We start from the raw sequence: 72,089 nt of genomic DNA, 5'->3' as shown, positions 1-72,089 counted from the left end.
ATTTGCTTAATAAAAAGGAAAGTGCTTGAATTGTTAAACTAGGGGCTTTATTTTCCCCTGGTTTAAATAATGTGTTTTAATTGGTCTTGATTTATTGCAGGTGTGTCTGAATATGTCTTTATATCGACAGGGATTATGTGTGTTTGTATTATTTATCAGCACTGAAGAAGATTTCTGCCAAAACTGGTATGCTGGTTCACTTAATTATTGTAATATTTTAATAAATTTTAATAAATGTTTGATTCACTGTTTTTTGTGCTGACCATTTTTTGTTTTTGACTTTGAATTTTTTGGCCATGCACTCTTGCCGTACTTGCATACTGATGTGTCAACATCACCAGCAGACTCAGCATGGAGCTCCGGTCTACAGGCCTCAGTCTGTCCACCATCTGATGTCCCCTCATTGTTAGAATGGCTGGACAGGTTTCCTCCACATCTGAGGCTACAGCCTAATCTACATGACTGTCGCAATCTGAGCTAGACTGTATCATCAAATCTATGTCTTGCATGCCGGGGACATAATACCATACTGAGACACATCAGATCTCGCATTGGGATCAGTGGATGATCTAATGGTGTGTAAAGTTAGTGGACATGCTAACAGAAGAGACAGATGACACAGGTCAGAACACATGCTTATATCACATGATGGATATCAGTAATGATATATGTCACATATATCTCACAACAACATTACAGATAATAATGACATATCAGGAGATCTTATACATGTATGGCCCAAAGATCCTATATACAAGGGAGATAACAATTATATTACATATGCAATATACATGACATATGTGAGGAATACAAGCATAACACACACCAGACATGTCCACGTGGGAAGCCGTTACCAGAGGCAAGGGATAAAATGTAACTGTATAAACACAGCATTCTTAATCACAAACTTGCCCGCATGTACTATTCCAACAAGGATAAAACATACAGTATGTAATACATACACACACTAGCCATTTGTGGCTAAGATGCTGATGGTGACTGTCTTATGAGGGGTAGAATGACACAGTATTAATGTAGGGCAACAACAGGTGTAACAGTAGTGACATGCATGAATGAGAGGTAATAGCATACAGTTGCACTTTCCTGATGGGATGAGTTTGTCTGTCATAATGTGGATCCTGCAGTGGAAAGTACAGACAAAGCAAACACAGTCATGTATGTGGCACCGGCATAGTCTAATGATATATACAACACACTAATAGGATATGGTGATACGCACATGATGCATGGAGTACCTGTTGGCCAGATGTACCTGGGTAGAAAAACAACAACATTCATTTTATACAATGCAGGTCTGATACACATTGCAGCAGCCTATGAATATGTTGGGGACCATACCTGATCTGTCTGTCTGTAGGTGCACCTGCATGGCTTTTGCTCCCAGAAAATGTACCTATATTTTACAATGTGAGAGAAATATCACTATGACACTATACGGCACTGGCATGGCAGGAGGCTGAGGCAATAACAGGTAATGGTCACAGTAACAGTATATGGAGACACTCACCTATGTTGTCCTGCTGTTGTGTAGAAGTAAATGGACCTGTGAAAATGAATGTAGATAACATTACACATGATGGTTACACTATTATATATGTACTGAAATTGGATGTCTACATGTCAGTACAAATACGTTAGTTGTCATCACCCTGTGTGAACCTATGTGCACAATGTAATTCTGCTGCTGCAACACAAAGATGACAATATGTGAATCATACCTTTCAACCTGGAAACATCAAAATCTGGACAAGGCCCATGAAAAATAGGTACAAATCTGTATGATGATTAACATCTAATTTGCATACATAATTACGTAACCCCACCCACTCCGATGGAATTGTGGGATACCAACTTTCAAACGCAAGCTGAAGAACAGACAACCAAAATATGGCACCACACCAGAGTCCACTGCAGCCATTCCAATGCCCCATTGCCTGGCCATTTCTCCCCATTTACCATAAACACTAATGTGTGCATACTGCTTTACTTCTACAATGATTATTTGGATTTTATTTTTACATTTTGCAGCACAACAATGCACAAAACACTAATAGACATCTGCTAAACAAAGCAATACTGTCTCACAATGAAAATAGACTTGGCATTAAAATTTCTCTGCCCTTGAAACTCACATTCACTGAAATAGCATTGAAACCCACACACCACATCCAAAGAAAATGTATCTGGCCAGTGGTGGATAAAGATTACCTTGGGCTGTTTTCAAATCATTGGCCCCTTGCACAAAACAAAAAACATACATGTGTTCTTTTCTTTGATACACTCTCCTGACTTTATTAAGTTATATTCCTTGTGTAATACAGCACACTTGTTAGAGTGCATTTTAAATTTATTGTTTGAACGTTTTTCAGTAGGCTGTACTGTAGGCAATGAAACAAAATGCATGAACCAATAATGACAAAACTGCCCAATTCAGAACATTTCCATCATAAAAGTCTACTTCCTCACCCACACTATAAATAGAATGACAGTAGTGTAAGCCATAGGCATCTTGCACGGCTTCTCACACTTATTTTCAACTTCAGTTTTTTGTTTTTTTTGGGGGGGGTGAAAAAGGTCAAAAACCAGGGACACATTTTAAACATTGCTTGTATAATTTTGGAAAGTTGCTAGAATAAAATGTGTTACCACCATGCATGTCACTGGCAAGTCTTGAACCCAGGAACCTATGCACTACAGTCAGAGCAACATACCACTATGCCAAATCAGTAGTTTCCAGAAAAAAAGGAAGACTGAAACTTAATGGCTATCATTTAGTGAATTCAGTTCTCACTTCTCGTCATAGGTCTCAACCTCTTAGCACAAAATACCTGGACAAACAATGCCTATAATGGGGGAATACAAATTCAGTTCTTACTTCTCACCATAGCTCTCAACTCTTAGAACAAAAAACCTGGACAAAGCTCACAAGTGGTGGTGGCTAGGAACTTACCAGGGACACATTTTAAACATTGCTTGTATAATTTTAGAAAGTTGCTAGAATGAAATGTTGTGTTCCCACCATGCATTTCACTGGCAAGTCTTAAACCCAGGACCCTATGCACTACAGTCAGAGCAACATACCACTATGCCAAATCAGCAGTCCCCAAAAAAATAGGAAGACTGAAACTTAATGGCTATCATGTAGTGAATTCAGTTCTCACTTCTCACCATAGCTCTTAACCTCTTAGCACAAAAATCCTGGACAAAGTCAATAATGGGGAATGCAAATTCAGTTCTCACTTCTCACTCACCATAGTGCTCAACTCTTAGCACAAAAAACCTGGACAAACAACAAAGCCAATAATGGAGGAATACAAATTCTGTTCACTTCTCACCATAGGCTTAGCTCTCAACTCTTAGCACAAAAAATCTAGACAAAGCTCATAAACTGTGGTGGCTAGGGACTTTAGGCTCTTTTTACCCTGTACCAAAGGTACAGGGTTTGAGCCTGAATACCTCTAGTCACCAGGTGTATTAGCATGGGGGCATTTTCACACTCACACACACACACACACACACACACACACACACACACACACACACACACACACACACACACACACACACACACACACATACACACAACCTACCTTACTTGAGTCCAAACGATTCCCCCAAAGATAAACCACTTCACTTGCTTCCCTTTCTGACACACACACAACCTACCTTACTTGAGTCTAAATGATTCCCCCAATGATAATCCACTTCACTTGCATCCCCTTCTGATGAAATGAGAGTGCTGCTGTTAACAGTTCCCAGCTGAGCAAAATAAGATAAATAACGACAAAACAAGCAAAATGCTGCTGCTACTCACTCTTGGTAAATCAAGAAATCCACCACTGATAAATCCAAACTGCTGCTAATAAGAAATCCAAATGAGTGCTGCTGCTGTTTCCCGCTCACATTTGCAGCTGGAAACGTCAATGTGAGCTCAAGGAGTTCAATTCTGACTGGCTGATAGTCCTGACAGAGATGATGTCATTGCGCACATGATGATGTCAGCTCCGACAGTGCAATATTTGAAATAATTCAGAAACCAAAAGAAAAAAATCAGAAATAAAGGAGTGCCACTCGGGAATTGTGGCACCCCTTCATTTGGACCCCAAAACTCAGTAAAAACTGAGTATTTTGGTATGGTTGAGAGGTAAGATGTGAATATGTATGCAACAGCAATATGTACTGAGTTACTTTATATGCATCAGTGTTATACAAAGTAACACATGCATGTGCGGCCTGGAACACCTCTCAGCCCCTGGTATGTGGTACTGCCCACTAGCCATATGCAGTGATGCAAAAAACTGTGTGATCTCACCAGGTGGTGTCAATGGTTGGCCACCACTGGTGGCATCCCTCAAACTCTATACTGGTGAACCCTGTTGGTTGCTTGAAGGATCATGTCAAAGCACAGTCAATGACAGGCTGGTGGCATCCCTCAAACTCTCATACCCGGTGAACCCGGTTGGCTACATGAAGGATCATGTCATAGCACAGTCAGCAGCAGGCCTCACAGGATCTATTGTGACCTCTCACAGCATTAATCATGTTTGCAAGGTTGGTTCAGACTTCCTTCTTCTATACTGTATTTCCTACCCATTCAAGGAGTCTCTGTCATGTTGACTTTGAGCACCTATTATAACTTTGTTTTCCTTTAGGCAAAATTTTCACCCCTAGGTCTGTTATGTTCATGTGGTTAGATTGATGTGGAGGCCCACATATGGAGATGATTATGTGGAGACCGTATGCCAATTTAACATCTCTGCAGTCTTGTGCAATGCCCAAATCTAGGAAGTAGTCCCTGTGCCATATAGAACTGTGATATGAAAACAATGCATGAATACATAACACTTGGAACAACAATATAAGTTGTGATATCTGTAGAGGCTGTATGTGGGATTTGAACCTTTTATAGTGGATATCACACTATTGGATGTCCAAAAACAACAGTATTGTGGAATACTAGCTACTCACTCTACGTGTAGTTAATATTAACATACTAAACATAACATATGCGTAAGACAGAAATGTGTGATAGCTGTAGCTGTAAGGCAATTTGAGCCTAAACTGACAGCTTATGTGCAAATTGCAGTCATGTTTACATGAACTGTTATGCATGATGAGCCTATATCAACAGAATCAATACTGAATAGTAACTGCCATCCACATTAGCAGAGAGTATATGAAAATTATAAATTGAACAGCTTATGAAAAGCATTGGAAAGCCTCTATATCTGTAAGCAGACCACACACAGTACATGGTAAGCAGACATAAATGTGGATCTTGTTTTATTGAGGCAATAGTTCGAGTATATGTTTTAATAAGCATCAGTGAATACATATCCATAATAGTATTACAAATACATACTACAGAGCAACATATGGATAATGTTGGAATCCAGCAGTTTCCATACATATACCACAGGGTGTATTGAGTCACCAGCAATATACATGGAAAAACCTATGAGTACATCCTTATGTACTGATTACTTGTGCTGTTTACAATTGTCTGTATAACTGCATATGGGACAGTACTGCTTGTTAGTGATGCAGATATACTCACCTCTAAGCATACAGGTGAATCCCACACCCCTCCAGTAAGTCACATACATTTTTTATATTGCACACAATTTTCCATATATGCATTAATCTAAGCACATACACATACATTTCTAAAGAGTAATGATAGCATAGGTCTATAGGGAGAGAAACATATCCCAACACAGCAATGCTAGCAGATGCAAAATTACCTTTACAGCTGCTCATGAGTCAGGTATACCTGAAAGTAATACCAGCTATAAGCATATAGCTTTTAAGTCCCATTTGCACCATACATAATTAATGGAGTTCATTAAAATTCAAGGTTTTCAGAATTCCATTTGCGCACGTCCGTGTAAGTTTTCAAAATTTGGTGCATTAGCTAATAGCTTGCCATAAAGGGAAGGTGCTACTCACAAATACCCAGTATGTGTTGTTAAAACGAGACCATTTGTAGGGTGTGCCCATTATCTTCCAATGATCTGATAACATGCCATAAGTGCCACTTTTAAATTGTGATTCTGATACATTTGCAGATCAGACCATTGCTACCTGCAAACTAAGTGGGACCCGATTGAACAATTTATTGAACTGAGATATATCAACATTCTCAACATTATCATCCAGATGGCTACTTCCAGGAGACTTTGATGTGTCCGTTACCTAAATGGACCAAAGAGGAGACCAGCCGAATGCTAACTGTCTATGCTGAAGTGAAGCGTCTCATGAGAGCCAGACATGGAACTTCGCACTAATGGATATATGGAACTGGCTTACAAGGGAGCATCAATGGGATATGGTAATCTACTGGAGTGGAGTGCCGATTCACCACCTCTATGATGACATGCATCAGAGGGACAAAGAGGAGCTTCTTCATAGGGTCACCGAGGTGCACAGACAGATGGTGGATGCCTACAGTAAGTGTCACATTCATATGTATAACTGAACATTCATGAGGAATTTAGCGATATAGCTGTGTCTTAGCTATTTTATATATATATATATATATATATATATATATATATATATATATATATCTTTTAAATCCATTAAGTATCTATTCTGACAGTTAGTTCAACTGGATAATGAAGAAGGCAAGGTAGCTATTCTCCCTGTAATTATGGGTTCAATTCCATGGGATTTTTTTTTTGTTGTTTAATATTGTTTATCATGTACCTATTAATCAATGTTTTAGATGCTTCTGCTTTCCAATATACAAGGATATAATTTCACACATCCAGTATGGTCATGTAAAAACAGATACTTAAGGCGCCTAGACTGCTGATGACTATACCTTTCTCCATTAGCTGCAATACTTCAACAGTATCGCCCAGTTTACCTATGTGTGAATAATAATTCATAAAGATCTTAATTAGTTTGTTCTGCTTTGCAAAATGAACACTATTATTAAAGTCACATTTGCTTAACACAAAAGCAGTGCATGTCCAACTGTATAAACATATCTTCTGCATTGTAAAACCTGATGATATCTGGCAGTTTTGTGGAGCATGAGTTCCTAAAGCATTCATATGTCAGATGTTTCCATATTCATCTGTTATCCACAGGAATATGGATACACACACACACACACACACACACACACACACACACACACACACACACACACACACACACACACACACACACACACACACACACACACACACACACACACACGCACAATAGTAGTTTGTTAATGTGGAAAGTGTGATGGCTGTTAGCTCATCCTGTAAAGCAACAGGCCAACATGCAAATATATTGGTTAAATACGGATAGTTCTCATTATATTCTGATATTTGTGTCTGTGTAAAACTTTTCAAAATGCTGCTATACATACCTGCATATTTATATTAATGTTTATTTTGAACATGCTTAGGACTACCTAGTTTATTCATTGGATTTCTACAAATATCTCCATAATCTGGAATGTTCTGCTAACAGCAACTCTTTTACTATAATTTTATATGTAAAGCTTTGAACACACTGGTATAGGTGTGCAAAAAGAATAGGTAATATGCTAACATTTGTGACTGAACTGTGTCGTTTATTAATCTGAATCAATACCCTTCTCATACTTATATCTGGAGGGAGTGAGATGGTCATATATACATTTGGACTGTAGAACAGGGACATCACCTGTTTTCTGGGATAATTTTGAGTTATAATTTGCCCTTTGACAATAAATATCTGTACATATTTTATGTCCTCCAACCTGAAATACATTAATGTGTACATGATATACAGTGGTTTGTACTTGTGTGTTAACAGCAGTTATGCTTTACTTGACAGTGTTCCTCTGTCTGAGGTATGAAAGTTTACAGTTGTGTTTATGTGTTATGACCACTGTGCTAACATGCATACTTGCTTGCAATTTTATTTTCATAAATGCACAGCACATTGTACTTGTAAAACATAAGCCGTGATCCCAATTAGTACCCCATACCTGCAGATTCATACCTCAAATTCTTTTAACTGTTTTTCCTCCATACACTCTCAGGCAAGCTGGATTAGCTAGGCAGGTAGGTGTCAGGGTTAGAGTGTGGATGTAACCAAGAGTTGCAGGGTTGAATCTCAAGTCCTCTAATCCGTGTTCATTTCTGGTTAAAATGTGTGAATCATTCAAAATTGTATATGGAGATTCTAATATATTCTTCAGTTTAAAAGCTAAAGAACATGAGTTGAGCAACATATATCAGTGTTGTTTCATACCTATATCACTCACACATACTTTCTACTTTTTGTAGGTGATGAGGAATGAACTCGTAATCAGGCCCTGTGCATCGAGCAGATGTACAGGCTGGAGAAGCAGTGCAGGGAGATAGGTATGTCAGATTTTGTAAATAAAAGATAGGTTATCATTGTTACAGGCTCATATTTTTGCCATTACCATGTACAGTACTTATAATGCAGCAATACCCATCATGTATCTTTACGGTATGTGCAATAGTCAGACAATACCTGTAACCACAAATATGAATTATCTAAAACTATGTTTACATATCATTTAGCAGCAAGCCATTTTTGCTGAAAATAATATTTTGAAATGTAGGCCACAACCTAGATGACAGTCATTTATGTGTAGCTGTCACAGTGCTTTTAGGTTCATAGGTATTAACTAGGCTAACGACCACAAGCCTTTTTAAGCCTGGCTGTGCATCCCAAATCTCGGACAAGTTCTGATACCCTTGATAAGTGTAAGTATGGGCCTGGTAGATGAACCATTTACAGGTTATCTGTTTGCGTCAGAGACATAGGTACCAAACCAGAGATGAATTTCCGGTTTCCCATCCAATTGTCCAAGTTGCACTTGAATTGGATTAGGGAAGAACTCTGCTTTATATGGATGGGGAACCTGTTCCATAGACGGGGTGATCTCTGGGATACATACCTATCTCTCCAGCAGGTCCTATTTATATCACAGGCAAGATTTAAGTCTTTAGAATGGATAATTTTGGTACTGTTTGTTTTGTGGATATGCAGCAGGTCCATCAGAGTGGGGTCTGACAATGGCCTGTATGTCAGTCATAGATCTCCCCTCAAAAGTCTGTAGGAGAAAGAATACAGGGATAGGGCCTTGAGGCGGTCTGCATAAGACATATTACTTACGCCCTGTATTCTTTTAGTGAAGAACCTCTGTGGATATTCCAGTTGTTGGAAAAGCCTGGTTAGATACATACCAAAGGGGGTATTGTACTCAATGATAATGATGTCTCACATAAAAGTTAATAGTGTTTTTGTCTGTTTCTAATGCATGTGTTGGTACACTTGTATAAGTGGATGTGGTTCTCAGTGATCAATCTGGTGTGCATAGCCTGTCTATTCACATATTGATTGGGTGTCTGCTGTGTTATTGTTCACACTGATATTGGTGGACAGTCTGACAAGCCCTTCAGGTCAACATGGGTATCATATCTGCCTACAACACCTTTGATGGTTTGGTTAAAACACACTTGTATCCTGTGCTGAGGGATACTTGTGCACATAGGCATTCCTGTTCAACATTTCAAACTGTCTGTTACACAATCAATAAGCAGCATCACGCTGTTTGCATTTTGCAGGGTAGTGACTGCTACTAAATGTATGTAGGGCACTGATGCATTTGTACACAGACAGGACTGTTTGTACAACATATACTATATTTTCATGTGTCACAGACTGTCACTGTGTTTATGACTGTACATTATTACTACTAGTGTGTTGTGTTACATTCAAAAAACTTTGATGTTGAGTCAGCCAGTGAACATGTTGCCTTGCTTAGCTCTTTTGCATATGTCTTTCATATTTCACACTGTATTGTTATTTCACTATATTCTTCATTATACTAATATGTTAATTAGTGGCAGTTCATATGACTCATTACATGCACAAACACCTAGGTTACAGTTGATATTCACATGCCAACATAACAAACAAGACAGGAAACATGAAAGTAGTGATATTCTATCAGACAGCCCACGGGTCAATTCACTAAGGCATAGATTACAAGTATTAAACAGTGCAAGTCACACTACTATTGTTATGTTGTCATCTTCACAGTGTTGTTATGCAAAGTAGTGCAAGGTAGTGTCATGGCATGCTTTTCTTCAAATGTCATCAATGTAAGTGTGGTGGCTTTGCACATGCTTGTCATGCATAATGATGGCTGTTAAATAAGTGGTCGGGTAATGTCAGAATTTCCACTGGTAAGCTGTGTTATGCATGCCATGTCATGGCCTTCAGTAAGCTGCTCACATTCTGTGATGGAAACAGTGGCCCTGATGTGGTCCGGTATTGAATATGTACATAAGTCTAGATAATAGGACATAGGGAATGTATTGTATGAATGATGAGCCATCCACTAGCAGCAATTCTGTTTATCATACTTCTCCTACATAATCATTTTAGGTCATTTCATCTGAGAATGTGTTTTTAATGACACCTGCAATGTATGTTGATTATTCTCATATGCAGACATCACATGTTGACATGATGTTACTAAGTATCTGTTAGACTGCAGATGTGCACATCAGTTTCAGTTTAACTTCAGCTCTGCTTTTCACAGGAATGGGCAGACTGATATTTTGTTTAAATTGTTATGGTTTTAATTGCTGACATACATCACATATGAATGTACAGTTGACTATGGCCATAACATATTATAAGGTTTCATACTGTTTTCTGCCTGTTCACTGTGTCACAGTGGGTATATTATGTAGTCATGTAGTAGCAGGTATGCATATGTACTTTTTGTCTCATGTTGTGATTCACACTGACACCACATGGGACCTGTGGATGCTCACCCATCAAACGTCAGAGATGAACGCATGCCGGGCTACTGCAAGAGTCCTCCAATGATGATGTTGACTATGATGGAGATGAGGATGACAACGAGGAAGTTGGATCTGCATGTGCCATCATCTCTGTTGCACCCCAGAGGAGACAATGGCCAGCACTACAACAAGATGATTATTGAGTTCAGATCAGAGAGATGGTGATTGATGTCTTTCAAGCACAGATGAGAAATATGATGGGGAATGTTTTCTAAGACATGACACAGTCTATATGGGACTCATTTAGGAAAATAGCTCGAGAGATCATTAGTGATGTTTATCCCCATCAGGGTGGTCCCTCAGCACCGTGAGTATTGTCTGTGTGATCCATTTGTGTCATGCTGCCATCATGTTGTTTGCCATATCAGTGATTGGACTGTATAGGTACACTTGTGCATGTATAGCATTTTGCTGTCATGCTAATGTGATGGATGTCCAAACGTACACTGAAGAGGTTGTGTGGCATTTAGTATTATGTTTCAGTGGGGACATGGCACACATAAGCACATTAGACTTTCATTCAATATTCAGCTGTCCATGACTTTCAGCAGTTCACATGCTGCTACTGCTACCCAATTCCACTGTATGCATGTGTGTTACTGACAGCAAATCACAAACAAATGTTGCCCATATCCCACAAATACCACAATAGTATGGGTATGATTTGTGGTTTGCCATGTCATGTATATTCAACAGAAGCACGAGTCCATGCCACTGTGTTTTGGATGACATTTGTCATACTGTTACACTGGCATACTGGCATTGTATGTGGCATGTGTTGGCAGTACTGATGCCAAGGTGTTTCATGTTAATTGTATCTGATACATATGGGGACTAATGTAACATTCATATATGCACAGTGGTAATGCTAATTTATTCAGTAACAGTACACTATGCCTTTTTTGGCCTATGTTACATTTCTACATTCATTCCTTATTCACATACCGTCATGCATTTTAGCAAATTGTTTACATATGCAATGATTTATGTACATTGCTCTGCACATCTTTGCTCATTCAAAACCAGATTCAGTGACATATAACTGCAGAAGTTTATTCCACATGTTGCTTTAAATTGGCATGGCAGTATATATGTATACATGATACAATTCTTAGCTTGCTTAACTATGCCTGTTGCTGTTATGTGATTGTACAATACTGTGTGTGTAATTTATGCATGGCCATTTTGTTGAAGTCAGCAATGTAGTCTGCCCATGTGACATACATTGGCTATAAACATCAATGCAGTTTGAGTTTACTTCAACACCACCCTGTGTGGTGTACACATACATTTGCAGTGTGTCCCCTTACATGTTCTTGTCCTGCTTTACTATTTGCCTACTGAGCTTTGATGCCATGTCTTCCTTGATGTGGGCTCATGTTGTCCACCTCCCTTCCACTTTTAAAGGTATGTCATATATCATGCACACATGCATAGTATATGTTCATCTTTGCTGGAATTTTTGCCCAGTTTCATGTAGTTGTTTTTTTACAAGGTGAGCTTGTGCCAACTCTGTGGCCATTATACAGATGTAGGACATATGCACACAAGTCACTGGCTGCTACTTGCAATGCATCCTTGTTTTTGTTATACTTGTGTGTTTTGCACTGTGCTTGGATTCTCCTTGTTGTTTTTTATTATTTTTAGGAATGTCAGCACCCTGCATTTGGAGTACTGACATATCAGTAGAGAGCCTGTACCAAAGTACGTTTAGACATCATTCATATTCCACTTCTACGTCCCTCAGCACTGTTCAGAACACTATTAGTAAACTGTTTGAATACACTGCAATCATAAGCATAATAATACTAGAAAACATTAACTTGAACCGGAGAGTACAATACAAGGCCTAGTTAAGCAGAATGTTAGCTGTACAAAACCTAGCCCCAGTAGTGACTTAGAGTACTAAAACAAATCACAGCTGCAATAAAAATCCTGTTCAGGACATAATTATTACAAACTTCCCTTGGGAAAAAACAGTACATGTACTAACAAATACTGTTAAGTGACTATTGCCCAACAATCTCAATTTGGTCATTAAAATGTAACAAATGTACCCTGCAAATAGTAGTGTCCTAATGATTGCAAAATAATCTATTGAATCTACTCTAATTCCAGAACTAGAAGGTTTAGTCCAGAGTGTGACCTTTAAGAACTCAGATCCCACCACAGCCATTTCAATGTTATGCATTCTAATTAACCTCATCTAGAACAAACGTTGCCTGCTAAATAAGAAAGCATTAAAATAAACTCCTCCACAACAGATTATCATAGAGTTAAAAAGAGTTAATAATGATTTATGGTAAGATATAGACAGAAAGGAAAAATAACCACACCATTCCCTAGTAAACTAATTAAATATCAATACCTAAAGTGCACTGCAAACATAAAAACTAATACTGCAAAAGTTCATTATTAAAGGCATCAATAGCTTATCTCAGAGAACCTAAAACATTCTGGCAAGCAGCATGTTTTCACTAATATGAGCTTCATGTGGTACAGGGGTGCATTGAGTAATGGTGTTGTCTCACAACAAGGGGTTTTCTGATGCATTTCATAGCTGAGGTGTCTTCTCTGCAGAGTATGTATGCATATCTTCTCTGTCTTCACATGGGATTTATCAGGGTACAGTGGTTTCCTCACATATGCCAAAGACATACAGTAGGTGAATTGGGGGCTCTAAATTTCCATAGGAGTGTTTGCTGTATGTGTGACTTTGGAAAAAGGCATAACAGTCTACTTTCATCCCTTCCTTCCCTGATACATGTAACTGATACAGCAACTGTCCATGGGGTCTACAGCACTGGAAAGACAAAATAAGGTCCTCATTAAAACTTCCACAAGGAAATTATTAGACAATGCAATAATTGACAACATAAAACAGAATATTATGGAACTCCAACCAATAATACATTGTTGTTTCACAATTTCTCTCAACACAATGCACCAGCACACCACTATACACATTGTGTATTCCTGCATCAGATATCTGATGAAAACAAAACTTTTCTTAGCATTAGAAATCTCAAGTGCAAAATGATAAAACCTGACCATCTATATAGACATACAATAACCATACAGCTTTGATCTGCTCTGTTTACACTGCAAATAAACACCTATCAAAACCACAGCACTCTCAAATGTATTTTCTCATTACAACTGCTTTAACAGCAATTAAAATATCTATCTTCCATACTCACCGTTCATAATATAACATTGTACATACTACATATATAAATATTTCTATCTTGCTCATAATATTTTTCAGTGCTTCATCTATGCTGAGAAAATTTATGCTGCTAACATCTCATTTCCCTTACATTTATTTTTACACCAACATATATCATCTAACAACAGTGCACATATTACATACATATAGTTACTTCAGATATCCTACTCTAAAAATGTTAACATCAAACTGATAATATTGCTCTTGGCATGTATTACTATGGAAAACATTTCTGGGTCATCCTTAGTCAGCGAAATGTTCCAACTTAGTACAGAGCTGATTATCCATCTATGTTCTTATAATGTAAAACACCTACAACAAATTTTAGCTTTATTATGTAATTGCTATTACCTTTTGGCTTCTCCTAATCTGACAAGACTGTTTTTGTTATGTATTATATTTGTACCAATGAATATGCTTTTTGTACTTTTTCTGGTGCCTTTCTCCACAGGTTTCTGCTAAAAAGTTGATCAGGCCCAGTTAACAACTGGAATGACTGAATGAATGAATGAATAAATAAAATTGTTAATTAATCTCCCTTGAACTTCAGAACTAAATAAATCTCACAACTAAACAAAAAATATGATAACTTGTCACATCTTACAACCAAGATGATCAAGTTATTTACACAAGGATCCTAAAACTAGATATATAAATTAATGTAAACTCATACCTATGCATACAGCCTTACATTTACCGTAAAAAGTATCCCCTACAGTTGCAAGCACACATTGCTTATACTCACTGCCATGGCTTTTCATTCAACTAGTGTTAATAATTTTCACCCAACAGCTAACATCTGTCCACTTGCCAAAATACCAAACATAATGTTATACAAACAGATGATTGTGCATATATATAGATATAGATATATATATATATATATATATATATATATATATATATATATGGGTCTACTGCTTTTCATCGAATACCATGTATTTGAAAAAGAGCAGTAGACCGCTCAGTTACGCGAAAGTGCACTTATTCAAAACTGCTGTTTCGCGAACTCAGCTTCTATGAACGGATCGCACCACAGTGGAGGACAGCAGGAAAACGTCCTATGTCCTCCACTATGGTGCAGTAGTTATGGACCTTAGGGTTAGGGCAAGGGTCATGTTAAGGGGATAGCCCTACTAGCTATCCCCTAACCATGACCCGTACCCTAACCCTAAGGTCCGTGACTACCGCACCACAGTGGAGGACAGGCTATCCTCCACTGTGGTGCAGTAGTTACGGACCTTAGGGTTAGAGCGTGGGTCATGATAAGGGGATAGCCCTACTAGCTATCACCTTACCACGACCTGCGCCCTAATCCTATGGTCCGTAACTACAGCACTAAACATTAGTAGTAGCCCATTCGCTGAAGTGATTTTCGCGAAAGTGCACTTTCAATTAAGTGCACTTTCGCATAACCCAGGGTCTACTGTGTGAGTTTGAAGTGTATTTTCTAACTTATACAGTAGACCCATATATATATATCTATCTATATATATATATATATATATATATATATATATATATATATGCAAAACTATAACATCCCAAAGTTTCTGGCCTAGTAATAGTATCCTAATCACAATTTATACATTAGCAAGTTAAATAGTTGCTGATATGGAGGAAGGGAAGCTCAAGGCAATGTTTTTAGATCTAAAAAGAATTATTGAAATGGTAGAATATGCAATATTTTTAAAAAAGTTGACAAACTGTGGGCTTTATTTTGAAGTCATACAATGGTTTGAGAATTACCTGTTTAACAGAACTGTCAGAGAAATAAAATATATCATCTAGCTTCAAACAAGTGCAGTCTCAAAAAGGGACCCCAGGAATCCATGTTAGGACCCCTTCTATTTCCATATTTATAAATGAACACCCAATGGACCTTCCCAAATTAAAAATTGCATGCTTTATGCAGACAAAATTATCATAACAAGGCCATAGAAAAGTAATAAGGCCCTTGCCAAAACATTGTTAGAGTGTTTCATGGTTTTATGGAACTAGCTATCCAATAGCAAACAAAGAAAAAGCAGCAACAAAATAATAGTAATGATGTTTGGAACTCCGCAAAGATTAAGCAATATTGCAGACATAACCCCTGCCACAGATATAAAAACAGAGATATTTAGCTATAATTCTAGAAAATAGCCTACTTTTCATATATCCACTGAAAAATCAAGTAAAGGTATCATACAAACTCACAAAGCTTCTTATCATTGAGTGTAGCTGTGTTACTGACATAAATGTTATACTCCCTAGATGAGAAAATGGGTTTACCCATTACAGAATTCCTGTCTTCATAAAACAGAAGTTCATACAGGCATCAGAAAATAAAATACTGAGGTTTATTAATCTAATCACAAACTGAGACCACCACTGCATTAGTTTGCAAGAGATGTACTGACTACCACAATATTCAGCGCATCATTTTTTACTTGACTCTCTCTCTTTGTCTTAGTCAGAGCTGATAAGGATTTAAGGACCAGTTCACTTATCTGATAACAAATTATAAATAAATGTTATCAAACATGCTATTTCTGTTATGCATTGTTTGAATGAAAATAACATAAATTTAATAGATTTTTTAAGTAAACAACGGTACTTTTCCGTTAACAGGGCAGCAGTAGAATGTGAGGTTGATGTCAACTCACTGCTGCTTAGTTTTTCCCGCTTGCAATGTTGTGTTCATTCAGACAGTAATTTTGAATTTCTGACATCTCAGTCCTGCTTATTTTATCGTTCTGGTCTGTTTTTAATGTTGGCTTTGTGGCCGTAGTTGTACTGAATTATCATGCCAAGTCACTGCTGCTTATGTTATTGCTTGGTTCTGCTTTTCATTTGCCATTTGGTGGGCCACTATCCTCACAAGTCTGTGCTGCTTCTTTGGTTGTTGTATTGTGCTTTTAATTTTGCATTTGTTGTCAGGAGTCTCACTGATTTCCTCCCAACTGAGTGGCAGTCACACAGCCAGTTTTACCAACATTCCCTGCTACTTCCTAAATCGGGTGTAAATCATATACATTCGATACTAAAAAAAAAGGAAGTGCTCCTCTGTCTGACCATCTTCTGATTTTGAACGGTCAGTGTCATCACATTTGTAATGGTCTGAGGCATATCTGACAGTCTGCAGATACTGGAAATGGGGACCAAGTCCTTTAAAACATAGGAACAGCTGTTGAAAATGTGAACTGAAAATGGGGGGAGATCGTTAATGGGCCAGCACGCAAGCTGTACGGTTGCTGTCAACTCAGTGCTACTTATTTTTTTTTTTGCTTGTACATTTCTCTGGCTTCTGACATTGTTATTGATTTTCTGACATGTCAGTACTGGACATTTTCTTGTTTTGTTCTGCTTTTCAGTTTGTGCACATTTCGCAGCAACACTAATAAGCAGCAGTGAGTTGACATCAACTCAGCCGCACATTCTGCTGCTGCTGCTGCCCCGTTAACGGAAAAGTACCTAAACAACATTCCAGCTTTGTAACTAGCACCTTAGAAGCCTATCCTGTATTATGTCATCATGACTACTAGATGTGGGTGTACATGTTTATGCTTGCATACTCACATTTGATTGTAACTGTATGGAGAAGGTGAGGTTTATGTACATATATGTATGAGGTCACATAGCTCTGTGGAGAGAAATGTACAGTTATGTATGACAGTGAGGAGCTGAAGGGAGAAGCACACATAAACCTGAAATCATTTGATAGTATAGCTTGCATAAAAATAAATAACATTTTAACCTATTGACAACATACATATGTGATATAATTGCCTATAATTTATTAAATGAAAGCACGGGTACTTAAATTAAGTTTATTTCACCAAGAGTTTAATTCTGGTATACCTGACTAACATTATCAGTAATAAAGATAACACTTATTTCAGATACTTTATATTGGTATGCTTGATAACATTGACATGAACAACAAGCTTTTATACACAATACACAGGATTGTTGAAAAGGTTATCCCACATACCCTAAATAACAGTTCAGCAATAAATTATAATAGTCAAGGTAGTATATTATGTTTATAGTTATTAGTTATTTTGTAGCTAGAATACTTATAATTATAAATCCTAGAATTAGGGGAGTTGTGTTTTAAGAAAGTAATGAGCAACGCATTAGTAAGTAAGTAATATGAGCATGCTTACAAAGAAATAAGACAACTGTTATAAGTAAAGTGGCTTCCAATCTCAAATGTTATTTTATAAGATTAGGCTAATTGTTTAGTTCTCGGTTACGTATGCTAGAAGTGCAACTTATATAGTTAGAGTGTATTCTATTTTACTCATGTTGTTTTATTATATCTACATAAGCATCTTTGACTAGGTGGAACTATAAAGTTCTTGGCATGTGGTTTGTATGGTTTGTATGAATTTTTCATAAAACCAGGAATGTTTTATTCTATGTTAGAGGATAAAAATGTTTTTAACTTACCTAGTTTTAGAATGTTTGTCCATAACAAGTTATACATATGTTAGATCTGTATTCATTGTAGTAAATCATTGTTCGTTAGTTTTTAAACCATTTATTCTTAAAGATGCCAAGCTATACATGTATTTCTCTAAATGTTAATGGGCTGAATAATCATTTAAAAACAGTTTAAATAAGTATTTAAAATTACATAAAAAGGATATTGTGTTCTTGCAAGAAACATATCTTTTGACTGAAGATTTAGACAGGTTACAAATAAAGGACTATTTAATTCTAGTAAGTTCTCATTTTAGTATGAAAAGAAAAGGTATTCTTATCCTTTCTAAGAAAACACTAGGTTTGCCTAAAATAGTCAACACTTATTCTGATAACAATGGGATGCTGGGATTGGTGGTAATAAAAATAGATAAAAAGCATTACACTCTCATAAATACTTATTGGATTCCTGGAATAGGATCTACAACAGCCCGGAAGTATCTAGATATTATGACATTATATTTGAAAGGAAATGTGGTGATAGCTGGAGACTTTAATTGTATTTTATCAAATAAAGACACGATTAATGAGAAAAGAGTCAGACTATCTTCTACAGCAAAACATTTAAATCACTATCCAGGTTTAATAAATATAAGGAATATTTTAGACTTAAAACCACAAAGCTCTTTAAAGTATACACACTATTCCTTCAGATATGAAACACAAACCAATACTAATAAAGTTTTTGTATCAGATGAGCTTTATTCAAAAATAGAAGCTGTATTAATAGTGTTGTGCCCTTTGTCTGACCATAATGCCATTACATTCACTTTAACCTTTAGCTCAAATATCTTAATTTATTGTCAAAGGTTACCTGCATAAAGAATTAGAATAAAAGGTTTTAATGGTTGCTTTTTGAGAGAAATTAATCAATTCATGGAATTTAATAACAATGGGGAGCTGACAAATGCTATATTATGGGATGCCCTAAAAGCCTATTTATTTGATAAAGTTAAACACTGGTATATATGTAAAAGGAAAGAATAAGACAACTTGTTTGTTCTGAAATCCAATATAGATACAGTAAAGTTAAACTTACAGCCCAGTCACAAATCTGCAAATCTGGAGTTAAAAAGCTGAATCTGGAATATCAGGAAATACTTCAACACAAGATCTCAATCAGTCCAGAAAAAATAAACTACAGTCTTATTCAGTAAACCCAAATAATTTGCATAGAATAGCCATTAGATAAAAAAATAACAAAATAAATCACATTAAAGAGATTGTATATAAAGACAGAAAAAAAACATCAAAATAATGAATCTTAATGACATATTACAATGTTTTAGTAGATATTATGAAAAAAATAATAAAATGGAAACAAACTTAGTTATAATAAACTAACTGATATTTTTTTGAAGGAAAATATACATCATAACTCTTTTTCATTTAAATAATTGAAAGACTATCTAAAGAACTGAAAGACCAAGTTAAATGCCTCAGAACCAACAAGGTTTCAGGATTAGATGGTATAATCCCAGAGTTGTATAAACTGCTACCTGACAATATTTTAAAATCCTTATAGAACATCTTTGAAGAAGTCAAAAGCTCTGCTAATATTACCCCCACTTGGAGATACTGTATAGTTACATATGTTTTAAAATCAGATAAAGATCCTGTATCATGTGCTTCTTATCACCCTATCCCACTTTTGAATGTAGACTACAAAATGTTCGTGTTTATACTAGCAAAAAGGCTAAACCATATACTCCCAGGATTAATAAATGAAGATCAAACTGGCTTTATAATAAACAGAAAAGTACAAGACAATATTATAAGAATTTTTTCATTAATTGTTATTGCAAATAAAAATAAAAAGAACTATCATTAATAAGTCTAGATATTGATAAAGCTTTTGATTCAGTGAACTGGCCTTATTTATATAAAATATTAACTGAATTTAATGTTTCCTGTAGTTTTACAACATTGATTAAAACACTTTATAGCAATTCAGTATCGTTTGTCAAGATAGGTTCATTTCTATCTAGACCATTTAATATAGCAAAAGATACAAAACAAGGATGCCCTCTTTCCCCTTTATTTTTTACTCTAACTATAGACCACTAGCTAATTATATAAGATCTAACATAAATATTAAAGGTTTTAAAATATATTAAGACTTTTCATCAAAAATCCATCTTTTTGCTGATGACATAATGTTGATGTGTAGTGAAATAGAGCACTCATTAGGTCATATACTCAAAGCCTTGGATTACTTTGAAAAAGGTTTCAAGTTTTAAATTTAATCATAATAAAACTAAAATATTGTTTATAAACAAAAAATAACCACTTTTTTAAAATCACATAAAAATGTTAACTGGGGAGATACTCAAATTAAATATTTAGGTGTCACTATTGAATCTAAGAAGGGCGGCCACGGTGATGCAGTGGTTAGTATTGCCACCTCACAGCAAGAGGTTCTCCGGTTCAATTCTCGGCTGGGGTGCTTTCTGTGCGGAGTCTGCATGTCCTCCCTGTGGTCGCGTGGGTTTCCACTGGGTGCTCCGGTTTCCTCCCACATCCCAAAGACATGCAGTAGGTGGATTGGACACTCTAAAATTGGCCCTAGGTGTGAGTGTGTGCATGTGTGTGCCTTCTGTGGAAGGTTGGGCGCCGGGCTGGCAACTCGGCACTGTAAAACTCCACTGCCAATCATGAGCGGACAGATGATCCGCTGTGGCGACCCCTAACCGGGAAAAGCTGAAAGAAGAAGATTGAATCTAAGAACAAAGATTTCATATTTATAAACTATAAAACTTAATGGATGAAATCATAGAGTTAGCAGACAATTAGAATAAGCTATTCTTTACAATGAAAGATAGACTCATTCTGATTAATATTACAAGTTTACCAAAAATCTTATACTACAGTCAGTCATTAATCCCCTCAAAAAAATTATAAGAAAAATAAAAGTTGCCTTACTTAAATTCTTATAGTACCCCAAAAACAAGAATATCTTTAGACTGGCATGTCAAAAACTGGGAGGAAGTTGGCATTGGGTTTCAAAACAATGAGCTATAAATTAATATTGTAATTATTAAAATAATATTATTGTGGTTAGATTCTTCATATGTCTGTTGCTGGAAATCTTTACATGAGAAAATATTAATAGACAACAACAAACTTAGCATAGATTCTTATATGAAACTGGGTATCAATATAGTCTATGGGTCTCTAAAAGATTTTGTTCTAATGTAAGACACAAGTTTACTTTTATGCCTTTATGCCTTTTATTAACAAAACCTTTTCAATCTTTAAAAGGTTTATGAATTCAAATGATTAGTCAAGGAATTACTAATCCCATTATTCCCCATTGCATTCACTAATGGATGCTTAGTATATTTTAATGCAAATGCTATGACAGCTCTCAAGAATAGAAGCCAAATATTTTGGCATCAATTTCTTAATAGAAACAAAATACATCCTGCTGAATATTTAATAGCAAGCTATTGCATAGAGCAAGGAGGCTGGTCAGATGTACATACCTGTAAAGAATATATTCAGGCTAAAATCAAAATATCACTAGATCTTCAAACTAAACCTGTTCCAAAAACCTTGGATCTATTCTTTAATGTTAATAAGTGGGCCACCCAAGGAAAAGTCATATTTATCAATTATATACAAGATTATTATAACTGAATTTGTTATCCAGATATGACAATCTGGAACTTCTCAACAAAAATTAACAATGAACCATTTTCAGAACTAAATAAAAATGTGTTCTTAAAATCTGCAGGAAATTCAATGTCCTCACTTTACTGGAAATCTATTCATGGAAATTTCTGCATAGAGTATTTCTTATACCTCATAAAATTACACAAATATATAAAATAGGAGAATGAAATGCTGGAGGTGTAATGAAGTTCTTAATGCTGATTGGTTACACCTGATAATGGATTTTAAGTTGGTGACTTCCTTTTGTAGTGATTTTAGAAACTTTTTCTCAGGCTTTGTGGTTAGGCAATTGCATTATTACTGACTCCTTGATATTATTTAATGCCCCATTTCCAGAAACTATGTGCCTAGCTAAGACTGTAAAAATGAGTTGTCAACTATAAGAATGAGGACTTTAAACATAACTCATCAGTATATATCTTGGCAAAAGCTCGATGATTTATTGGAAAAGTGCTAATGATTATGACTATATAAATATTATTGTTATGGACTTTTGTAAATAGTTATCGTTTATCTTGTTATACATGGTTTTAAACAGTGATGGACTTGTTAAAACCAAATAGTTAAAAAAATAAGTACTTTTAACCCACATTTAATTAACACCCAGGCATCTTTCAACCTACTTTTTATAATGAAAGTGTGGAAGCCTTGAGACAACCTCTGAATTACAAATATTGTAATTTATCAACAGATAAAAAGAAAGCAATGAAAACGTTAACTAGAGAAAAGTCATTGAGTATTAAGAAAGCAGACAAAGTGGGTAACAGTGCTTATATATCAAAAAGTATATGAAAAAGCTATGTTTAGACAATGAGTGTAAATACAAAACAGTTTCTATTTCAGAAATATATAATCCAAATAAACAGTTTGATGGTGTGTTAAATACTTTCTGCTAAGCAATGATACTTTTAGATGTGTTTCATTTTTGTTTTAATTATCCAGTTCTGAAATACCAGTTCTATTTTGTATTCCAAAAATGCACAAAAAATAAGGTCAGACCTCCTTTTTTTGCCCTATACTGATGGCAGCAGGTTCATTGATAAAAAAGAAGAAGGTGCTTCTGTACAATGTAATATTGTCTATAAGCTATTTATAGCATTTTTAGTTAAGTTTTACTAATTCATGTTGAAAAAATTATGTTAATAGATATATATATTTGTAAATATGGATGCATTTTTTTCTTTATATATGTGTTCCCCAAACAGACATAGCTGATTTTTTTGTGAAATAATTTATATAATAAATCCAGTTTTTCCACAGGGGATACTAACATATTGTGCTGATTAGCTGAATTAATTTTAGTAATATATTTTGCTCTTTAAAGAAAAATATTCTAAACAAGTTAGAGGTGTAGATATGAGGGTGTCATTTGCCCCAGCTTTTGCAAACCTGGTATTAGCACAATGAGAAGAGTTTTTTATAAGTTCATAGGTGGTTACTGGGCTATTGACTTGAAGGTCTTTATAAACCTAGCCATAGGTACCCAATATAATACTAAAAAAACCCAATATAAAGGATCTTGCCTAAACTTGAGATCTTAGTTAGCAATGACTGTCCATATCTAGGAGGGTCATAGGTGAAATCCCCTGCAGGAGTTTATGGTTTCCCATCCAGTCATCTAGGCTACACTTAAACAGGGTCAGAGAAGGGCTTTGTTTGATGTGAACTGGTAACCTATTCCAGGGGAATGGCAAATTCTGAGTGACATATCTATCTCTCCAACAGGTCCTATTTATATCGCAAGTCAGGTTAAGGTCCCTGGAGCAGGTGGCTCTTGTCCCATTTGTCTTGTGGATGTGCAGCATTTCTATTAGGTTTGGATCCAAGATTGCTCTGTAGGCCAGGCACAAGTCTCCTCTAAGTAGTCTGAATGCTAATGAGTACAGTGATAGTGACTTCAGTCTGTTAATGTATGACGTGCTGGATAGGGTTGCCACCTGTCCCACTTTGTGAGGGACAGTCCCTGTTTGTGCAGTTGTGTCCTGACAAAAAAATTGTACAAATGGCAAATGTCCTGAGATTTTAGGACAAAATTATTTCCTATATTTTATGTAATAGTTGCATAAAACAGTTATTCTGTATCTAAAATACCTAAATGTTATAAGAAACAGAATAAGCAACTAAAATGCTACAAGAATAAGCTTTTATTTAGGCAAAAAAGTTAAGTTCTAACCTTTGTACTAACCATGGGTATGTGTCGGCCTGTAAAATCTGATGTCTGTACCAAAAATGTCCCACTTTGGCCATTTGAAAAGGTGGCAACCCTAGTGCTGGAGACCCTGAATTTTCTTGGTTAGAAATCTCTGAGGTCTCTCAAGTTGCTGCTTGTACCTGGTAAGGTACATACCAAAGGAAGCATCGTGCTCAATTATTGGCCTGTTGAGGGTTAAGTCAGGGGTGTTATGACCTATTTCACTATTGAGGCAATGCTTTTGCTAATGAGGTGTGTGAAGTAGACTGCCTTCCTTATCACAGTAGACATGATGTGGTGAAAGTTTAGGCTGCAGTCAACTTGTATTGCCAAGTCTCTCCCTACCAAGTTGTTACTAAGGGCATTATTTTTTATATGATAGTCTGCAGGGATATCATTTTACCAAAGGGGATGATAATGCATTTATTAGCTTTGAGTTTGAGTCCATGACTTTGGCACCAATCACTGGCTTGTGTAAGTCACTCTTGAAATATATTGACATTGTATGTGTATTCATTGATTGCACCTAATTTACAGTTGTCAGCAAACTTAGTGAACCACAGCCCCTTTGTTTTAGTCTGAACGTCTGAGAAGTATATTCCAAACAAAGGGGGGCCCAGCAATGATCCCTGCGGAACCCCACTGGTTGAGGTAAAGTCCCCAACTTTGACTGAGTATGATCTGTCGGTGAGCTAGTTAGCATCCCACCTGATGACATAAAGGTTGATATTCAACTGGGAGAATTATCAATAATGCCCAAATGTGGGATTGTGTCAAAGGCCTTGAAAATCAAGGTAGGCTGTATGCCCAGATTTGCCTCCGTCTATGGCTCTAGTGACGTTTTTGAAGAAGTCCACCAGGTTTAACAGGCATGCCCTGCCTTTGACAAAATCAAACTGTGTCAGATCCAGGGTTTGGAGAGCACCTTTATCCATGATGATACATTCCATGGCTTTATGGATAAGGCTGATTAAGTTTATGAGTCTGTAGCTCCCAGGGTCTGATGCTGTACCCCCTTTATGAAGGGGAATGACAGTTGCTGTTTTCCATTCAGCAGGGACAAAACCCATTCTCAGGCTGTGATTGAAGACAGTACCTAATGAAGTTGCTAAGTCATGCTTTAGACCATTTAAAATGTTGCCTGGGATGCCATCTGGTCCCACAGAGTCTTTGTTTTTGACCTTAGAGAGAGCATTATAACTAGCTCTTTGGAGATGCACAGTGGGGGAGATGTAGAGGGAATGCTTTGTGGAATTTTTGGAGGGGACAGGGGTGAAATTTTCACCAAGCCTGTTGGCTAATAGGTTAACTATTTTCACAGGACTGGTGTGTGTGTGATGCCATCCACAGCTAGTTCAGCACATGTCTAGGTCCTACCTTTTAGGTTACAGATATAGCTGAAGAATGCCTTATGGTTATCCTTAGCTATTGTTTTTGAAGTTGTTATTTGTTTGCTCAAGCAGACGAGGGTGTTCTTCCAGTGCTGGGATTTTTTATTTTGATTCAGCCTTTGTTTACATTTCAGGTTTGCCTTTCTAAGCATGCTCACCTTTGGCTGAGGGGGGTGGAGGAAGAGTGCTTGCAGGAAGTTTCAAAGGTGTCAGCCAAATTCCATCTCAAATTGCAGTTGTATGACAACACCTCTCCCTCTGAGCCATTCATTACTTTAATCTGTGCATTTCACACATTGAGAAACGTAGCCTTTCAGGCCAGGGGTGTAGCTAGGATTTTCAAATTTGTACTGACAGCTCTCAAACTGCTACCCCCATCCCCAGCCAAGCTACGGCCATTCTCGTAATTCACGGTTCGCTCTTTTAGTGTCGATCAAGAGGCATTCGCTGTAATGCCTCTTCAGTAATATAACATAAATTCACTCAAACTCAGTTCCTTGAATTGAAAATTAACCTGAAATGTCAGTTCTTTGAAAAATGCAGCATGGTAGTTGGGGTAGAGACTTTATGCTTTTGTTTTCTGTAACTAAGGTACAGGTTTTGAGCTTGAGTAAATTACTAACCACCTGCTACCACTAACTAGGATGTTTCATTCACACACACACCCCTACCTACCTCTTAGTGCAAGAAATATGGACAAAGCCTAAAATAAACAGGGACAGATATTAAATAATGTTCTCGTGAACTTAGAAAGTTGCTAGAATAACAGGATTTGTGCTAGTATGAATTTTTCTAAAGGACATGAAGTCTGAAGCTCAAATGTCTGTCATTATTTAGCAATTTCAGCCTTCGATGATTTTCTAGAAAATCACAAAATTTATGAGGAACAGACAAAAAATATGGGGCAAAAATCTGGACATTCTGCAAAATTTGGACAGTTGAGAGGTATGCTACCTACCACACACACACACACACACACACACATACACACACACACACACACAACCTCTCAACCTCTTACAGCAACAAACTCATAAATAAAACTGAGGCAAAGGCCCAAAAATAAGGACATTTTTTAAATATTGCTCTTATAAACTTAGAAAGATAATAGAATAGTAGTAGGTCTTGCATCAGTACGAATTTTCTGAAAGGTATGAAATCTGAAACTGAAATGTCTGCATTATTTTCTAACTTCAGTCTTTAACAATTTGCCACTAATTTGCCAGAAAACTGCAATTTTATGAAAAACGGACCAAAAATGTGATGCAAAAATATAAAATTGCCAGACAATACAGCTGGGAACCTGTCAAAGGAGGGACACCATTTTAATATGAGCACAGTTAACTTAGAGCAGCTGACAAAATTAGAGAATCTACGTGCATTTCTGAAATAAAAGTAATGTATAACGCTGATCATTACAGTTATTTATAAAAGTAAAGTAAACCCTCTATGTTTTCTTCCAAAATTGATATTTTGTGGAGGGATCATTAGGGGAAGAGCAACATTTTGAGCCAAAATCAGGGACAGTTGAGGTTTGGCTATGCCTAATTCTATAAAGCAATTTGCATGTACCTCTCAACCTGTTAATGCAATAAATCTGGACAAGGCCAAATATATTGAGGGAACATATAAACAGTACTAAAAATTGTTCTTGTATAAACTGGGACAGTTGATAGAACAGGTCTTATTTTAGCATGCATTTTTCTGAAGGTTATAAAGTCTGAAACTAGTGTGTCATTATTTAGTGATTTAATTCCTAAATCATTTGCCAGAAAACCACAAATTGAGGAACAAACCAAAAATAAGAAGCAAAAAAATCTATTCATTCTTTGAAAATCTGGACAGTTTGGAGGTATAGTTCAGCTGGGGCTATCTAAGTTTGCCGCCCTTCCCCCACATAAAACCATGGTCGAATGGAGCCGCCCCCTGCAGCCATTCCAATGATCCATTACTTTGCTATTTCACTCCATTTACCATAAACACTAATGTGCATACTGATTTACTTCTATGATGATTTGAACTTCATTTGAAAGTTTTATTTTGCATTTTACAGCACAAACACTAAGACATCTGATAAACAAACTTGGCATTAAAACGTCTCTGCCCTTGAAACTCACATTCATTGAAACAACATTAAAACCCACATTCAAAGAAAAATACATTTTACCCGTGGCAGATAAAAATTAATTCTGGGCTGCTTTTAAATCATTGGCCCCTTGCATATGAAACATACATGTGCTCTTTGATACACCTTCCTATTGCTTTGAACATTTTTCCAGTAAACAATGAAACAAAACTGCCCAATTCAGAACATTTCCATCATAAAAGTCTAGTCAAACTTCTACAGTCCACCATTATCAGTAAATAATATGCACAATCTATGAAGTAGTAAAAAAAGTAATCTAAATAATTCCACGTTAAATAAATCTAACTAATGAAGAGGTTGCTGCTAGCAATCACCTTTATATTTCATGACTTCACCGAAAAATAGTGTCTGATGCCCCTGAGGAATAAATTGCCTAAAATACATTAATAATAAGCTAGTAATATTGCAATAGGAAATGGATTGCCCATACATGTCAAGCAGAGTGCCTCTTTGGACCTCTTCAAGAGGAACCTTGACGATTGGATGGGAGAAAGGAAATTCACCCCAGGGATCACGTCAGTCGCCCTGCTAGACAGGGGTCCAGGAAAGTAAATAATGTGGGAAGAAATAGCCAGGGAATTGTTATGGCTAGGCTTGTATAGGCCCTAGGGCTGATAGCCTAGTACCAACCTATGAACCTATGGATGGCAAACTGATAGGCTCATAGTTAGTGTCTTAACTTTCAGTACAGCAGCATTCACCCCTTATGGGAGAAGAACCAACAACCTTCTGCATTAAAAGCAAGTACACAACATTTTGTGCTACTAGCAATGTGAGCCGACTTAGCATAATCAGCACTAAACCTCTTCCCCTGCAGCTCCCAGTTCCTTGTAAAATCTACGCAATACTCAACTACATCTCAACTTCGCAGCACAAGAAGTCTGGAAAAAGCCAAATTTATTGGGGTGGGTCAAAAGGGCAAAAAACAGGAACACATTAAACATTGCTTGTATAATCTTGGAAAGCTGTTAGAATAAAATGCTGTGTTACCATCATACATTTTACTGCCAAGGTCACTGTGCAAAATAGTCAGAACAACATACCACTATGCCAAATCACCTGCTTTGTGAAAGAGAGGAAGACTGAAACTTAAATGCCTATCATTTAATGAATTCAGTTCTCACCATAGCTGTCAACCTCTTAGCACAAAACACCTGGACAAACCCAGTAATGAGGGAATACAGCCCTCAAACATATTCAGTGAATTCAGTTCTTGCCATAGCTGTCAACCTTAGCACAAAAAACCTGGACAAAGCCAATAACAGGGTATTACAGTCCCAAAAATAAGGAGAAATTTCAAATAGTCATAAACTTAAAAAAATTGCTGTAAAAAAGGTTGTGTTAGTATATATTTATTGCTAGAATAAAAAGTTGTTTTACTATGTCACAAACACAGGGATAAGATGCAGACTCCACACAGAAGGCACCCCAGCCAAGAATCAAACCAGAAAACCTACAGCTGTGAGGCATCAATACTGCTACTGCACCATCAAATATGTAAGGAAGTAAACATTCAGAAACCTGAAGTCTGAAATTTAAATGCCTGTCAATTTGTTAACCAGGACAGTCTGACTTGGAACAAAAAAAAAACACAATTCTCAGCAGAGGCCCAGGAAAAAATAATGCAGACATGTCTTTGTAACATGGGAGGACACAAAAGCAAACCCACACAAACACAGGGAGAAGATACAGATCCCCCCCCCCCAAGAATCAAACCAGAAACCCTACAGCTGTGAGGCAACAATACTGCCACTGCACCATCAAATATGTCTTTGTAACATGGGAGGACACAAAAGCAAACCCACACAAACACAGGGAGAAGATACAGATCCCCCCCACACACAAAGAAGGCACAGCAGCCAAGAACCAAACCCAATAACCTACAGCTGTGAGGCATCAATGCTACGTTGCTACCACTGCACCATCAAATTTCAAACATTGCAATATTTAAAAACCACAGATACATACAGATATTGATCAGATCAAATATGAGGCAAAAATCTGCAATTTTTTTACAAATGGTGGTGGGTAGGGAATTCAGGTCTTTAACACCTGCATACAAGGTACAGGGTTCAAGCCTGAGGTATTCCCTACCACACCACCATGAGTAATCACACCAGTACATCCCACCTGGGGCACACACACACACACACACACACACACACTCTCTTCATATTACTCACCAACCCTCCATGACGTGAGACACACACTCTCTTCATATTACTAAGACAAACACTAAGACATCTGCTAAACGAACTTGGCATTAAAACTTCTCTGCCCTTGAAACTCACATTCATTGAAACAACATTAAAACCCACATTCAAAGAAAAATACATTTTACCCATGGCAGATAAAAATTAATTCTGGGCTGCTTTTAAATCATTGGCCCCTTGCATATGAAACATACATGTGCTCTTTGATACACCTTCCTATTGCTTTGAACATTTTTCCAGTAAACAATGAAACAAAACTGCCCAATTCAGAACATTTCCATCATAAAAGTCTAGTCAAACTTCTACGGTCCACCATTATCAGTAAATAATATGCACAATCTCTGAAGTAGTAAAAAAAGTCATCTAAATAATTCCACGTTAAATAAATCTAACTAATGAAGAGGTTGCTGCTAGCAATCACCTTTATATTTCATGACTTCACCGAAAAATAGTGTCTGATGCCCCTGAGGAATAAATTGCCTAAAATACATTAATAATAAGCTAGTAATATTGCAATAGGAAATGGATTGCCCATACATGTCAAGCAGAGTGCCTCTTTGGACCTCTTCAAGAGGAACCTTGACGATTGGATGGGCGAAAGGAAATTCACCCCAGGGATCACGTCAGTCGCTCTGCTAGACAGGGGTCCAGGAAAGTAAATAATGTGGGAAGAAATAGCCAGGGAATTGTTATGGCTAGGCTTGTATAGGCCCTAGGGCTGATAGCCTAGTACCAACCTATGAACCTATGGATGGCAAACTGATAACAGGCTCATAGTTAGTGTCTTAACTTTCAGTACAGCAGCATTCACCCTTTATGGGAGTAGAACCAACAACCTTCTGCATTAAAAGCAAGTACACAACATTTTGTGCTACTAGCAATGTGAGCCAACTTAGCATAATCAGCACTAAACTTCTCTTCCCCTGCAGCTCCCAGTTCCTTGTAAAATCTACACAATACTCAACTACATCTCAACTTCGCAGCACAAGAAGTCTGGAAAAAGCCAAATTTATTGGGGTGGGTCAAAAGGGCAAAAAACAGGAACACATTAAACATTGCTTGTATAATCTTGGAAAGCTGTTAGAATAAAATGCTGTGTTACCATCATACATTTTACTGCCAAGGTCACTGTGCAAAATAGTCAGAACAACATACCACTATGCCAAATCACCTGCTTTGTGAAAGAGAGGAAGACTGAAACTTAAATGCCTATCATTTAATGAATTCAGTTCTCACCATAGCTGTCAACCTCTTAGCACAAAACACCTGGACAAACCCAGTAATGAGGGAATACAGCCCTCAAACATATTCAGTGAATTCAGTTCTTGCCATAGCTGTCAACCCTAGCACAAAAAACATGGACAAAGCCAATAACAGGGTATTACAGTCCCAAAAATAAGGACAAATTTCAAATAGCCATAAACTTAAAAAAATTGCTGTAAAAAAGGTTGTGTTAGTATATATTTATTGCTAGAATAAAAAGTTGTTTTACTATGTCACAAACACAGGGATAAGATGCAGACTCCACACAGAAGGCACCCCAGCCAAGAATCAAACCAGAAAACCTACAGCTGTGAGGCATCAATACTGCCACTGCACCATCAAATATGTAAGGAAGTAAACATTCAGAAACCTGAAGTCTGAAATTTAAATGCCTGTCAATTTGTTAACCAGGACAGTCTGACTTGGAACAAAAAAAAAACACAATTCTCAGCAGAGGCCCAGGAAAAAATAATGCAGACATGTCTTTGTAACATGGGAGGACACAAAAGCAAACCCACACAAACACAGGGAGAAGATACAGATCCCCCCCCCCCAAGAATCAAACCAGAAACCCTACAGCTGTGAGGCAACAATACTGCCACTGCACCATCAAATATGTCTTTGTAACATGGGAGGACACAAAAGCAAACCCACACAAACACAGGGAGAAGATACAGATCCCCCCCACACAAAGAAGGCACCCCAGCCAAGAACCAAACCCAATAACCTACAGCTGTGAGGCATCAATGCTACGTTGCTACCACTGCACCATCAAATTTCAAACATTGCAATATTTAAAAACCACAGATACATACAGATATTGATCAGATCAAATATGAGGCAAAAATCTGCAATTTTTTTACAAATGGTGGTGGGTAGGGAATTCAGGTCTTTAACACCTCCATACAAGGTACAGGGTTCAAGCCTGAGGTATTCCCTACCACACCACCATGAGTAATCACACCAGTACATCCCACCTGGGGCATACACACACACACACACACACACACACACACACACACACACACTCTCTTCATATTACTCACCAACCCTCCATGACGTGAGACACACACTCTCTTCATATTACTCACCAACCCTCCATGATGTGAGACCAGCTCGGACCAACATAACAAATCCTCCTCCCACTCGGACAGCATTTGGAGCTCCATTCCCATGAAGTGAGACCACCAACATAACGTGTATTCCCGCTCGGACCAACATAACGAAGTATTTGGAGCTCCATTCCGACTGGCTGCCTAAAGCGCACATGTGCAGTGAGCGCTCCATTCCGACTGGCTGCCTAAAGCGCACTGACATCATTGTGCAGTAAAGCGCGAAAAAAACAAATTTAAAATGCTACCCCCCTTCTACATAAGTTGTACTGAAATCAGTACAGTGCGTATGCCTCCTGACGTCCCTGTTTCAGGCATTTTATGACTTGACTGCTGCTGCTACTCTACAAAGCACATCAGTAATGCCAGGCTTTTAAAACATTAGTAAATAGAGTTTTTTGTTTCTTTCATTTCATATTTTGTTCTGTGGTGACTGTGAATCCTGGCCAACTACAACAATTTTATGACATGGCTTCTACCTATAGAAAGCATGAGGCAAACAATAGTGGAAACCATATTTCTCTTTCTTTCATGTTTTATCATATTCTGATTTTTGAATACTAGCCTGGTGTAGTGACTTTCTGACCTGCTAGTAATTCCATAGAAACCAAGTGTGTAACAGATGGTTGGAGCATTAGTAGACACATGCTTCTGTTCCTATTTCAGCTTCTAGTTTGATATGTGCTAATTTCTGAATACTACTAGACAAATGCACTATTTTTGTGAGCTTGTACATCTGTAGAAGCATGAGTGATGCAAAGTTTAAAAATTAGTATACACTAATCTTTTCCTTTCACTTCATATTTTATTTTTATTGATTTCTAGCTGTTAGACAAATGTACTTCCTAGTGTACATGCTACATCTTAGTGAGTTACTGCATTGTATTATGTTTTCAACACTTCTTTCTCTTTTAACCTTACATCTGTATGAATCTGTTTCTAGATCTACTGTTATAATATAAACAAATAATTTAAATGATATTGTACAGCTTTTGCATCATTCTAACAGTTTGCAGTACCTGAGTGTCTTGATTCCTGATTAGTCCTACATGGTAACATTTAAACTGTTTCCATTCCAACTTAATCACATGACAGTATACCTCTCAACCTCTTAGCACAAAAATCTGGACAAAGCCTAAAATAATAAGGAACAAATGCCCAAAAATAGAGGCAATTTTTAAATACCGCTCTTATCTGCTTAGAAAGTTGCTAGAATAACAGGACTTCTTAGTGTGCATTTTCTGAAGGATATGAAGTCTGAAACTCAAATGTGTGTCATTATTTAGTAACTTCAATCCTCACTGATTTCCCAGAAAATCAAAATGTTATGAGGAAGAGACCAAAAATATGAGGCAAAAATCTGGACATTCAGGGAAAATCTGGACAGTTGTGAGGTATGCGATGGTAGTGATGACAGAGCAAAGTGACAAAGTACAGTTGTATAAAATCTTACCATAACAATTTATGTCCTTCTCTTCTTTGGTGCAGTATTCAGTACTGAAGGGATGTATCGTCGTGGACAGTCCATTGCTTGGCCAGTTTAAATAAGCTTAAAAAGAGATCTTGGTTGTGCTGTATGTCACATTTATGCTCCACACAGAGAACATGGGGCAAAAAAGGGACTTACAAATGCAACTACCTAGAACTGTATTTCTCCAGAAGAAAATAGGCATCATAGGACAAAGGAGTCCATATGCATCCAGAAGGGAAAAAAATGCAGAACAAGAGGGGGTTGGAGGGAGGGATCAAATACTGCCACAATAAAGAGTAGGACATCTACTGTTATGGTAAGATTTTACACAACTGTACTATGTCATTCTATATCACTGTTACAGTATTGGTACAGAAGGGAAAGTAAAAAATCTCAACAACAGAATGGGAGGTGGAAGGCTGTGAAGAACCCTCAAAAAACCCACATAAAATGGTTTCAGCAAAACCTACTTTGGCCCTAGAAACCATATCCAACTTATAAGGCTTAGTAAAGGTATGCACTGAAGACCAAGTAGCAACTTGAAGGATGGAATTGGGTGTCCAACCCCTTCAATAAGGCACCAGAAGAGGCAACAGCCCTAGTAGAATGTGCTCTAACAAAAACAGAGATTTGCCATGAAAGGAATAACAAAAATAAATGGCCTCAGATATCCCGGAGGAGATGGTTTGTTTAGAAACAGCCAAACCCAAAGACCTGGAATGAAAGGAAACAAAAAGCTGATCAGACTTACAGATAGTCCTAGTTTTATCCAAATAGTACCTGAACTGTCTGTGCAAATCCAAGGTCTGCAGGTACTTCTCACTACCAGACTGAGGACTAGGGAAAAAGGAAGGTAGTTGTACTGATTGATTTAAGGATAACTCTGACTACACTGGACATAAAAGAAGGTTTAGTACAAAGGGACTCCCTGTCCCTGTGAATAACCAAAAAAGGTGGAAGGGCCTGGAGCGGAGAAACCTTCTGAGCAGAAGTAAGAGCCAACAACTAAACAGACTTCCAGGTACAATGTTGACAAGAAGCAGACTCTACAGGCTCAAACTGAGTCTGAGTCAATTTTTCTAAAACAAAATTAAGGTCCCAAGGAGGAGGAAGAATATGCTTTCTTGGAGGCCTAATATGCAGGACACCTTTAAGAAATTGTTTGATCTCAAAATGAGTGGTTGAAGGAGGATTCAAGGGCAGACAAGCAGAAATGGCTGACAAATGGGCCTTTCACAGAAGAATAGGCCAAGCATGACTGGTGCAACTCATACAAATGAGCAGACCCCCACAGAAAGAGGACCCTGGTTATGACCATGGCACTGGACCAAAAATCTCTTCCATTTGGACATATAAGATTTTCTGCTTGAGGGTTTCCTTACATCCTGTAAAACACATCCTCAGAAAAGATGTTCCTGAAAGGGATCAAAACCCTATTACTCACAATGTCAGTTGCAGAGTAGACAAGTTTGGATGGATGACAGACCTCTTGTCCTGTGAGAAGATCCAACCAGTGAGGTAACTTGTGATGTTTACCCATGGCCAAATGCATTATTTCTGACATAGTAGTCCACAATGAATTTTTAAAGTATGACAACTCATTATAGTCCCAAAAATATGTTCACAATTACTTCTTTCTTCCCCATCAAACCTTCAGCATTTCCAATCTACCTGAGGAAACATTCTTCCAGTCTATTTGGTGTATGAAAATACCTATACAAACACTTCCAAGCAAAAATCCTAAATCTTTTAGATTTTGTTGTATGTTTGGGAGCCTTACATATCTCCTCTCCTGTTTCTTTGTGAACTTTCCAACCTCCTCTGATTCTTATAGTTATCATGCAATACTTTGTATGCCCTACTAATTATCCCTCCACACCCCTGGCTAATTATAAATACTAACTGTGAGATCACACAATCCACATGGAAAGCAAATACTTCCCTACTCATGGCTTGTTGATCTTGTACACCTGTCAAATACTTGTCTGTCGATCAAATGGTATCACTCATCTTCATGTTGCAGCACTTGCCATGCACTCCACAGCATGGCACCCATATATATCAATGTCCTTGGCATACACACACACACACACACACACACACACACACACACACACACACACACACCTATATAATATACATACAAACATACACACCAACACAGATACATTTTATGCATATATATATATATATATATATATATATATATATATATATATATATATATATATATATATATATGATTCCCCTTCAGAGGACTGAGTGATCATAAGCTCGAAATTCATAAGCCTGAAACCAAAAGCCTGAAAACTCAAAAGCCTGAAACTCAAAAGCCTGAAAACACACATGATACAAATAATGCTAATATGCCAGTACAAAGACACTACTATCTACCCACTTACCTTAACCCAAACCCTAACCCTAAGGTCCGTCACTATCGCACACTCACCTAACCCGTGCCCTAACCCTAACTCACTTAAACCGCCCCTAACCCTAAAGACTGTCACTATCGCACACACGCCTAACCTGCACCCAAACCCTAACTCACTTAACCCGCCACTAACCCTAACGTAAAAACAATCGCACACTTACCTGAACCCAACCCGTAACTTTCCACCACAGCGCTAAGAATAGCGAATCTAAATTAAAGTCAGTATGTGTATTTTGTGTGTTTTCAGGCTTTTGGGTTTCAGGCTTTTGAGTTTTCAGGCTTTTGATTTTTCAGGCTTTTGATCTCAGGCTTATGAATTTCGAGCTTATGATCATTCAGTCTTCTGAAGGGGAACCATACCCTACCCCCAATTCCCACCCCCAGGGGTCCTACTCTTATACTTATTAGCCACACCTCCTCCTTTTCCCATAACTCTCTACACAATTCCCATTGGACTTCTACTCAATTATCTTTCATCTCTTACCACTCCCCTCCAATCTCACCACACCCTCCTACCTTCACACACTCTCACCCTATATACTCCATATCCACATACATAAATCCAATAACCTATCCTTCCCAATGTCTAAGCCATCCACACCATTTCATGTCTTACTCTATTTCACTCTTTTATCACTTCCACTTCTTACCTTTGTCTATTTACTCTCCTCCTATGAGCACACACTCCATCCTCACATTCATTACCCCAGTCAACAAACCAGCTCTCCAGCTGTACCAGTCCTGCTTAACCATGCAAACATAACATGCTCACCCAGCTACCTACTTGCCAAATATCATAGAATACTACACATTAAATATAACACACTATATCTCAGAAGACTGCTAGTTCTGTACAGCAGGTTTCCTAACCCAAACTATCTAGGACTACTCCTTTCATTAAAGGATGGTGATAGTCACCCTAATCCTGGCCCAACAACAACTCCTATCATTCTACATAACCACAATCAGTCTACTAATTATCCCCTTACTAAACCATCTAACTTTCTCCTACTTACTTATGCCCGCCACCCTTGACAGGGTATGGGCCACCAACTACAGCTCTCCACCGAATCTTGTCCTGGGCCAACTGTTCTATTTGGTTCCATGTGTAGCCTCTAAGCTTAGCATCTGCCTCAAAGTCTTGCCTCCAGGTGTTTCGTGGGCGGCCTCTTCCTCTCTTCCCCTGAGGATTCCAGCGCAACGCCTGTCTTGTAATATTGTTTGCTGGTTTGTGAAGAGTATGCCCGATCCATCTCCACCTCCTCCTCTTAACTTCTTCCCCAATTGAAAGTTGGTTGGTCCTTTCCAAAAGGGTGGCGTTGCTAATAGTGTCTGGCCATCGAATCCGTAAAATCTTCCTGAGACAGCTATTTGTAAATGTCTGAAGTTTTTTAGTGGTGGTCTTGTTTAACCCCCAGGTCTCTGCCCCATACAACAGTACTGACTTCATGTTAGAGTTAAACAGCCTTATCTTGTTAATCAAGGATAGTTCTCTTGTTTTCCAGACCCTATTTAACTGTATGAAGGCTGCTCTTGCTTTTCCTATCCTTGCCCTGACATCAGCTTCTGATCCGCCCTGCTTGTCAATTATGCTGCCAAGGTAGGTAAAGGACTGCACTTCCTCCAGTGGCTTCCCTTGCAGAGTGATAGGGTTAGTATTTGTGGAGTTTAATTTAAGGATCTTTGTCTTCAGATTGTTAATGTTAAGACCCACCTCTAGTGCTGTAACTGCCACCAAATTTGTCTTGTTTTGCATTTGCTGCTGGCTGTGAGAGATGAGGCGAGGTCATCAGCATAGTCCAGATCTTCCAGCTGACTCCATAGGGTCCATTGGATCCCATTTTTCTGTCCTGCAGTAGATTTCTTCATAATCCAATCGATAACTAACAGGAAGAGGAATGGTGACAGTAAGCATCCTTGCCTGACTCCAGTGTTACTTGAAAGCTTTCAGAGAGCTGCCCTCCATGTATAACCCTGCATGATAGACCATTGTATGAGTTCTTTATCAAATTTACTATTTTCGTTGGTATACCATAGTGCTTCAGAAGGCTCCACAGTGTCTCTCTGTCCACGCTATCAAACGCCTTTTCAAAGTCAACAAAGTTGATATACAATGGTGAGTTCCATTCAACTGACTGTTCCACAATTATTCTGAGCGTTGCAATTTGATCAGTACACGATCTATTTTTGTGGAAGCCTGCCTGCTCTTCTCTCAGCTTTTTGTCAGTGATGTCCTTTATCCTTTCCAAAAGGATACGGTTGAAAACTTTTCCTGGAACTGATGGAAGATTGATACCTCTGTAGTTGTCGCATTTGCTAGGGTCCCTTTTCTTGGGAAGCTTAATGAGATGGCTCTCTTTCCATTCTGAAGGAACAGTTTCCTCTGCCCAGATTCTTTCAAAGAGTGGATACAACATCTCCACTGATGTATTCAGGTCTGCTTTAAGGGCCTCTGCTGAGATGTTATCCGGTCCTGCCGCTTTCCCATTTTTCATTTGGATGATGGCTTTCCTGATCTCCTCCTTGCTCGGCTTTTCACAATTGATTGATAGATCTTCATTGGCTGGCTCAATAATTGGAGGGATTAGAGGTGACGGTCTATTTAGAAGTTCTTCAAAATGTTCCACCCACCTTTTCAGTTGATGTTCTATACTATTGATGGTTTTCCCTTGCTTATCTTTAACAGGTCTCTCTGGCTTACTGTACTTTCCTGAAAGTCGCTTGGTGATATCATACAACATTTTTGTGTTACCACTGTAAGCTGCCAGTTCTGCCTCAACTGCCAACTGTTCCACATAATTGTTCTTATCTATTTTAATGCATCTTTTGACCTCTCTGTGGGCATCTACATATTCTTCTTGGGCCTTGCTCTTTGAAGCTCTAGTTTTACTGTTATTTACTTTTGCCTTCTTCCTCTTTCTGTCTTCTATCTTTACCAGTGTTTCTGCAGTGATCCACTCTTTCTGATGATACTTTTTAGGTCCCAGTGTCTCTTGACAAGCTAAGTCTACAGCCTTTTTTACATTCTGCCATGAGCTGTTTACTCCACCCTCCTCAACCAGTTCTTGTAGCACTTCAAATTTGTTCTTCAGTGCAATGTTGAACTGTTCTTTTGTCTGAGAATCTTTCAATAGATGAACATTGTATTTGATTCTCCTAGATGACTCTTGAACCTGGGTTCTTTTAAGCTTTAGCTTCAGTCTAGCCACCAGCAAGTGATGGTCAGATGCTACATCTGCCCCTCTTTTCACTCTGACATCTTGTAATGTTCTTCTAAACATTCTACAGATGCATATGTGATCTATCTGGTTTTCTGTTGTATAGTCAGGGGAGACCCATGTATTTTTGTGTATCCGTTTGTGGGGAAAAATGCTGCCTCCAATGACCAAATTGTTGAGAGCACATAGATCAACAAACCTTTCACCATTCTCGTTGATTGTTCCCAGAGCATGTATACCCATGATTTGCTCATATCCTATGTTACTGGATCCGACCTTGGCGTTTATATCACCCATAAGGATAGTAAGGTCTTTGTCTGGGTAGGTCTCGAGGATCTGCTGCAGTCTTTCATAAAACTGATCTTTATCTTCCTCTTCACTGTCATTAGTTGGTGCATAGCACTGGACCACATTCATTACAATTTTCTTCTTCTTTGTACGGAATGAAGCTGTGATGATCCTAGGGCCATGTGCTTCCCATCCAATCAGGGCTCTCTGGGCCTGTTTGGCCAACATAAGACCAACCCCTTGGGAGTGAAGTGCTTCACTGTCCTCATGTCCAGAATAAAGCAACAACTCTCCTGTAGATAATCGACACTGACCAGCCCCTGTCCACCTTGTCTCGCTGATTCCCAACAAACTCAAGTTGTTATTTCTCATTTCTGCTGCCACTTGGGCTGCCTTGCTTAGCTCATACATGGTCCTGACATTCCACATGCCAATGTTTATTTTCCTGGTAGAGAGAAGGGTACTCTGCTTTGTGGCGTCCCTTCGGCTTTGGCCACAAAACTTCATAAATCTTCCGTTTGAAGAACTCTCCTCTTCCAAGACAAGATTGTCTGTGTTTCCTGTAGTTGGTATTTTTGTAGCAATTTGTTTTTTACGGGATGGGGTTGCTAACCCTAAGCCCAACCCTCCTCCTTTTTCAGACGGGCTTGGGACCGTCCTTGGCGGAGTTTCTCCTACTAGCTCATCTTAATATACATAGCATTAACAACAAAGTAACCCAACTCCAAGCTCTATTAGAAGTCTACTCCTTCGACATTATCTGCCTAACAGAGACATGGCTAAAACCTGTTATCAAAGACAATGAAATTATCCCACCTGGATATAATATCCTAAAAATTGATCAAATAGCCAAGAAGGGTGGTGGGGTTGCTATTCTATTTAAATCTGGCTGAAAGCTAACCACATATAACTGTAATTTACCTCTAGCTTCCAATGCTGAGATTCTCATATCTAAACTTGAACTTAACAATGCCAAATCGATCTATATTATCTGTATGTACCTACCTCCTGGAAACAAAAAAGACACCTTAGAAATTATCCTTTTCTGGCTAGCCCAACACCTACCCCAAGAAACCATAATCCTAGGTGATGTAAATATAGATTGGAACTCCTACTGTAGCAACTTCCCTACCACTCACATTAACCTATATGTTTTTTCTCAAACTATTACCTCCCCTACCAGAATAAATAACACTAACAAGAAAGAAAGCATATTAGACTGGATTTTTACAAACAATCATGCTCACATCTATAATTCTGGAACCCTCCCTGATGACATAAGTGACCACTCACTTACCTACATCATCAGACATAAAACCAATGCTCATATCCCACACTCTATTAGAAATATCAGATCCAAAAAAAATTTAACCCTGATCTATTCCAAATGGAACTAAGAGCATGCAATTGGATTCCCTTAAGACACCTCCCTTTAGATAATGCCATTAATTACTTCAATTCTGCCTTCCTCGCCATTCTTAACCACCACGCTCCAACCAGATCCATTAGAATTAAAACCAATTCTGCCCCGTGGCTTTCTATTGAAACCAAACACAAAATTAATCTCAGAAATACATATTGGAACAAATGGAGAATGACTAAAAACCCAGTAGACCAACAAACCTTTAGAATGATAAGAAATGACACTAAGAAAACTATACTATCTGATAAACAGAACTACTACCTACAATTCCAACAACCTAATCATAACAACCCACAAAAATTATGGGCAAGCATTAACTGGCTACTCCACCCAGGGAAATCTAGTACTCCCAACCCTCAGAATACTGACCAGGAAAATCCCATCCAAACAGCTAATACCTTCAATACCTTCTTTACAGATGCTATCCAGACACTAGCTAGTCAACTATCACCTAATACATTCACTCTGCCTTCCTTTACTTCAACCCTATCTCCTCCTTTTCAATTCAAACCTGTCCCAACCACATTTATTCTAAATATTTTAAATAAACTGAAGCCATGCTCTCCCTCAGCAGACCAACTGCCTTCTGAATACCTACAGTTATCAGTTAGAGCAATTGCCTACCCCATTTCCATACTGATCAATAGAACCATTACTGAAGGTCACATCCCTACCTTATGGAAAGTCTCCCACATAATCCCCCTCCATAAAGGTGGACACTCCACTGAGCTCTCAAACTACCGCCCCATTGCCCTACTTTCTCCTTTAGCTAAGATCATGGAGAAATGTATCCACAGGCAATTACTCAACCACTTAATTGACAATAACTTACTTTCCAACTGTCAACATGGCTTCAGGCCATCATACAGCACTACCACTGCCCTCCTTTCCTTTACTGATTGCATTAACAGTAACCACAACTGTAATTATCTTTCTTCTGCTCTATTTATCGACCTGTCTAAAGCATTTGACATGGTAAATCACCAGATTCTCATAAACATACTACAATCTCTATCATTAGACCCTCTTTCCATCAAATGGTTCCAGTCCTACCTTGATAAATGACAGCAGGCAGTATTATGGCATAACACTCTATCCACCCACCTACCCGTTACCTTAGGTGTTCCTCAGGGGTCAATACTAGGACCTCTCCTCTTCTCCATATTCATTAACGACCTTCATCTTGCCATCCCCAAGCCACATGCATACAGTATGTTGATGACTCCACACTGATATGCTCAGTTACTTCCATCCAAGACCTTCACTCTTTTACTCAGAGCAATCAGTTGAGCAATGGTTCACACAACGCTGTCTTCTATTGAACCCCAAAAAAACAAACTCTTCCTCTTCAATCCTACTCAAAAGTCATCTCCTCTTAATTTCTCTGTGACATCCACCAATGGGGCTATAATATCCCCTGATCTTACAACCAAATTACTTGGTATCACCATTGACAATAATCTCAACTTTGACATCTATATCAACAATGCTATAAAGGCTGTCTACAAAAAACTTGGCACTCTCTATAGGATTAAACCCTTCCTTTCCCCTACAGCTAAAACTACAATAGCTCACACTCATCTAATCTCTTCACTGCTCTATGCCTCACCCATTTCCACCAATATATCCAAGAATAACTTCAGTAAATTGGAAGTGTCATACAATAACATTGCCAGATTTGCCACAGGTAACCCATATAGAACCCACCATTGCATAAACTTAAAGCATCTAGGATGGCTGGAACTACAAAACCTGATTAAATTCCACCAACTAACCATTGCCTATAACATTCTTTATAACCCTTCCAATACTCCAATTTTATCTACCCTCATCACCCCCTATAAAAATCTGAGGTCTTTAAGATCAGCAGACAAACTGCTTGTACATACCTCTAAACCTAACAATAGAGCTGGGGCTTCTCTCTTCTCTAATGCTGTTGGAAAATCCTGGAATCTTCTTCCCAGTGACCTCTCCTCACTCTCCTCTTTACCACTCTTCAAAAATAGACTTAAACTTTACCTTAAAACACACTGGCTGTGCCCTTGTACCAAACCTGACTAGTCATCTATCTTTTCAAACTGGCCTTTCCCTATCCATTACTTCTCACCTACTGTTATACATTCCTAGTACTATTGTTTTATCATCTCTCTCTATATTACATTACTTCTATGCTCTGTGGATACTGTTTTTTAAGTAAATACTTCATCAATATCACTACAAAATTAACTTCTTTTTACTATTGACTTTACCTGTATAATTCATTGAACCTGTGAAATACATTGTGATCATTCTTGCCCGCATTGAATATTCTATGCTAACTTGTACGCTGTGCTACATATGTTACTGTTGTATAAATATTTTTGTCCTATTTGTTATTGTTATTATAGTTGTATCTCTTTGTTTATGTCTTGGAGCTTATCTCCCCGGGCCTCTACTGAAAATGGACATATATCCAGTTAGACTAGCCCGATCAACAAATGTAAAATAAAATGTAAAATAAAATAAAATAAATAAAATAAAAAATATATATATATATATATATATATATATATATATATATATATATATGTGTGTGTGTGTGTGTGTGTGTGTGTGTGTGTGTATGTGTATGTATACGGGTACCCTTAATATGATCGAACTTTCAAAAGTTTGAGTTTCATATAGCTGAGACCGGGTCTACTTCTATTCGCTGACAGCCCATTTCACTGAAACCCATTTGGTCGACAGCTCATTTCATCGACAAACATTCTAGGTGGGGGGCTGCGCCCCCCACACCCCCCCCCAATGTGGGGGGCTGTGCCCCCCACACCCCCCCAACTATATATAACAGCTCCACAGTCGCACAACAGAGGGGTGGGGGACAAAACCCAGGTTTTTGCCTTGAATACTTTTGTCAATTAAATGAGCTGTCGACCAAATGGGTTTCAGTGAAATGGGCTGTCAGCGAATAGAAGTAGACCCCTGAGACCATATGATCAAACTTTTGAAATTTTGAACGTTTATAACAGAGGTCTCCATACAGTGCGAAAAGGGAACAAGGGAAAGGAATATATGAATAGCAGGGGGTGTGGGGGTGCACGGGGGCTTTCCCCCGTACTAGAACCATTCAGGTAATTTTTTTTCTTTTTTTCTACTTTTTTAATTAATACTTGAACTTTCAACAGTTCGATTATATGGTCTTGGCCATATGAAAGTCAAACATTTGAAAGTTCGATCATCTGAAGTAGACCCAGGTGTGTCACACACACACACATAAACCAAACCAATTAAGTCCAGCACTAACAAGGAAAATGAAAACCTATTTATTCACAAAAGGTTACAATGGTCAGAAGAGAAAAATCCATCAGCAAACTGCAGTGTCTCCACTTATGGAACATCTTCAGTGCATGATAAAAGTAAAACACCAAAAAATATATATTTAAATAGTAAATTCACAAATTGATTAAACATTTAAAGATCTTTTTTTTTCTTTCGGCTGTTCCCCTTAGAGGTCACCACAGAGGATCATCTGTTTCCATTTCTTCCTGTCCTCTGCATCTTGCTCTGTCACACCAACCACCTGCATGTCCTCTCACACCATATCCATAAACCTTATCTTAGGCCTTTCTCATTTCCTCTTACCTGGCAGCTCCATCCTTAGCATCCTTTTCCCAATATACCCAGCATCCCTCTTCAGCACATGTCTAAACCAAAGCAATCTTACCTCTCTGGCTTTGTCTCCAAACCGTTCAACCTGAGCTGACCCTCTAATACACTTATTCCTAATCCTGTTCATACTTGTCACACCCAGAGCAAATCTTAACATCTTTAACTCTGCCACATCCAGCTCTGACTCCTGCCTTTTTGTCAATGGCACTGTCTCCAACCCATATAACATAGCTGGTCTCACTACCCTCTTGTAGACCTTCCCTTTCACTCTTACTGGTACTCGTCTGTGTCACAAATCACTCCTGAAACTTCTTCTCCACCCACTCCACCCTGCCTGTACTCTCTTATTCACCTCTCTTCCACACTTGCCATTACTCTGAACTGTTGATTCCAAGTATTTAAACTCATCCACCTTCACCAGCTCTACTCCCTGCATCCTCACCATTCCTCTGTCCTCCCTCTCATTCACATACATATATTCTGTCCTGTCCTAGTCCTGCTGACCTTCATTCCTCTCCTCTCTAGAGCATATCTCTACCTCTCCAGAGTCTCTTCAACCTGTTCCCTACTCTCCCTACAGATCACGATGTCATCTGCAAACATCATAGTCCACGGGGACTTCTGTCTGATCTCATCTGTCAACCTGTCCATCACCATTGCAAATAAGAAAAGACTCAGAGCTGATCCTTGATGTAATCCCACCTCCACCTTAAATGCATCTGCCATTCCCACCACACACCTCACAGCTGTCATACTACCCTTGTACATATCCTGTACCACTCTTACATACTTCTCTGCCACTCCTGACTTTCTCATACAATACCACAACTCTTCTCTAGGCACCCTGTCATATTTTCTAAGTCCACAAAGACACAATGCAACTCCTTCTGATCTTCTCTGTACTTCTCCACCAACACTCTCAGAGCAAACATTGCATCTGTAGTGCTCTTTCCCAGCATGAAACCATACTGCTGATCAATAATCATCACCTTTCTTCTTAACCCAGCTTCCACTACTCTTTCCCATAACTTCATGCTGTGACTGATCAGTTTTATCCCTCTGTAGTTACTACAGGTCTGCACATCACCCTTATTCTTAAAAATCAGTACCAAAACACTTTTTCTCCACTCCTCAGGCATCTTCTCACTTTCCAATATTTCATTAAGCAATCTTGTTAAAAACTCCACTGCCATTTCTCCTAAACACCTCCATGCTTCCACAAGTATGTCATCTGGACCAACAGCCTTTCTATTCTTCGTCCTCTTCATAGCTATCCTTACTTCTTCCTTGCTAATCTGTTGCACTTCCTGATGCACTATCTCCACATCATCCAACCTTCTCTCTCTCATTCTCTTCATTCATCAGCCCTTCAGTGTACTCTTTCCATCTTCTCAACACACTTTTCTTACTTGTGAGTATGTTTCCCTCACTATCCTTTATCACCCTTACCTGCTGTGCATCTTTCCTAGCTTGGTCCATCTGTGTAGCCAATCGGTACAGGTCCTTTTCTTCCTCCTTAGTGTCCAACCTTTCATACAACTCTCTGTATGCCTTATCCTTAGCCTTTGCCACCTCTCACTTTGCCATGCACCTCATCTCCTTATACTCCTGTCTACTTTCTTCAACTCTCTGACAACCCCACTTCTTTTTCGCCAACCTCTTTCTCTGTATACTCTCCTGTACTTCATCATTCCACCACCAGGTCTCCTTGTCCTCCTTCCTCTGTCCAGATGTCGCACCAAGCACCTTTCTAGCTGTCTCCCTTACTAGCTCTGCTGTAGTCTGTAGTTACCCAGTTTTCAGTAACTCTTCACTGCCACCCAGTGCCTGTCTTAACTCTTCCCTGAACTCCACCTCACAATCACCCTTTTTCAATTTTCACCATTTGATCCTTGGTGCTGCCCTCACACCCCTTCTCCTCTTCTTGATCACCGTCATCCTACAGACCACCATTCTATACTGCCTAACTACACTTTCCCCTGCCACCACTTTACAGTCTCCAATCTCCTTCAGACTGACCCTCCTGCATAGGATATAAACCACCTGTGTGCATCTTCCTCCACTCTTATATGTCACCCTATGCTCCTCCCTTTTTTTAAAATACGTATTCACCAAAGCTATGTCCACCCTCTTTGCAAAATCCACTACCATCTGACCTTCTGCATTCCTCTCCTTAACACCATACCTACCCATCACCTCCTCATCCCGCTCTGTTCCCATCACCAACATACCCATTGAAATCTGCTCCAATCACACTTGGGTACAATCATCACCACTTCATCCAACTCACTCCAAAATTTTTCTTTCCCATCCATCGCACACCCAACTTGAGGAGCATATGCACTAAACATTCATCATTACACTATCAGTTTCCAGATTCATAAACATAACTCTATCCATCACCTCCAAAACACTCTTGGCATACTGTTCCTTCAGGATAACCCCTACCCCTTTCTCTTCCCATCCACTTTATGATAGAACAATTTGAACCAGCCTCTGATACACCTGGCCTTATTCCCCTTCCATCTAGTATCTTGCACACACAATATATCAACCTTCCCTTCTCGCCATCATATCAGCTAGCTCTCTCCATATACCAGTCGTACTGCCAACATTCAAAGTTCCTACCCTTACTACCAAACTCCTAACCTTTCTCCTCTCTTCCTGCCTTCGAGCATGCCTTCCCCCTCTTCTACTCCTTCTTCTTTGGCCAACAGTAGCCCAATTTCTGACAGTACCCTGTTGTCTAACAGTACTGGTGGTGGTTGTTGTTAACCCAGGCCTCGACTGATCCGGTATGGAAATCTGTGTTGTTGTCTGCATATGTCATTTGGCAAAAATTTTACACCAGATGCTCTTCCTGGGGCAACCCTCCCCATTTAATGGGGCTTGGGACTGGGATGAAAAAATGCACTGGCTTGGGCATCCCAGTGGCAGTAGATATGGTTGTCTATTAAAAAACAGGCAAAAGACATATCTAACTGTGATACATGCTATAAATGTTAATACTAAAATATTGCTTTTTTATATTAGTAACGATTCATGCTAATAATTTAATAAAGAACTAGATCAATTTTTCCCAAAATAAGTGAATAAATGAGTAAAAAAATATATAAAAAATAATAAAGCCATTTGGAAATATATTATATAACTTCATCTAGTCCTGGGCTATACATAGCTCCTTATCTAGGAATTCAGCTTGTTTCTTTTTTATCAAGTATTATTTGCCAACGAGATTTATCAACATTTTTAGTATTAACCCAATCTATTCCAATGGTGTATCTCTCTCTCTCTCTCTCTATGTATATATATATATATATATATATATATATATATATATATATATATATATATAGACATACACACACTCACACACACACACACACACACACACACACACACACACACACACACACACACACACACACACAAAGAGAGATATTAAAATAGGAGCAGGCCCAACAAGGAGCCTTGGGACACACTACTGGTCACTAGTCTCTTGGTGGAGGTTGTGCCACTGATTCTGACTTCCTGGCTCCTATCCATGAGCCAGCTTGCAATCCAATGAGTTATGTTGGGATTTATGCCTAGTTCTGAGAGTTTGACAACAATATCTGAGTGGGGTATTGTGCTGAACACCTTGGCCAGGTCAAGGTAAGTGGTATGCACTATTTTCTCCTCATCTGTAGCCCTGGTGACCCTCTCAAAAATGTCAATGAGTTAAGCAGGCAAGAACTTCCCTTAATGAAGCCATACTGGAATAGGTCCAGTGTCTGTAGTTTGCCAATGTCCTTGTTGATCATTTCCATCATAATTTGTTCCATGGCTTTGTATACAAGACTTGTCAAGACTGATGCATCTGTGGTTCCTGGGGTCAGCTGATGGTCCACCCTTATGTAGAAGGATGACTGTTGTGGCCCTCCATTCACCTGGCACATAACCTGGTTTGAGGCTGTAGTTGAACAGTGCTTCAAGTGATGCTGTCAGGTCATGTTTTATTCACCTGGCACATAACCTGGTTTGAGGCTGTAGTTGAAGACTGCTTCAAGTGATGCTGTCAGGTCATGTTTTATTCACCTGGCACATAACCTGGTTTGAGGCTGTAGTTGAACAGTGCTTCAAGTGATGCTGTCAGGTCATGTTTTATTCACCTGGCACATAACCTGGTTTGAGGCTGTAGTTGAAGACTGCTTCAAGTGATGCTGTCAGGTCATGTTTTATTCACCTGGCACATAACCTGGTTTGAGTCTGTAGTTGAACAGTGCTTCAAGTGATGCTGTCAGGTCATGTTTTATTCACCTGGCACATAACCTGGTTTGAGTCTGTAGTTGAAGAGTGCTTCAAGTGATGCTGTCAGGTCATGTTTTATGCTATTTAGAAGGCTACCGGGAATGTTGTCAGGGCCCACTTTAGCTTTAGTGAGTACCTCCAGGACCTGCTCCCTGTTGATAGCTGGGGGGATATACTAGAAGGGATTTCACAGGGAATACTGGAGGTGAAGTTAGAGCTAGATTTATCAGCCAGTAGATTTGCTATGTCACCCTGGTCAGTGATGGTTGTGGAATTTATCACCAGTTCTGAACACTTCCAAGTATTATCTTTAAGGTTCCTGACATAGCGGAAGAAGGCTTTGTGACTGCCCTTAGCCAGGGAGGCTATCTTGACCTTATAACTGGTATTATTGCTGGACTTCATTAAGCCTCTTAGTTTCTTCTTTAGATGAATCAGAGAGCTCTTGTCTCGAGTTGCTCTTTCTGATTGTGGCCATGATCTCTTTCTTTTGTTATATAGTCTGTTAAGGTAAGGATTCCACCAGTGTGGCTTATTTTTGGTGTTAGATCTGGGCTTACCTCTGGCAGCCTCAATGCAGCCATTTACATGTTTGTGCAGGGTCCTATCAGAGACCCTTTTCGCTTGCTTGGGCTGTACTGAGTGAAAATGAATTGTCTTGGTGCCACATATAAAATATATAATATAGTTAACTGTTTTGCTGTTATTGGCGACCAAAGTTGATCTCCTGCCTCCACTCTAGGTGCATTCAAGCAATAAATGTAATAATGAACACTCAATATTTACCTTACAATTATAATTCTCTAACATCTTAGTTACTATGTTTATTTTCAGATAAACAGATATGGAACCCTAGGGGCATAATTTGCATAGCTGTTAAGAGAAAGATACTACGCACCTGTATATAGTTTTTATAAAACAGTCAAGTGTTACGCAAAAACAAACACAATGCTTCCCCACATTTTTAGAACTTCATTAGGCAACAAACATCAGTGTAGAAATGGAAACTTGGGATACATGTTTAAAGCACCAGTACAAATTCTCAAGACAAACCCGGGGGAGCTGACATTGGACTATCTCTACATTTCAAAGGGACTTACTGAGTGTGTGTTCCAAAGTGAAGATAAAATGAAAGATTTTTTTGGGCACTGTTTGTTGTAATACCATTGTTCAACTTTAGATCTTAATTATTCTCAGTCATATTCCCACCCAGAGAGAGAGGTTCTCCCTCCAAAGTATACCAAAGCCCTTCAATAAATGACCCCTAGTTAAAGTTGTGCGTCAGGCCCGGCAAGTCGGCATGTAAAAATCTACTGCCAATCATTAGCGGACCGAAGTTCCGCTGTGGTGACCCCTAACCGGGAAAAGCCGAAAGACACAACAACAACAACAGTAGTCTGGCCATATATGCACAAGCAGTTGTGACACCAAAATGTCACATTTCCCCCAAAGGCCCTGCCAGTCGATTGGCCATGTATGCACAGGCACTTAGACATCAAAATGAAACCTTTCCTACAGGATCCCTCTAGCAGTGTGACTACACATGCAGAAGCACTGAAATTACACCAAAATGAAACATTAGCCCAAGAAACCATGCCAGTACTTTTCCTTTGTATGCACAATCACTGAAATGACACCAAAAATGAAACCTTTTTCCCAGTGACCTCCTCCAGTAGTTTGCCCATATAGGTACAAGCACTTAAATAACATGAAAATTAAATTTTTCATTCACAACCCCTCTATTAGTTCTGTCTTGTATGCACCAACTCTTAAATTACACCAAAATGAAATATTAGCCAAAAAAAAACACAGTATTAGTTTTCCCTTGTATGCACATGATATCAGAATGAAACATTAGCTCAAATGAACCCTCCAGTGGTTTGCCCATGTATGCACAAGCACTGAAATGACACCAAAATGAAACCTTTTCCCAATGACCCCTCCAGTACTTCAGCCAGGTAGGTAGGTACAAGCACTTAAATGACATGAAAATGAAAGATCCCACCCACAACCCCTCTATTAGTTCACTCATGTATGCACAGACTCTTAAATGACACCAAACTGAAATATCAGCCCACACAACTCCTCCAGTAGTTGCCCATGTATGCACAAGCTAAAAATAATGGATGGACAAAGATCCAAAACTAGGGACAGTTTTAATTATTGCTCTTATAAACTTAGAAATAACAAGTTAAATATTAGAATGCATTTTCAGTATTATCCATAGTCTCAAACTAAAAGTAACATCTGTCCATAATGATTTGCCACAAAACTGAAAATTTAATGAGGAATGAGCCGATAATATGAGGTAAAAATCTAGGCATTCTGCAAAAATTCAGACAGTAGAGAGGCCAACCTTCCACACAGCTATTTCTTAAGAAAAATATTAACAGAAACTGAGGAAGGGACACACCGTTCTCATTCTGAAGTAAACTTCTGGTTAACAAGTGTGCTCAAAGACCTCCTAATTCTCAAAGAGAATACCTGGCATGAATGGAAGTGCAGCCCCACAAACATCTCACAACTAGACAGTTACACAAACTTGCAAAAAAGACAGACACCACAAAACCTAATTAAACCCTTACTTATAAAATTAGTCTACTTCTTAATGTAGAAAAGATGGAAATTGGAAAGAAGCGTAAAGTTTTGGTAGGATTAGCTTACTTGTGTATAGGCACAAAAGAATTGTTCCGGATAAGGATACATGTGAAAGTGAGACGTGACTAACTCGATAGCTGTCTCCCCACTCTCTTGGTCTGTCCCTCACAACTACAGCCGGGAAGAGAATGGGACAGTAACAGGACTATTTAGCAGTTGTGTCACATATGTGACAGGCTGCTGACTTCATAGTCCTAGTTCCTAGTGCCTGCCAGATTCTACCCACTCACTTCAGAAAAGTGCTACTGTAGTCTGAATTTCTGCACAAATGGGTCAAATCACATACTTAACATTGTTATGTGATTTGGGGGCTGGGGGCAGCATTACTAGGTGTCCAGGGCAGCATGCGGCCGACTGGCCACTGGTTCGACACCCCTACTCTAAGGTACCATGAATTAAACTTAATCTCTGTATGAAATCATTTAATTTATTCCCATTATTCTGCTCTTTGCTTATTTGTTTCTTTAAATATTAATTTCAGTTAGGTAACCATGGAAGTGCACTGACTGACAGACTATTTTCAGTCACAACCTGACCTCCATGGTAGACACAAACAGAAAATGGAAAATAGAATAAAGTATTATACCACTTTCAAAAAGAATGTCAAACAGTTTGGCAAAATGCAAAAGTGGAATTCAAGCAAGATGATAGATAAACATATAAGAAATGGAAGTGAGGCCAAACTAGAACTACAACTTTGAAGACCAAACTAATAAAACTGGACAGCAGATTAAACATAGTGTGAGTCAAGATCAGGAAAATTTTGAAAAAAACTTATATAAATATATTGCGCATAATAGAAAATCATGTTGTGTATATATATATATATATATATATATATATATATATATATATATATATATATATATATGTATATAAAAATATAGTTTACTATCAAAACTTAGATTGGCACTTGCACAAAGCTGGGAGGTTCAAAAGGCTGTTTTCAAGTTTTCATAATGCCGATCTGAAAAATGTTTGACTCCACAGTAGCGAATGGTACCATACATTCGTTAATGTGGAATTGAAGTTCTGAAAACAGATCGCACTACAGTGGAGATCGGGAAATGTACCCTTTTTTCACTGTAGTGCAATCTCGAAGTTGGAATATAAAATATGTAGGGTGTGTGGGGGGTGCAGGAGGCTTGGCCCCCTGCAAAAACATTACTGGTAACACAGACTTCCGACATTGAAGCTTCCGGTCTTCAAATTTCAATTCCATGTTACCATTACCAAAATGTTGGTAATTTTTTAATGCCAATTTTGGCAAATTGATTTGATCAAAAGGTGGAAAATTATTTTGATTTTCCACATTTTGATAGTAAACCTCACTCTCTCTCTCTCTCTCTCTCTATATATATATATATACACACACACACACACACACACACACACACACACACACACAAAGATATGGTAGGACTGAAAACCTACAAAGTAACACAACAGATTATAAATACATTTACAAAATCTTATTCAAAACAGTTTTGGTTGCACAAAGCTAGTGAAACATTGTGCTAATAACATCCCGTTCACTTCAGCTACTGAAATTAAATTACATTACATTATATTGAAAAATAAATATGCAAACATTGGACACAGAGGACAGGGATGAAATAGAATTAGTAACAATAACCTTAGAACACTTCAGCATGAACTTACAGAATCATTGTATTTGTTATTTACCAGGTCATTAAAGTATAAGGAGATTCCTCGGGACTGGAGGCGTGCACTTGTTCCACCCATGTTTAAGGGAAAGGGGAACAGGACAACCCCAGAGTCACATAGACCCATAACTTAAGATTAGGGCCATCCACTTGTGCAACCAATATTTAGGGAATAGGGGAACACAACAACCCAGAGTCACAGAGACCCATAACTTTACTTTGTTTCTATGGAAAAGTAATGGAGAAGGTTATTTTACATAATGTATCATTAGCATTGAAAATACTAGGACTTAAAACTCTATATAAGCATGCATGTGCTGAAAATAGATATATAACTACCTGCAACATGATGCTCTGTAATAACGCAATAACAGTTATAAATGGCAAATTGTTTGTGGTATAACTTATATAGTCTTAATGTCAGCCTTTGATAAGATCATACACAAAACAGTGATCATTACATTAGAACAAGTATTTATTGATGTAATTTTGATAAGATGGATAGCTGCATGCTTACAAATAGGACATGGCAAAGACACATTAACTGCACAGGTGAATCTCTAGGTTACAGTCAGGATGTCCCAAAGAGCTCTTACCCGTGCCTATGCCTCTTTACCTTATGTCTTTCTGATCTATCTTTTTCATTTCTAGTGCTCTATTGTCTGCATGCAGCTAACTAAATAGGTAAACAGCTTACATCCGTCACAGATAGGACAAAATAACTGGAATACTTCAAACCATATGGGCACAGGAGAATGTTGTTGTTTGTCTTTTCGGCTTTTCCTGGTTAGGGGTCGCCACAGCGGAACTCCAGTGTATGGCAATAGATTTTTATGGTGCCAACTTGCCAGCCCAATGCCCAACCTTCAGCAAAGGCACGCCCATTCACGCATGTCTTTCGAAGGGCACTCAACCGCGAGGAGGACATGCAGACTTCACACAGAAGGCACTCCTGCTGAGAATCGAACAGGAGAAACTCTTGCTGTGAGGCAACAACGCTACCGCTATACAATAATAAATTTATCAACAGCAAAGCCTATGAGATTTAAGAGACATAGATTGAAGGATGAGTACTTAATACAGCACATGGTAATTTAAAATGTGGATTCATTTAAGAACCTGGGTATATGGGTAGATCCAGTTTTGAGTTTTTTTTTCTGATCATATCAGCAAATTGGTTAATGATCAGTTTTAAATCTATAGGCTGTAAAAAAAAAGATTTATATTAAGTCTAGGAAATCAGAAATGCTGGATTGTAAGTTACACTAGACCCAAATTAGAGTATGGAATAATAATTTAGAAATCTTATTATAAAAATTAGCTAAAGTATATTGGAAAAAACACATAGAAAATATGCCAAGGGCATTCGTGGATCTGAAAGTTTAAGCTATTACAAAAGATTAAAATATTGAACTTTTTACTTGTTAGAAAAATGTGTATTTGAATATATGTGAAATGCTAGTTTAAAAACAAAGTAGTATGTAATGCATTTTATTCTATTAATCATATAACAGAAAGGATAAATTCATGTGTAAATGCAAGTAGTTTTGAAACTGCAGTGTGGCTTGTAGCAAATTGATCTCTGACCCTGGCAGTTGCTAGCTTAGCAAGTTTTAATGTTTATGCTTTTCACAAGTGATTATCTGCTGGGTCAGGAAATTAAATATGTGAAATAATGAAATCTTCTGCTCTTTCCTGCTGAGATGATTTGGCCTTGTATATGTGTTACTAAGATAGCATGCAGCTGGTGGGAAAGTGTTACAGTGAACAAAGATGTGTATTAGAAGATTGAATCTGCTATTGTATTTGAACTGATGTGAAACCTTGAAGAAGTAACTTTACAGAAAGGCATTATGTCTGACCAGGTGGATAACAAGGCCGTATTGTTACCAGAGGAAAACTTTTTTAAAATATACAGCATCAGCAGTTTTTATGAATAGAGGACTGTAAGCTAAAGTGATGTAGATGCCCTGTGACATACCACATCAGTAAGGTGGGCACAACTTGAATGTAATGATTATAAAATCCGTGTACTTCCTGATTCATGTTAGACAAAATTCTGTACTTGTACGTTTTTTGCCTCCTGGTGTACACTTGTAAACTTTTGAACCTGAACCTCCTGTGTATTGAATTCTTGATTTTATTTAACAGTTTGGTCCTTCGGACCGGAAATCCCTTGGACAGCTGCAGATCAGAGTCTACCGGTGGTCGAATACTGCGCAGGAGAAGTTACCGAAACGGTTCTTCTTGGGTGAAAAGACCTCCGACTGAATTGTCATTTAAAGATGCTGACCACTTTCTGATCTGTGGCTGAAGAGCGGATCCTGGACGACTCAATACCGGAGGCTCAGGTAGGAAGATTTTGCCTTTTTTCTGTTTTAGATCAGGGACTAGGTTACAGTATATTGTTGTGAAGATTTGTTATGCAGATCAGGGACAAAAGGAGTTACTGTATATTTGGTCATAGATCGGGGTAACAGAATAAGGTAGGCAGTTATTCTAGATAAACTGTGAAAAGGAACTGAACTTTTGATATCACATGATAAGGAGGGTTACGTAACATTTTCTTTTACCATGGGAAATCAGTGCACTAAAACATCGCGAGATCCGCCCCTAACCAAAGATGCAAAATACATGCAATTACAACGTCCTGATAACGTTAGGTATTATACGAAATGGGTTAACAAATATGAATTTGATGGTAAACTAGATAAAACTTCACTAGTTAAGCTCCTTAAGCAACTTAAATCTGATGCGGGAGGTCAGGCAAAAAAGCAACGCCAATTAGGTAATCCTCAGGCACACAGGTGGATTGAGGAAGCAAATCGTAGAGAACAGAAGATTAAAAATTCGAAAACATTATTTTTAGACAAAGAAGATAATAACTTAGTAATAGCAACAGCTCCTCCTCCTCCCTTGCCCCCTCCTTTACCATTTTCAGGATATGAAGCGAGTGGACAGGCTGGTCCGCCTCCGCATTATCCTGAAGTCTCAGCAAGACCACAACCGTTTGTTAGAGATCCTATTGAAACTAGGTCCCGGACACGTAAAATACATAGGGATGCAGAATCATATCAAATAGAAAGAAACCTACAGGATGAGAGTGAGGAAGAAATATGCCCACTTATAGAGGTCCCAAATCCTCAGGCAGGACAGGAAGGGCAGGACCCAACACTCTTGGTATATAGACCATGGACACCGGAGGATATCCGGAAAGCTACAGAGGGAATCCCCCATCCAAAAGTTAATTTTATGAAATTTTTAGAAGATTTACAAGGCATGAGGTTGAGTTACCACTTGAATGGGGAAGAAGTAGAAAAAGTAGTAAGACAAATTATAGGTCCAGATTGGCACATGATTTGTGGCACCTGGAATCCTCGTAATGCAGAGCTCAAACCACTCCCACATAGTGACGCAGAATTAGACAACAGAGTGAAAGGTCTTACAGACCGAATCTCTGAGAAATGGAAACCTAGAGCAGACTGGACTTGCATTAATCAATGCATACAACAGGAAAATGAGACAATAGATGGATACTATGCTAGATTGTTGGAATGTTTTAATAATCATAGCGGTATGACAGTTCCTGAAAACCAAACGAATGATTCCCCGTATGAACAACAATTAAAAAATGCATTTTTGAAAGGTTGCATTGCACCTATTAGTAGCTTCATTACGAAGCATATGATAGACCATCGAACAGGTAGGCTACAAGCCTTACTTGAATACGCTAGACATGCTGAAAGACATTTCAATAGCAAAAAGAAAAAGTAGGAGCAAGTCTTCACTGCTGAAGACGGAGCTGAAGTATTTGTGTTACAGTCAGGTAAAAAGGGCAAGAAGAATGGCCAGGAAAATAAACAGTCTGACAAATGATCAGAAGATTTTGAAGAGAGGAAAAAGAGAGGTGTATGCTTTAAGTGCAGGAAAAAGGGACATCTAGCAAGGGATTGTAAGCAGAACAAAAAGGTAATTACAGAAGATAAGGGAGATGAGGACTGACTGTATGATAGTGAAGATATATCATGCGAAAGTCAGAAATCATCAGGAAAAGTTAATAAACAGAAAACAAACGTAAATGTGATAGAAGGACTAGAGGAAGTGCAAGTAGATATGGAGGATGAAGAAAGTGAAATTTTAGATTTAGCATTATTGAGCCTAGAGCTCTACTTAGCAGATACGAAACCGGAAGTTACACTTCTGGTGGAGGGAAGGGAAGTCAAATTCCTGTGTGACTCAGGAGCGTCACTGATCCTGATACACCCCTCCAAGTTACCAGAACATTCTGAATCACCTGATTATATACTGGTGAAAGCCGCAAACGGACAACTATACAGGGAACCACTTTCCCATGATATAACAATAACTGACCCTGTTTCCGATATGACCCAAAGAAGTAAAATTGTTGTTTCTGCAAAGTGTCCAGTGAACCTATTGGGCAGGGACCTTATGCAGATATTTGACATAGCAGTAGTTCCAACTGTACAAGGTATGGAAGTACAGAGGCAAATGGATACTTTTGTGGTGCGATCGGAGGGTGAAACTTTTTACTGGTACAGCCAGGACCTAGTCACGACTGGTCCAGGGGCAGTAACCGAGGAACTGATGAACGTAGCCATCAGTAAAGCCCCCTCCCTCGACATGGATCAACAGCATTTGTTACACTGTACTCTGTACTACTGTACTACACCAGGACCTGATAGAGAGTATGAGCAGGAATTGTTCAGAAATCGTGCAACTAGATTGGTTTTACGTACTTTGTACTGGGATACTGAGGGGAACAGTGTAGTTAGCTGTTCATTACCTCAAGAATTCCTTGCATTATATAGATCAAATCGATTACCACATGTCAGCTTGACAAAGAACAAAAATGTAAAATGGGCAGACTTAGGAGAAAAGGTGACAAGATGGGAGAAACAGACTGACTTAGAACTGTCAGAACAAGGGATACAGAAACAAAAACTGAATTGGTTGACACAGACACATCCAGCTGTACACTTGCAATCTAGCGAGGACAGCTGATTAGCATTTTTATTAGAAGAAGAAGAAAAAGCCTTATGTGAAATTCCAACGACTCTTTGGTCAACAGGAAAGTCAGATGTAGGACTTATTCGAACAGCAGGACCAGTTACAATTACACCAAAATCAGCATTTAGACCACAGAAAAGACAATACCCTTTCAGAAAAGATGCAGAAATAGGAATCAAGCCTATAATAGCAGAATTACTCAAAGAAGGAGCACTGGTAGAATCTCCTGATTCACCATGTAATACACCCCTATTTCCTGTTAAAAAAGCAAACAGGGAATGGCGGATGGTTCAAGATTTACAAGCTGTGAATAATGCCGTAATACCCAGAGCACCTAGGGTGCCAGACCCACATACTTTGTTAAACGATTTAAAACTGCAACAAAAATATTTCTCTGTGGTAGATATCAGTAATGCTTTCTTTTCGATACCTATACATCCTGATAGTCAGTATTGGTTTGCATTTACATTTCAGGGTAAAAGGTATACCTATACTCGACTACCACAGGGATATTGTGAGAGCCCAACAATATTTGCACAAGAAATGGCTAGCAACCTGGCAGGGTTTACCCCACCGGGAGGTAGTCAGATTCTACTTTATGTAGATGACATCTTGCTAGCAGCCCCCACCCAGCAACAATGCAGGGAGGATACTGTAGCGTTATTGAAGTTTTTAGCAGCACAAGGGCACAAAGTAAATAAAAGTAAGTTACAACTTTGGAAAAAACAAGTTATATACCTAGGATATGTGATATCCAATGAGGGTAGAATATTAGATGAGGAAAGAAAAACAGCAATTTTGCAAGCACCCAAACCAGCAACCAGGAAGGAAATGATGTCCTTCTTGGGTACAACTAATTTCTGTCGGAATTGGATACCGAATTATGCTTTGGAATCTGCTCCACTGACTGACTTGATATATAAGACACCAATGGCAGCACAAGATATTTTACAATGGACACCTGAAGCAGAAACGGCTTTCTGCAGGTTAAAGCAGTTGATAGCTTCTTCATTAGTTTTAGGACTCCCAAATTATCACAAACGGTTCTTTCAAACCATAGATTGCAAGCAAGGATACATGACATCAGTGCTGATGCAACAAGATGGGGATAAGCAACGCCCCATAGCCTATTATTCATCGCAGTTAGACCCAGTGGTGCGATCTTTGCCTCACTGTGTACAGGCAGTAGTTGCAGCTGCAATGGCAGTACAGGCTTCGGCCTCAGTGGTGTTATTCCACCCTCTCACATTGAGAGTGCCTCATGCAGTCGCGATAATTTTACTGCAAGAAAAAGTAGCATATCTCTCTCCTGCTAGACATCTTTCATGTATGACTATACTGCTGAGCCAACCTCATATGACAATTGAATGATGCACGACATTAAATCCATCAACATTACTCCCAACTCCTGCGGATGGCACACCGCACAGCTGCCTGCAGGAAATTGAACAATTAGCCTTGCCTAGACAAGACTTTACAGTTATGCCCTTGGATAATGCTGAGGTGACATATTATGTAGATGGCTCATGCAGAAGGGGCCCTACAGGAAAGAATCTAGTGGGGTATGCAGTAGTTACAGACACTGAAATTCTAGAAGCCCAATCCTTACCACATAACTTATCTGCACAAGCAGCAGAATTGATAGCTTTGACACGGGCATGTACTTTAGCAAAAGACAAATGTGTAAACATATATACTGATAGTCAGTATGCTTTTTCTGCAGTACATGTATTTGTGCAACAATGGAAAAATAGAGGAATGATAACATCTAGTAGAAAACCAATTAATCATGCGCAATTTATTTTGGAATTATTAGAATCTATTCAGTTACCTACCAAAGTAGCTATTTGCAAATGTGTAGCTCATACAAAACAACAGGTTAAGATTTCGAAAGGCAATGCACAAGCTGATGCAGCTGCAAAGCAAGCAGCCTCAGACTCAGAAACTTTACTTTTGAGTGAGGAATTACAATCCTCTGAGATTTTAGATTTAGACATGTTAAAAACAATGCAGACGCTTACTACAAAAGCAGAAAAACAGAAATGGGAAAAACAAGGCGCAATTCTTGAAAATGGACTGTACATTTCCAAAGAGAAGAAACCGATATTGCCGTCTAATTTATTTAGATATGCAACTTTGTTGAGCCATGGGCAGTGCCATGTCTCAACAGGGGGGGATGGTACAGTTAGTAAACCGAACATTCCAAACATATGGATTCACAAATTACACAAAGAAATTTTGTGCAGCTTGTCATACATGTAACAAGCATCATGCACAAGGGGCATTTAAACCTAAGCAAGGACGTTTTCCTATACCACCGTATCCTTTACATACTATTTGTATGGATTTCATAGAATTGAATAAGTGTGAAGGGAAGAAATATTGTTTAGTCATTGTAGATATGTTTTCTAAATGGGTAGAAGCTTTTCCAACCAAAAATCCGGATGCAGCAACAGTGGCGAAAGCCCTGATAAAAGAAGTAATCCCTAGATTTGGCATTCTGGAAAGGATTTATAGTGACAACGGCACACATTTTATGAACCAGACAATCCAGCAACTTGGGAGATTTTTTTGGTATCTCCTTGAAAAACCATTGCGCCTACCACCCACAGTGAGCAGGACTGGTGGAAAGGTACAATGGTACCCTCAAGAATAAACTTAGGAAGTTAGTTGAAGAAACCCAAAAGAATTGGATACACTGTCTGCCTTTAGCACTGCTGAGTATGAGAACGGTTCCAAATGTGAAGGGTTTGACTCCCTTTGAAATGATTTTTGGGAGAGCATATTATGTGCCTCAGTGGAAAGCTCTCATGCCCACAGAACAAGAGGCTGACAGTTCATTAGCTAGTTATATGAGGAAACTGTTAACAAATAAATCTGTTTTGCAGTTTAACTCTTTTTCAGATAAGGAACAGACCAGACCAGTGGAAGCAGTTTTGGCCCCCGGGACGTGGGTGTGGCTGAAAGTGACGAAAAGGAAGAATTGGGCGAGTCCAAAGTGGGAAGGACCGTACCAGGTGCTGTTGGCGATGCCTACTGCAGTCAGAGTGGCTGAGAGGACATCCTGGGTCCATTTGACACATTGCAAACCGGAAAAGAATTTTCAGCTTGATAAAAACCTTGTGACTGATATACAAGGGCAAAATGGCCAAGAACAACGCGAATAGAAATATAGATCAACCCCAGAGATGTTGCATAATCATTTTTTGCGACAATTCTCCTCTTGTTGTGGTTTATCCTGCACTCAACCACACAAGTGAAAGTGGGAAGCCGTGACAAAACGTCTATAGACTGGCATCCAAATTTTAACACATACCTAGCCATGAAGCGTGTATATGCAGAGACTATGAATATTTCAAATTGCTGGGTTTGTACAGCTATACCAACAGCATATGGAGGACTGATAATGTCCATGTCCCCTTGGGGATAAATGAGACTTGGGAAAACTTACTCTTTGATACAGGAACTGTGAGATCACAGGACAAAATAGCTTTATTTTTACCTGTCACACAAAAAGGAATTGTATGTTTTTGCAAAAATTATACTCTCCAGGTGGGCTGGAGCAATTGTAATATAACCATATCTTACCGGTGTTATATTAAGAATAGTAATGGCAATATCCTTTGCAATACTAATTATGACTCATATTTGAACTCACTGAAAACAGCCATGAATGACATTCGCAAGAATCCTGTTTTGTTTAAACAATTGTCAGTTATAGATCAGAAAATGTTTCATGCAGGGTTAATGCGTATTAGTACTAAAGTAGAAAATTGTTATTTTATCTGTGGGAAAAAAGCATGTAAATGGTTACCTGAGAATTGGTCCGGCAGTTGTTTTTTGGGTTATCTGGTTCCGGCAATAAGACATACTGCAGAATTACCTTTGGGTAAGAGAAGTAGCTCGGAAACCTGGAGGTCCAGTTGAGAAACCTGTAAATCCAGTTGGACGGATCGAAGCTGGCTGGAAAGACCATAATAACGTGAAAGACAAAAGTAAATTGACTCATATGGACTTGAGTAACAGTGTTATATCTTGGGCAGGAATATTCCCAGCATATGGAGCAGTCAAATCGATCTGGAAGCTGAGGAAGTTGACGAAACTTCTCGAAGTAATGAGTAATGCAACTTTCTCTGCCCTAGAACTGGTGACTGATGAACTGAATGCAATGAGAACTGTTGTGCTACAAAATCGAATGGCTCTTGACTTCACCCTAGCGGCGAGAGGTGGAACGTGCACGCTTATCAAAGAAGAATGCTGTGCGTACATACCAGACAATAGGCATGAAATTAACAACCACCTACAGTTAATTCAGCAAGTATTACCCATGACTGAACCAGGCCCAAACCCACTGACAAATTTTTCCAGAGTCTATTTGGGGGGTGGGGTTCCATCCTAATGAATATTCTGATTGCCATTTGTGTGGGTATACTCCTAAAAGGAGCATGTGTTTGTTGTGGAATTCCCTGCATGAAAAGACTAATCAAAGATTTTATTGACGTATCTGTTACTGAAACTTTGTACCAAGATATTGAGATTGAAAAATTGATCTCAGATGACATTTTTTTCTGAAGTATAGATCAAATGACTCACCTAGCTGAAAATCCTTAGTGGAAGAGGTTGGGAGATGAAATGACACTATACATACTTCAAAATAGAATAAAAAGTATTAATAGGAGGGAAAATGTTAAAAAAATGTGTATTTGAATATATGTGAAATGCTAGTTTAAAAACAAAGTAGTATGTAATGCATTTTATTCTATTAATCATATAACAGAAAGGATAAATTCATGTGTAAATGCAAGTAGTTTTGAAACTGCAGTGTGGCTTGTAGCAAATTGACCTCAGACCCTGGCAGTTGCTAGCTTAGCAAGTTTTAATGTTTATGCTTTTCACAAGTGATTATCTGCTGAGTCAGGAAATTAAATATGTGAAATAATGAAATCTTCTGCTCTTTCCTGCTGGGATGATTTGGCCTTGTATATGTGTTACTAAGATAGCATGCAGCTGGTGGGAAAGTGTTACAGTGAACAAAGATGTGTATTAGGAGATTGAATCTGCTATTGTATTCGAACTGATGTGAAACCTTGAAGAAGTAACTTTACAGAAAGACATTATGTCTGACCAGGTGGATAGCAAGGCCGTATTGTTACCAGAGGAAAACGTTTTTAAAATATACAGCATCAGCAGTTTTTATGAATAGAGGACTGTAAGCTAAAGTGATGTAGATGCCCTGTGACATACCACATCAGTAAGGTGGGAACAACTTGAATGTAAAGTTTATAAAATCCGTGTACTTCCTGATTCATGTTAGACAAAATTCTGTACTTGTACGTTTTTTGCCTCCTGGTTTACACTAGTAAACTTTTGAACCTGAACCTCCTGTGTATTGAATTCTTGATTTTATTTAACATTACTCCATCTCATATTGATATTTAAATGGAGACCTTAAGTAGAGAGTAATTAGAGACAACTACTTCTAGGAATGCTTAGAGTTGTCAAAGAGTAGTAAAGAATCAGACAATCTGTGTAGGCGATGATATGGGAATGAGAGATGAAGTAATTGGAACTCTGTAAGAGTAGCTGATACATGGATAAAATTTATAATTATATTAAAGCAAGCACTACTTCAGAATTTAAGAACATCTTCTTTACTTACATGGAAATGACTGTTCTGGTACATTTGCAAGGGCATTATTGACCATGCCTAAAATATTTGTCTGTATGTACATATATGTAAAATGTGTAAATAGAAATAAATATAAATAAGCTGTTTAATCAAGTGGCTATGTTACATATCCAAGGATGCCTCTGTTTTTATTTATGTTTTATTTTTAGGTGTAATTGTATTCTTTAAACTAATGAGTGTATATTACAGACACCTTGAATGGCCATGATTGATCAGCAAATTGTCTGCTTGCAACAAAATATCACATTTGCTCTCCATTGCAATTTTCACTGTTTCACTGTACAACTGTTGCATTATATGAAAAATAGCAATGTATGCCTAGATAACTCATTAATTGCAAAATAGTCAAATAAATAAAACTATGACTTCATATGAAACCAGTGTGTCTGCTTGCTTGTTTATTTTTTTAAAGAAATGAAACCACAATTTCACATGTAATGTGTATATGTATGAAATTAAGTTTAAAAGCTGTTTTAAGCAAATCAATATGTGGAGCATTTAGCTGGTTAAAAAAGAGTAGTCTAAGGATAAATAGGATCAACCTATGACTGATCAGGAGGTGAAGAACCAGTGGCTGGCTTCAGCCTCAGGGGCCACAGAATGGAATGTAGTAAATGCCTGCAACATTACCAAACACTGTGCCTACAGCACAGAAGTCCACTCAAATAGTTCCATCATAGACTTGCACTTAAGAAGGAGCAGTTTTCTGCCATGAGAAGGGTACCCTGCTTATCCAGTTTTAGGTGAGGGCTGTATTGAAGAAACCAGTAGAGTGATGAAGTTTGGACCCCAAACATATATCCCACGCTCAGTTAGATTACACACTCATTTAGCATAGCGGCAGCTTCTCATGGCCAGTGGACAAGGATATCATGGGAGAACATCAAGAAATTAGGAAGATGGAAGTACAATGCTTATGAAAGATAGCTGAAAAATAATCTCTTATACCACGTCTAGCATTGTTGTCTCTTATTTTCAGAAACTGGGTGTTACCTGTAAGCCACATATTGCACCTTCCAACAATACTTTTGTTAACTAGAGCTTCATGCATGTTTTATCACCTAGAACCTTTCTGGTGCTCTTCCATGTGAATGGAAACACCCGCCTTGTACATCACCTCCTGGAACATGCTGAATTACCTGCAATGTATTATGGTACCTAAGGTATAACATGTAAATTTTGTGTTAAAGCACAAATTATGATATTTACACTGAGGCCACATAGTTTGCTAAGCTGTACACCCTTCCACAATCCTTACGGTTGCCTACTATTCATGGTGATACTTATATCAAGGATTCAAATGTCATTTTTGATATCTGCAGTTCTTGATCTGTAGGCCATTCTTCATCACACAGGGTGTGCTGTCCATCATTAGGGTACATGGCCAATTCCACCCTGCCTGACCACTTACAGCTATGCAAAATGCACACCACCATGAACACCCATGACAAAGACTGTAATCTTTTATAGACACAAAATTAGAACATGGCTGGCACAACAGACTTTTATCCCAATGAATCCTATACTTATTGAATAAACTTCTTATGCATGTTAAGCAATATGACACATGGTCTGTATTCAATAATATTCTGAATGAATGGTCTGGAAATCATAAATCCTCTTTGGGGTATACAACATGGTGCTTCTTGACCATAGAGCTTAACTCACTCAACAGTGCTTGGGCTTAGCTGGCTATGCTTATCAATGGTCTTTTGAGCTGCATGCCTAGTATATACCTATGAACTTATCAACCTAATATATAATTACCAAGTATCTTACAAAGGTGGATGCTGCATATAGAATATAAATGCACACAAAAACATCAATTTATTGATGAATATATTTCTATAAGCCACCTCATCTGAATGTCATTATATGGTCATTAATATATACTACTGACCACACCAATGTTTTACAACCATGATTGTGCTACAGATATCTCTGAAATGCACATGCCCTGCATGGCAACACTTACTGCACAATTTAGCTTTATACACTGTGCTATTTTTCCTTTCTGAATACCTCTTACTGTGTTTTATGTCCTGTAAGAGTACCAACTATATACACACATAAGTTATCTGTAAACAAACACTGAATTGTTTATTTCAATATGTAATCAAACAACAAATAGATGTGCACTAAACTATCCAAGGTACCATGAATTACACTTAACCTCACTTTGAAATTATTTATCCCCTCCCTTATTTGTTTATTCACCTGTTTGTTTGTGTACTTACTAATTTCAGCTTGATAACCATGTAAGTGGGAGGCTGACAGACCCTTTCGATTCACAACCTGAACTCCATGGTGCACGACACAAACAGAAAATTGTAAATAGAATAAAGAATTATACCACTTTCAGAAGGAATGTCAAACAGTTGTGGAAAATGCAGAAGTGGAATTCAAACAAGATGATAGTTGAAAAAATATAAGAAATGAAAATGAAGTCAAACTATAACTACAGCTTTGCAGGCAAGAATGGCATTATTCATGCCTGAAATATTTGTATGTATGTACATATGTAAAATATATAAATACAAATAAGCTATAGAGTGGCTAGGTTAAGTATGGAAGGATCCCTCCATTTTTATTTTGTTAGTTTTATGTGCAAAGGTGTTCCTTAAACTAATGAGCGTGTATTATAGATGTCTTTCAGTGTTGTGATTCATCAGCAAATTGTCTCTTTGCAACAAAATATCACACTTGCTTTTACTTGCAATTTACATTGTTTCACTTTAAACCTGCTACATTATATCAGAAATATCTATCTATGCCTAGATATGATAGTTATGAAACAGTCAAATAAATAAAACTATCACTTCACATGGAACCTGTGTGTCTGCTTGCTTGTTTAATTTATTTTGTAAAATAAATGAAACTAAAATTTCACATGGAATTTGTGTGTCTGTTTACTTAGTTATGTATGTATAAAGTTATACTAGCTAGTTCTAATTAGACACAAAAAAGTCTGTCTAGTGTATAGGAATATAAATGCAATAAAAGCCATTAATTTCTTGTGATCTCATGACATTTCAGTTATAATTGAAGGCATACACTCAACCTTATAGTGCAGAGAGTAAAGCCTTGACAGAAACATTTAACATGGCTAAAATCATTACCAAAGTCCAAGATAAAAGAGTACATGATAGTAACTTTACTCAAAAGTGTTACACAGCAGCAATAAGGTACAAGTAGAGGACAGAGTCGAAGATGACTAGTTACTTCCCAGTTCCTCTACCACTTATCCTCCCACTGTTACTAAAGCATGGGTCCTCACTGTGCTCTTCACAGCTAAATACACTACTGCAATGAGCCCTGATAACACCAAGGGATGCCTCCTGTATAGTTTGAAAAATGACGCCTCAGGCCCACTTGAATGTCTATTCAGCCACAACCTCCAGACAGGCTTCATCCCTAGGGATGCAGGAATGAAACAGTCATCCCTCTACATAAAGGTGGACCATCAACCAACCCAAGGAATGGCCAACCCATAAGCTAGACCAGTCTTATATAAAGGCCATGGAAAAAAGTTATCATGGATCTAGTAATTACATAACAAATCTTCAAACATTGGACCCATCCCAGTTTGGTTTTGTCAAGGGTAGGTTCCGCCTACTAAACCCAGTGGACTACACTGAGAAGGCCACTTGAGCCATGGATGATGGGCAAAAAACTGCATACTGTGTACCTTGACCTGGTAAAAGCATTCCAGATACTATCTCTCTTAGGTATTATACACAAACTCAAAAATTTAGACATAACTCCCTATGTAACCTTACAGCTAGTCAAATGACTCATGGATAGAACATATGAAGTTAGGGTGGGGGAATCCATCTCCAGAAATAGGCCTGTTACTAGTGTTCCAGAGGACTCAGCACTTAGAACTATGAACTTTCCCACTACCTTTGTTGCCAACTTGGTGGATATAGGCATCCTGAGGCAAGGTATAAACTGCCTCATACTTAATGACAGTCAGTTAATTATTAAATAAACTGATCTGGCATGTGAGAGATGTATATATACAATGTCACTGGGGGCAGAGCTGTCACTTTAAAGCACTCCTAATGTAAATAAGGTTGTCCATAGTATACACAATGCACCGATCACACACAATTCAAAGCAGAAACATAGACCCATATATGATGAGGCATATAAATGTAACCTACCTAAACCCCAAAGACCTCCCTGATGAAGTACACATAATCAACTCCCTCAGCAACCCTGAATTCATGCTTTCAAAACACCCACATCAACCCATGCAGCCACATCTCATGTAGCCTCTACTACTAACCCCATAGAGCAAGCCACCACAGAATCTAACATTCTAGTGAGATACACTGATGTCTGTCTCACCAGGCCAAGTAAAGAGAAAGTCACAGTCAGTAGCTTATCAGGGGCCAGGATACACCACATTATGAATGCACTCGGGTCGTTGGACCACAAGTACCAGTATGACTCAGTCATAATCCATGTGAGTGTAAATGACCTGAGATGTACCTCACTAGACAATATGAATAGGGACATCATGGAGCTCTCAGGATGTGTGTCTCAGGCTGGTATGAGTGTAGCATTAAGCAGCATTTTACCTTCTCCAAGGATGATGCCACAATATGAAGAAAAGATGACTGACTTTACTTGGCTTAGTTTCTGCTGTCATTCTAAGGTGATGCAGTATTGGTCAGTGTGGAAATATATGGTTAACAGAACATGCTGCTTTGCCAGGGATGGTCTGCTCCTCTCCTTCTAGTCTTTCAAACATTAACTTAGAAATTGCCTTCTCCACATAGTGCCTTTTTAGGTAATGCTAAACTAAAAGTACTTCTGAAATAGCAAACCAAAACCAACAATATCTAAAGGTGTTTTTGGTCAATGCTAGGAGTCTAAACAAAACCCTCACTACCCAGAAGCTCTCCTAACCTTAGAGAATGCTGACATTTATGCAGTCACTGAGATATGGTTTAAAGCTGTGTAGAGCACACTGACAGTGCAAGGTTATAATGCCTTCTATACATTTAGACTATCCACTACACAGACTGGGACTAAAGGTGGAGGTGTCTCAATTTACATCATAAACAAATATACCCCCAAAGGCTTGGAACTTCTCCATATTCTAATCACAATAGGCAAAATCCAATACCAATTCCTTAGAAGCTATGTATCCCCCTATAAAACCAAGAAACCCATAACATATATTTAAAATTACTGGAAGCACTCAGCATCCAAACTAATATGATATTCATGGGTGACTTTAATTACTCCACTATTAACTGAGTATCATATATGACAAACGTGCAGGCACAGAAACTCCTGGATTTTGTAAACACAACCTCCTCTCTAGACCAGATTGCCAATACACACACACACACACACACACACACACACACACACACACACACACACACACACACACATATACACACACACACACATATACACACACACACACACACACACACACACACACACACACACACATACACATGCATGTATGTATGTATGTATGTATGTATGTATGTATATATGTATAGATCCATCCATCCTCAGACCCTTTTTTCCATTTTGCAGATGGGGTCAGGGTGTCACTTCAACAGTGACAATCATCTCAAGCCAAGGTTTACACCATTGGGTGGCTAGCCCTGCACAGTAGTTCATTCATACTACATGCTCACACATACAATCTCATCTATGGCCAATTTAGTGTGTCCAATCCAGCTGCTACATGTCTTTGGAATGTGGGAGGAAACTGGAGCATCCGGAGGAAACCCACGTGACCACAGGGAGGACATTCAGACTATGCACAGAAGGCAGCCCAGCTGAGAATCAAACCAAAGAAGCTCTTTCTGTGAGGCAACAATGATAACTGCTACACCATTGCACCCACACCCACACACACAAAAACACAGATACACACACACGCACACATTATATATATATATATATATATATATATATATATATATATATATATATATATATATATATATACATATATACATAGATAGATACACACACACACACATATATATATATATATATATATATATATATATATAAATATAAATATATATATATATATATATATATATAAATATAAATATACACACAAATATATGTTTTCTCTCCTTTCTCTCTCTCTCTCTCTCTATCTATCTATATATATATATATATATATATATATATATATATATATATATATACACACACACACACACATGCACACACACACACACACACACACACACACACACACACACACACACACACACATACATTTGTACATACATGCATACCTTCATGCACACACACACACACATATACACTATACATGCACAATTTCAGAAAAGAAATTAGTAATGGAAAGCTATGTACAATATTTACAATGTTGAACCATAAGAAATAAGCAGCTAATAGAGAAAGGAGAGCAAAGAGAATGCTCATGGGAGCATAGCTGAAGGAGAGTTATTGAGGTTATTGATAGCTATTGTTATTGTATTGATAGTTATTGATAGCTAATGGAGAAGGAGAGCTTAGAAAATGCTCATGGGAGCATAGCAAAAGGAGAGTTATTGAGGTCTTAGGAACCTGAGGGGGAAAACCCCCAGGAGCATAGCTGAAGGAGAGTTGTTGAGGGCTTAGGAACCAGAGTGGGGAAAACCCCCCAGGGGAATGGAGTAAGGAAGATTAGGTTGTATGGTGGCAATTGCATTTCCATTTTGTGGCCAGGTGTTTGGTAAGCTGAGTTTTGAAGTTTTCTAATTTTGGGATGGTTCTTAGAGAGGGAGGAAGGGAATTCCATTTTTTGCCTAGAGAGACAGCGAGGAGAAGTTGACCTGTTGTACTTTTGGGTCTGGGGATAGCATTTAAGTTTTAATGCCCGGATCTGAGAGTTCTATTGGGGGTGTAATGGGGGAGGATATTAGTGCTGGACACTTAGTTGGATGATATACACGTCTGTGTGCAGTGGTGAGTTCAATGAAGTCAAAGTAGTTTGGGAGTTCAAGCCACTTTTGGGATCTTAGGATAAGGCAGTGATGGGTAGAAGGTTTAGATTTGGAAGCAAATTTTGAGATTTTATTATAGCAGTTTTCTAGTTTGGAGGAAATAGAGGAGGATAGGTTAGTTAGGAAGGGGGGCTACATATAATAAGGAAGGCAGTAGATAAGTGGTGGCTAGAGTATTCCTAGTAGTATAAGAGAGGAAGCGATTGTTCCTATACAGCATACCTAGCTTTTGGTGGGTTTTCTTAATATTTTGTTGAATACGGATATCAAACTTGAGATGTTTGTTAATAGTAATACCAAGTAGTTTAGCGGAAGGAACCACTTCTATAACTGAATTAATTTGACTTAGCACTTTGAAGGCATTTTTGTTGTAGGAGAATGACTTTGTGGGAGGGAAAAGTAGAATTTTTTATTTGTTTGCATTTACAGAGAGGTGGTTTTGCCTCATCCAATTTTCGGGGGTTGAGAAGGCAGTTTGTGTTAGTGTTTTAGATAATTAAGATTAGGTTCTGAGTCTGCACAGTGCACAGTTAAAATGGCTGTGCAAGAAGCAGTGTCTTGCAAACACAGGCAAATTATGATAGCACATAAATTCAAGAAATTCAATTAATCCATTGGCCAATAACAAAACAGCACAATTCAAAGTTCTACAAACAGTCAGAGGTCTTGAAATGGCTTAGTTCTTCCTGTACTCTCACTAGTATTTAAACATGAGCAATTCTGAC

The sequence above is a fragment of the Protopterus annectens genome, chromosome 7.part0, assembly GCF_019279795.1.
Source record: "Protopterus annectens isolate FY-2018-M chromosome 7.part0, PAN1.0, whole genome shotgun sequence".
In the NCBI taxonomy this organism is placed as follows: Eukaryota; Metazoa; Chordata; order Ceratodontiformes; family Protopteridae; genus Protopterus; species Protopterus annectens.
This window is presented reverse-complemented; position numbering follows the sequence as displayed.